This window comes from Hyperoodon ampullatus (genome assembly GCF_949752795.1).
Source record: "Hyperoodon ampullatus genome assembly, chromosome: 16".
Taxonomy (NCBI): Eukaryota; Metazoa; Chordata; class Mammalia; order Artiodactyla; family Ziphiidae; genus Hyperoodon; species Hyperoodon ampullatus.
Window position 1 is genome coordinate 52,156,356 of NC_136929.1, and position 72,089 is coordinate 52,228,444.

At 42.2% G+C, this 72,089-nt stretch overlaps 1 protein-coding gene across 1 annotated transcript; it reads right to left on the reverse strand.

Annotated features, from left to right (window-relative positions):
* Positions 1 to 4,208: 4,208 nt before the first annotated feature.
* Positions 4,209 to 22,162, reverse strand: OLFM4 (olfactomedin 4; the record flags this gene model as incomplete). Its single annotated transcript, XM_079721619.1, has 6 exons — positions 4,209 to 5,008; positions 11,487 to 11,646; positions 13,473 to 13,685; positions 19,678 to 19,830; positions 21,189 to 21,224; positions 22,064 to 22,162. 6 exons carry the CDS (start codon positions 22,160 to 22,162, stop codon positions 4,209 to 4,211), a joined length of 1,461 nt encoding a protein of 486 aa, XP_079577745.1.
* Between the last annotated feature and the right edge of the window lie 49,927 nt (positions 22,163 to 72,089).

The window sequence follows — 72,089 nt, forward strand, 5'->3', positions numbered from 1 at the left end:
GCTGGGAGCATGCCTCAGAAACGTGCCTGCCTTTCATTTTCTGATGTGTCACAATTTACATTTTTGTTGTTCTGGAACATTCTGGAGCACAGGAGGCTAATCATCCTTCATGGTGAGACATCTGCTGGAGGTGGCTGACAGCTTAAGCCCAGTACCTCCCAAACATCATCCCGAAGGTGGCCACAGAGTCACCCTCAGTCCGTTCATTGCCATTGCCCTTTCACTGGTTCATGAATCAAGAAGAGAGGAAAACACACACTTGAGTCTGGCAATGACCACAAATCCCCAAAAGATAAATGTATTTTATTAAGAGTGAAGCACAAAATAAATACCCATGCATGTTCTGAGAGGACGGATGTGCTTGTCGACTCCAGCAAAACCAGTAGGAGAACATGTACATCTATTTTGGTCCCATCCAGGGCTTGATGAAAGCCAGCCTTCATTTAGGTTTTCAGTGGCTCAAAAGCAAAGGGAAGAGCCTCAGTTTCTGTTGCTCATGTCAGTGTGTCTCTTGGAGTCAAAAGATAGAAAACATCAACTCTGAGGATCAATCTTGGCGCTGAGGACAAAGAGAGGATGTCCCAATGGATGGAACCCTTCTAAGCCAAAATGGCACCTACTTAAAGAGTTACTACTTGCCACAAGTCTGATAGGGGAGAGGATATAAATTCTGATCCCAATAAGCTTTATATCTTGTCAACTCATTGACCACTTTGAACCTAAAATTCAATATGAGAAACAGGGATAATAACTCTTTTTTGAGGGCAGAGCATGAGCCAAACACTGAACTGCGTACTTCATATACTTGGTATCATTTAATTCACCCAAGAGGACTCTGAGGTAGGTGGTTTTATCCCATTATACAGAAAAAGACATTGAGTGTCAGAAAAATTAAGGAACTTGCCCAAAGCCATACCACTAGTGAGCACCAGAACCAAGAGTCAAATCCAGTTTTACTTGACTCCACATCCTGTCCTCTTACCCACTATGCATCGTTCTTCTGTTTCAGGACCCACCTGGGTCGAGATGCTTATGACATAGGGGTCGAGATTAGAGAACAAACATTGAATAAAGCTGGTAGCAAGGGAACTTCCCAGTTTGGGGAGTGATGCCAGATGGGCTTGACTGACCACTCCCCATGGCAATTTCAGCTCACTAGGGAACACTTGTAAAAGCAGGAGCTCACCATAGCTCTCCACAATCCCCTATCTAACCTCCCCCCAAATAATAAAATGTAGGGAACCCTGAGAGCCACTGATAATGTCCAGTTACCCTCTGTGGTAATTTAAGCCCACTAGTTCTCTTTTTCAAGAGGAAACCAGAAGAAACCAAACTAAAAAATCTTCCTGTGGTGTGATTCCACAGAGATAGCAAACAGATCAGTGGTTGCCAAGGGCTAGGAGCTGAGGGGAGGAGTGGACCACAAAAGGCACAAGAGAAATTTGGGGGGATGATGGAAATGTTTTATATGGTAATCATCCTAGCTGTTACACAACTGTATACATTTGTCAAAATCCATTTAATCATACACTTAACATTGGTAGATTTTACTGCATGTAAATTACATCTCAATAAAGCTGATTTAAATATATATACACATTTTTTTTTCCCAAAAGGGTGCTAGCTGATGAACCTTGAGCTAAAATTTCCATTGTGTAGCTACATTGCAGTAAACCCTTTTTCCCAAAAGGGTGCTAGCTGATGAATCTTGAGCTAAAATTTCCATTGTGTAGCTACATTGCAGTAAACCCTCAGACCAGAATCCCTTGGTTGTTCAACCTTTGCAGCGGGGAGATTTCCTACAGGCAGCCACTGCAGGCTGATACACCAGGTCCAGTGGCAAGAAGGTTTTGAGGGGAATTTCCACGCAAACGCTTCTGTAGAAGTTTAAATAAGGAGCTGATTGCTAGAGTTATCTTGGCTTCCTGTCTCCTTTCCTGAATCTTCAGAGGTCATACTATGTACTTGGTAGAAACATTCATCTGGAAAATTGCCTAGAGCCAGATTAAATATAACATCACTGTTTATAACTTCTATCTCACATGATATACCTGTCTTTATCTTCATATCTTGTTGCATTTTGAAGGCCATACCTGTCTCTATGCTCAGCCCTGAAAGGTAGAAAAAAATTGTGCTAAAAATACTCAAAAAGCTTGGTATGGATTAAAAATAAGCCTTTCACTAAAACTCACTCCACTATCTTACCTCTCCTTTCAGCTCTAGGTCACTTGTGCCCCGACACGTTCTTTTTGGGGAAAGGTATTCTTTCCCCAGTGTGGCCAGTTAGTCTCTTTGCTTTCTATCCAAGACCTCCTGTTTGGGGAAGATCTGGAAGCTTCAGACCCATGTTGATAGCTCAGTTGGAAAAGGAACATAAGGCACACAAACATAGTCTAACATTGGAAATAATCAGATCAGTCATGCAAATTAATAAGTACATAAGATCACATCCCAAAAGAAAAGAGTGCAGGCTCATACAACAAAAGCTGCCAGAGAGAATGGATTTTAAAGGGAAATGAAAACTAAAGAGCCAGCCCTGACTTTGGAGTCTTAAAAGGTATTGATGTTCTTCTCTGCTCTTAGGTGTCCTGGCGTTTGGGAGGTAGCCATTCTCTGAACCTCACAGCAAAGTGTGGACTGGTAAGAGGGTTTTTTTATAGTAAAATAAAAGAGTGAAAAAACACAAGAGACAACACTTTTTCAAACCACATTTTAATCATTTATTAAAAGGGGAAGAATACAGCATTTAAGGAGCCAGTCCTATCAACGAAGACTTCTGAACATCAAACGAAAATAGACCAAGACCGGATGATAAAGCCATTCAAAAGCACAGAAGCACACACACCTGCAAGGTTTTCAAATTGCACTGATTTACTACATACTTTCAATTTTTTTCACATTTCTTCCTCGAAAAAAATTAAAATTTTATTTTCTTACAAGTTTCAGGCTTAAAGGCAAAAATTGCATGAAGCCATTGATATGACTTAATACAAGTCTAACGTATGCTCTAAGGGCTTTATTATAGAACCAGATAGGCTATCATTTTATCATGGCCGTTTGCTTTTCTTATGGTCTTAGAGTCATGAAAGTAAAAGTTCATGATGAAACAAAAGAAAATTAGTTTTGTTTATCTTATATCTGTTCCATTAAAAACTGGTTAATTTTTTTTTTTTAAGTAGGAGTCTGGGGGAGGTGTGAGAGGAATTGAATGGTAAGTCTGCTTCTAATCTTCTGAGCTGCCTTTGGATGAAGTTATGAGGTAAGAGTCTTCTACTGACTCTTATGAAGGTCAAAAGAGAAAAGAAAAACCCAAGTGCCTCCTCTGCAGATCCACCTGGGACTGATTAGATAATTTAATGCCTAAAAGGACTTTTCTCCAGAAAACTCAGAGCATTCCACAGATAGAATACAAGCACACTGAATTTACTTATCTGATACATACAAAACATCGTTCCACATGCCAGTAAGAAAAACAAAGTTGGAGATTTGGACCCTCAAGGAGCTTCAGATATTAATCTGCCTAATTAAGCCCCAGATTTCTTTCAGGTGTGGAAGAATTAACCAAGCTATATGGAGGGGAACTGGTCCTTGAGCCCTCTCTTTTGTACCAAGAATCCCCAAAGCCATACAGAGTTCTCTTTAAGTTCCTTAATTTCCAGATGTCACCTCACCAAAGGCTTCCTTGGAACCATGATGCCCCGAGACCTCTGACAACCCACCTACCCTGAAATGACCTTATTTCAGTTGAGAAATGCATCCCAGGAAGCAGGTGGCTTCCAAGAAAACTCATCCAATCAGGGCAATGTCCTAAGTCTCTAGTGTGGTAGAACTCTGCTCCCAAACATTACAACTAAGCAGATACACTTTTTTTTTTTTTTTTCCGGTATGTGGGCCTCTCACTGTTGTGGCCTCTCCCGTTGCGGAGCACAGGCTCCGGACATGCAGGCTCAGTGGCCATGGCTCACAGGCCCAGCTGTTCCGCGGCATGTGGGATCTTCCCGGACTGGGACACGAACCCGTGTCCCCTGCATCAGCAGGTGGACTCTCAACCACTGCGCCACCAGGGAAGCCCCAGATACACTTTTGAATCCTGAGCCCCGCCCTGCCGCCTTATCCCTCACTCTCCCACGGATACCTAAATAAATGGAGAAGACCATTTTTTGTCAACAAAAATTTTATTTCTCTCCACCCTAACACATAAAAGTTTACTAGGGTATTTGTTGGAAGACAAGATCATAATTCAGAAGGTAACCATCATTATAGACAAAAAGTTTCTGCTCAGAAGGATGATAGTTAATACTCTGCAGGTTTTCCTTTATCTTCTGCATTACAATGTTAAGTTTACCCTCTTTCCCTGTGTTTGTGTCATAGTAGTAGAAAATCTCTTCTGTTCTGGTGTTCAGAGTACGGGTGGCATACAGAACCCCACACACCATGAATGTGTTAGTAACAGATGGTTTATACTGCTTGGTATGCCAAGTGTTTAGCACCTCAAGTGTGGTGTCGTTGAGTTTGCTAATCACCATGTTACCAGCGCTGGCTTCAGTTGCATAAGTCACCCACAATCCATTCTCATCCACAGCCAAGTCGATATCTTGCCAACCAACACTAGCATAAGAAAAGCGGTTATTATAGGCAGCATCAGGGAGAGTTCGAGTCAAAGCAACTGTGGTGGTGATCAGGTTAACTTTGGCAATGTTCCGGGTGTTGTACCAGTTGACATACATGTTATTCTTATAAACCACTGCACCACCACCTTGGCCATAGTCTATCCTGTTCTCTCGGATATTTGTGTACAACAGCAGATCATCCAGTGTATTGTAGAGTCTGTAATACTGCAAAATTCTCCCATCAGTATTCAAAGGTGCCACCCAGTACAGCCCTTTGCCTGGATGCTGAGGAGAGTAATCCAGACCCCAGGCGCCGTACTTATAGCCAGACCCTCTCCAGTTGAGCTGAACTACAAACGGCCTGCTGATGTTCACCACACCGCCATGAGCACAGGTCCCTAGAGGAACAAGCAAATAAAAGGGCATTCTTAGAGAAAAGGAATGACAAGATACAAACAGTTTAATATCCTAAGAACCAAAGGAATCCATAAACATTTTTCTTGTCAGCGTTCAATGACAACCGTGGTCCTGATGGAGAAGAGTCAAAACCTACTCTTGGTTTCTGTCTCAATGCAAACCTGTTGTCAGTTCTAGAGAGCACTACCTTCTATTTACATGAATGAGCTTTCAATCTGGAAAATGGGGATAATGAAACTCCCAAGAGCCATATTAAAAAGCGTTGAGGGCCCAGAAAGTTGAAAGGAGGACTTGGTGAATTTAATATATTTTCTTCTATGAGAAAGCGTTTTGCCAATATTATTTTATTTCCTTTTTCTTATAGAGAAATCAAGAAAGTAAGATCACATGGGAATGTTACCCTATTTTCATAAAGCCAGAAGTTGCTATTCACCAGGGTCAGGGAGAATTGGGATGAAGGAGAAGTCTGTCCTATGCAAGTCTTTCTTCCCTTCACCCTTTGCCCTCCCCTGGGACCCCAAGGGCATATCCACACCAGGTACCAATGATGCCCCAAGCTACTCTCAAAAGAGGAAGTTTGTACTATGGCATTTTAAAAGATATGGAAAGATGGTCCCCTAATGGACCTCTAAGAGGTCCTCTAATGGTCCTCTAATGCTGGGATTTCAGCCTTGAGAAGCCATGGAAGTTATTATAGGGCAACATTGCCTGCTCTGTGCCCAAAGCATAGCCGATCACATAGATCACTTGGTGACCCATCTCACTGCACAGTTACAAGGTGGGCCTTGCTGTTCATAAGCCATAGTCTACTGTGCCACAGAATGACAGGCAAGCGCTTCGTCGTTCCCATTCTGTTGCTGTCATTGTCACAATGTGGACAATCAAGTGGGACCAGACTCACCGGTCCTTGAATCTACATTCCCTGTAATACTTGGGTGCATAACTCAGTCTGGGCAATTTGGCCCTTTGCAGAGCCCTCCCTCTGAAATGCCTGCCAACCCAGACCGTTTATGAGCTATAAAAAATAAAAGAAAATTCCTCCAGTATTTTTACAATAGCCATCTAAAGATTTAAACACACATTTTCTGGAATCTGAACAAATACCCTTAAAAAACTGGTCATACATTTTATTGGAATTACAGAGAAAAGTCAACTTCAGATACATTTGAGATCATTTTCCCTCATCCTTTAAATGCTTGGAGGGAATCAGGGAGCCATGGAGAGTGTGTGAGGTGGGCTTGGGCCAGAAGCAGAGCTCCAAAGAATTGCCCAAGATTAACATTGTGGGGAAGCAAGGCGTGCAAAGCATTTGCCTCTGAGTCCCTGCCTCTGACACATATGGAAAGACCCATTCCTTTCCTTGCTAAATGCCTCCCCTTTCTCCCCTCCTCATTCAAGGACTGTTCAGAGATGAAACCATTACTAGAAACCCTGCTTTTATTTTTCCAATCTGTTGGGGCTTTTTGGTCCTGGAATTAAATATGTGCTCCTTAAATGCTCTCATAAATCCGCAGTTGGTGGGACAAGCCAGCCAGCCATATAACAGGTAGAGAAATGAAACCACTCTCTACCCAACCTCAAATAATTTTGCATATCGTTAAGCAGAACACAGTCAAGGGTTTATTGTAATAATGCATGCGCCATTTCATAAATAAAAAAGCAACGTGTGTTCAGCCAAGAGACTGCTCTCCACTAAAGAAAGAATAAATAAGATTATAAATTATTATTTCCTCTTCTAAAAGGGATCTCTCAGATGAATGTTTGTTTGCTTTTGTTTATGAAACAATGCATGAATTATTAAAATAAAGTTAGCGGTGTGTTCAGCTTAATGATAACAAAAACTGTTTGAGTTTCCATATGTTACAAACTGGATTTTCTAGTTAAAATACCTTCCCGAGAACTTATTTATTCAACTACATTTCACTCTGAGGAAATAAAAGAAAGTCACTTTTTCCTTGCAGGTTAGAAGACTTAGGCATTATTTGCTTAATTGAATCTTGCCCTCCTTGAAAGGAAAGATTCCAAACCAACAGCAACAAATTATTTAAGGAAAACTTACGATGCCTATAACACATTTCAAGCATTTTATCATGGGATTAAAGAAAATAAACTATTCTGTCCTAGATGTGGAAATCCTTAGATATGAAGGAACCAAAATAAACTTCTCTTAAAAATCACTACTACTACTACTACTACTAATGTCTCATCATTTCACAAGTTGACCAGGTGATTAAAATTGTACCTGGTATAAATATTAAAACTGTATGTCATTTAAATCTCTTTTCCTCACCCCACAACAACTCTAAACACCTCCTGTCCTTTTTGTTATCCTCTCTTTATCCTCTGTCTCCTTGAGACCATTTTTAGAGCCCTGGCTCTCATCAAAGGAAGTGGAAATAGGAAGAAAACTAAGTATTCTTGTCCATGCTACAGATGTGGCTACAGCAGTGACAAGCTGCTGATAAGGCTATGGCGGGTTTCCTCGACTCCTGGCGACAAACCGTCTTAGAAATATGAGTGAAACTGACAACCAGCCCAGTGCCCACTGCTCATCTAGACCAAGCAGAGACCCCATCCGCCCACCCCTTTTACACCGAGCTTCTCCCCGCCCTTTCTAATCTGTACCCCTTCCCAGCCTGCATTTCAAGGTCTTAGAGATACTCCATGCCTTTCTTTCTCTATGCCAACTTTATCCTATCACTGGAACAACAACCCACTGCTCAACCCTGACCTGAGAATTATGAAAAACCAACGAATCCTTTTGCATTTCCTGATGGAAGAGAACACACCATAGAAATGAGAATGAAGGTACCCTTTCAGCTACTCCACAAGCAAAAAAGCCAAGCTAATTTGGTGTTAATCAGGTTGGTGAATTATTGCAACTTTCTTGTCACTCTAGGAATCACAGGTGCACCTCTCTCTCCATTAGAGAATCTGTGGAGGGCATGCTGGTACAGTGAAAACATTGCCAGATTCCAATTCAAATCCTGACTCCAGCACTTATGAGCTGCATATCCTTGAGCAAGTTACCTAACCTTCTGAGCCTCAGTTTCCTACGTTAAAGGGAAAATAATAATACCTACTCTGCAGAATTGTGAGGAAGAGTAGACAGAAGACATATACATTTGACTCAATAAATGATAACAGTCAGCATTACAATCACATCCATGTTACAACTGAAGGTTTACACGACTGTTTCCCCTCCAAGACAGTGGTTTCTGGAGGTTTCTGTACCTACCCTGATAACCTGAGTGACCAGAACAGGACCAGCCACCCAGTGACACCAAATTATGTTTGTGGAAATAAAAACTGATTAAATCCCCCAAACTCACCTTACCCTTATTTATAAAACACTAACTCTTTACCCTGGTACATAACTGAAAGTTTCCAAGAGCCTGGTATTCACTCCACTGAACATAACGCAGGAAACACTCTACACCCGATAGCCTTGGTTGGCAATCTCTTCTTTGTCATGCAATTTATTAGATATTGCCATGGTATTCTGAAAATATCCTGGGAGGCCACATGGTGAGATTTTAAAATACTCTAACTTGGCTTTTTTAAAGTCTCATGGCTAGTAGCACTTTTTTTTTTTAAGCTAAAGATTATATACCAGCAGCGGAAACTTAATCTTGGATTCATCAATGCCCTCTCTCACCTGGACAAGTGAACTTTGTCTGAGCAAAGACGATAATACAATTAAAATGGTTATAATCATAAAATGATTAAGATGAAATTGACAAAATGGATATATGTTACCTAACACTCTGCTCCTCTCTAGGCATGGAATTTTGGCCGGTCACCCTACATCTTTCGTGGACCATTTACTGTGCACCTATTATGTGCCAGCACAGATCCTTGCATCTGTGAGCACAACAGTGATGACCCCTGGACATTCACATCCCATTTTTCCTATCTGCAGTCCTTTAGATTCAGGGGGAGAACAGAGAGAAACTGAAGTCAGTTGTTTTCAGGAAAAACAGTTAATGAGCACAAGGCCAGTTATTTTAGATTAGAAAGTTCTATGAAATGAAGCAGAAAAGGATGCCATTTGCAGCATAAGCCATCTATAAAGCACGTTTTATCGAACCCTAATGCTATGTACTGGCTCTCAGATCAAGCTGACCGCTGGGGTAGTGAACTGCAGCTGCCCAGAGGGCCCAAGAGAGCACAGAATTACTTTATAGCTGAAACTTGCATAGAGTGTTTTTTGTTCCACGCAACTCTGCAGTGAAAAAAAGCAGACAGGCCAGATTTTAAAGTCCCATAATAGTGAGTAACTTTAATTAAAGTCTCCACAGGCTCACAACTTTGTGGTGCCTGGGGATTTTCCAATTCTGCATTATCAACCAATCCAAACAGAAAGAGAGCAAGTGAAAGAAATTGATTCCAAAACATGACAAAAAGTCAGTTTAATATAAACATCATAAATATAATAGGAACAGAGCTGGAGGAGGACCAAGTGGCTTGGCAGGGATCCAGCTACAGCCAAGGTTGTGGGAAAGTGAGAGGAAATCTGCGTCCAATTTGTTTAAACAACACAGCTGGGCTGGGCTGGCTCACAAAAGTCTAAGTGTGAGGACCTGGGGGAAAGTTCTAGAAAAAAAAAAGCTAACAAAAATAAGAAAACAGACTCACTGTTTCCTTCCTTAGATACTAAGCCGTGTACTTTCTCCCCCACCACCGGCCTTGAGTTACTGACGTCTAACCCTCGAGGTCCTGAGATGACAGGAAGCAAGGGGCCTTGCACTTCGGCCTCAGCCCTGTCACCAGCTGCCTGTGTGGCCTCAGGAAAAGCAGCATCCTCACCACTAAGTCCCCTCCTCTGAGACATGACAGCCCTGAATGTTCTTTCCTGCTCTAAAATGTCCTCATTCCAAGGGACGCATAGAAAACTGTGGCAGAAAAAGCTATTTCATGAGGACAATTTGCTGAGGCTTCAAAAGAGAGAGAAAGAAAAAAGGACGGGAGGGATAGAGGAAGGAAAGAAAGACTTGCTCAGGTAGTATCAGGAGTGGTTGCTGCTTGACTCCTGTCCTCAGGGAGCCCTCCATGGCCCCGCAGAATGAGGTCTCATTTCCAATGACAACATTGACACCTTTGATCCCAGACCACATTTAGCCAGGTTTGTTACAGAAGACAGAGCATGGCCTTTGTCCCAAACCTCCTCTGCATGTCATACTGTGACAGATTCCCAACTGCAGAAGGAGGGAAGGTAGGGCTCTGAACAACACCAAGAGTCTTATAACTGTGGCAATATTTAATTAAAGCCTTAAAGAAACCAGCGACACTGACAAGGATCCAGAAACACACGGCCCAAAAGGAAGCAGGTTGTGACAATAGGAATGAATGAAAATAACAAGAGCTGTATGATTTGATAAACAGATACTGTCCCCATTCAGGCTGAGATGCTCAGGATGTGCAAAGACAGCTTCCCTATGACCCTGTCTCCAGGGCTGGACCCTGCGGCTTTAGTTCTCCTGGAGGGATGTGCCGGAACGCACACGGATCTAGCACTGCTTTTGTCTGCAGCCAGGTGTTCACTTCAATTCACCTCATTAACAACAAATACAATCGCCAGTGTATAAATGCCGATCACAGAGCTCTGAGTTTCCCAAGACTTGTTTTATGAATCCTCACAGCAACGCTGCAAGGTAGGTATTACTGTTCTCCCGTTTTACCAAGGAGGAGATTAAGAACCTTTCTGCTGTGGCTACATAGTTGGAAAGTTCAGGCCTTTGGGGTCACAATGCCATGCCCATGACCCCTACACTCCACCGGCCCATTCAAGGAGGTATTTATGGGCACCCACCTCTATGCTACACTTAACCCCCTCCAAGGATGATTCCTTAGAGAGAGACACGCCACCTTTGCCCTGCAAGAACTCACAGTCCAGGAGGGACGGCAGGACACACCCTCACGTACTGGACATGTGGAGCCATCCGTTAAATCCTCACGGAATCCTGGGATGCACTCCACAGCATGTGCATTTAAGGAAAGCAGGAAGGAGAAATAAAGAGGTGGACGGAAGGAGGGAAGGAAGGAAAGAGAGATGGAGGATTCAAGGCGTAACCCAGCTCGTCACATAAATGAGCCAATCAGCCCTTACAATCCACAGGACAGCCCGGAGGGGAAGCCACACAGATTGCAGAGGCTTTCACCCCACCCCTGATAACCAGACAATCACTGTAGAGACATTTCTTCTGTTAGTAAATGCAAAGAGGTTATGCGTAACTTGTTTAATTTTGTTTTAAATCAACTCACGTCTGTGCTTTTCCTCTGTGCGCCCCAGGACATGACAGTATGTAGAGCTCTGGTAGGTGAGATTTAAAAGCAGGGAAGAGCCGCAAACTCAGAGCCGCAAAAGTCCCATCCTTCCTTCACCTCCACAATCCCAGAGCCCTTCCCCACCCAACCCTTAGCTCCTAACGGGGCCTGGTAAACATGGGACCCCCTTACCTGGTGCAGGGAGAGGGGGTAGGGGAGGAAGTTTTTCGACTTTAGAGTCCTCACATTCCTTGAGTTTTTCCTTCAGAGCCTGGATTTGTCGGCGAATGGCAAGGACATTGTTTTTGTCTAGCGTCTCAAGCTTCTCCACCAAGAGAGTCATATTCCTTATCTAAGGAAATCAAAATTCAGAGTGACTTTATATTATTGCGCAGTTTCCTTCATAAACATTCCAGGGCTGAATATGTCACTTAGGGAAATATTGCCAGAGAATACACCTGAGATTCTTCTGACTGGTTTCATTTGGAAGAATACATTTCATGGTTTAGCGTGAATGCCTGTCAGATTGCAGGCCGATGTGTGTGACAAGAAGAAAATGGCAAAGATTTTAATAGCTTTAATAACAGAGAACAGGCTCCGTCTAAGTATCCACAAGTGTCCATTAAAGTTCATCTCTAATAACCTTCCCTTATAAACTCGTGTTTATTCATGTCGTACTATAATTAAGTTTCTAATGAATGGCGAGGGCCAGAGAAAACCTAAATTCTAAAATACAGAACTGGAATTCTCAATGATTGCCCATGTCATGACTGCGCCAGTAAATTCTCGTTGATATAAATTACCCAAGCAAAAAATCTACAAACAATAAATGCTGGAGAGGGTGTGGAGAAAAGGGAACCCTCTTGCACTGTTGGTGGGAATGTAAATGGATACAGCCACTATGGAGAACAGTATGGAGGTTCCTTAAAAACTAAAAATAGAACTACCGTACAACCCAGCAATCCCACTACTGGGGATATACCCTGAGAAAACAATAACTCAAAAAAGAGTCATGTACCACAATGTTCATTGCAGCTCTATTTACAACAGCCAGGACATGGAAGCTACCTAATGTCCATTGACAGATGAATGGTTAAAGAAGATGTGGCACATATATACAATGGAATATTACTCAGCCATAAAAAGAAATGAAATTGAGTTACTTGTAGTGAGGTGGATGGACCTAGAGTCTGTCATACAGAGTGAAGTAAGTCAGAAAGAGAAAAACAAATACTGTATGCTAACACATATATATGGAATCTTAAAAAAAAAAAAAAAAAGTTCTTAAGAACCTAGGGGCCGGACAGGAATAAAGACACAGCCATAGAGAATGGACTTGAGGACACGGGGAGGGAGAAGGGTAAGCTGGGATGAAGTGAGAGAGTGGCATGGACATATATACACTACCAAATGTAATTTAGATAGTTAGTGGGAAGCAGCCGCATAGCACAGGGAGATCGGCTCGGTGCTTTGTGACCACCTAGAGGGGTGGGATAAGGAGGGTGGGAGGGAGACACAAGAGGGAGGAGATATGGGGATATATGTACATGTATAGCTGATTCACTTTGTTATAAGGCAGAAAGTAACACACCATTGTAAAGGAATTACACTCCAATAAAGATGTTAAAAAAAATAAAAAATAAATTACCCAAGCATAACATCAATGGGATAGTCTTTATCCACAGAGCTTAAAAGGCTTCACAAAAACATCCTCACAAGAAACTCCTTTAAAAAGGCTTGCGGAGTATGTGGAGAAGCATTCCAAGAGGGATCAGGACTGTGTGATCATTCAAAAGGAGAAACAGACCTAGCAAATCCAAAACTGTGGTCTTCTAGTCCCATGAGGATAAATCCAGAACAGAGAAGACCCCTTGATCTAGCTTGGCCATGGAGTTGTTCACACTTATGTCATCTCCTTTCTAGAGACACTGAAAGGCCATTTGGTTCTGAGGCAGGACTCTGACCATTAGACAACACCTACTTCTCAATCAGCATGTTTCCAATGTGTGTAATTTACTGTTCAAAGCCAGGCGGCCATCCAAAACAGAACACGGGCCTTGCCAGGCGGTCATGAGAGAGTACAGCATTAGACGTCAGAAGAGGGACTCCGATCCTCTTCCTGGCACTTGCTCAGTGAAGAGACATTATTAATGCGCAAGAAGTGATTTCATTCCTTACCTCCACTTCCAGCTGGTCAAGAATCACTGAGCTTCCAACAAAACCGACCTTCAGCTCTTTGATCAGTTTCTCCATCTCCTTCACTTCTAACTTGACCAGCTCAAAGTCCAGTTCATTGTAAGGAAAGGTATCTTTTTCCATGATCTCTATTCGGATGGTTAGGTTTGAGAGTTTCTTTTCATACACGTTGATTAATTGCTCATACTCCTTCACCTAGAAGGGAATCAAACAGCTCAAGTCAGTTTTCAGAGTGATGTCATACAGCTTTCCTCCACTAACCAAGTCCTCGGGGACTATTTGATTGCCTTCAATCTTTTTTAAGTAAAAAAATGGATCAAAAATATATTTACCTAAATATTTTTAAAAATCTATCCAAATACAAAGAATTTATTATTACAGTGGGGGAGAGGGTGGATTTTGCACTTGCCTAGACTAAAAATAATTGTGCTTCAGAGTCATCATTCGCAAGTACATTTTAATCTCCATTTTAATGTTTGAAGATACTAGCACCCCAAACTAAACTCGTTTGAATCAGTCTTTTGCCCGCCCTCCTCTGCTTAGTACACATGCTCTAAATCAGGGTTTCCCAACCTCAGCACTATTAACATTTGGGAATAGATTGTTCTTTCTTGTGGGGGGCTTTTTTGTGTATTATAGGATGTTTAGCAGCATCCCTGGCCTCTAGATGCCAATAGCACCTACCCACCCCCCAGCTGTGACAACCAAGAATGCCCCAGACATTGCTAAATATCCCCCAGGGGCAAAATCACCACCACCACCCTCTTCCCTCCATTTAGAAACAACGCGCTAAATCTAAGTATTTTCTAGAAGAGGGAGAAATGCTCTGAGAAGAATTCCTTCATTGATCACCAAATGCAATGAGTTTTGAGCCCCTCTGCCTTCTACAGAGTGACATAAAGACTCAACTTACAAATTATGGTTTTCTCCAGATATATGCCCAGGTGTGGGATTGCTGGATCATATGGTAGCTTTATTTTTAGTTTTTAAAGAAACCTACATACTGTTCTCCATAGTGTCTGTACCAATTTACATTCCCACCAACAGTGCAAGAGGGTTCCCTTTTCTACACACTCTCTCCAGCATTTAGTATTTGTAGACTTTTTAATGATGGTCATTCTGACCGGTGTGAGGTATTGTAGCTTTGATTTGCATTTCACTAATCATTAGCAATGTTGAGCAACTTTCCATGTGCTTTTTGGCCATCTGATGTCTTCTCTGGTGAAATGTCTATTTAGTAACTAACAAGAACATACTGTATAGCACAGGGAACTATACTCAGTATTTTGAAATAACCTATAAGGGAAAAGAATCTTAAAAAAATACATATATATATATGTGTATAACTGAATCACTTTGCTGTACACCTGAAACTAACACAACATTGTAAATCAACTATACTTCAATTAAAATAAAAGATCCAACTTACTCCACAATATGTGAGGGTATGTGCAACTGTAAAGTGCACATTTCATTAAGTGCACGCACATATTTATTCCAAGTTTATTCCAAGAACTGATTATTGCAATCAGACCTTTAAATTACACATTTGTGGCATATTTTTGAATGTCTGATCATTAAGTTAAAATACTTCCAAAAATTCCCATGGTGGTTAATGTATAATTGGAATCTCCAAATGGATATTTCAATAAACACAGTTGGTTGTTCTTTCTGTATCTGATCTTTAAAAGAAATGCCATGGCTTTTTTAAGGACCTGCTCATTAAAAGTTGCCGGTTTTATATTCTTTTTAAAAATTTGAAGAGAAGTAATACTTTTCCCCCAAACTTCACTAATGTCAAGAAGCTGATCTACAGGGCCTGGATGAATTCAGAGCCAGATGTCAGCCTCTAATCTTTCTAATACCAAAAGCAGCCCTAACTTCTGTCCTTTTAGTCCTTCCACTTAACCCCACTGTGCAAATTAGACACATAGGCCACGAATTTAAAGGGCTAGGGTTTCAGGCAAAGAGGATTTTAATGAAAGTTGAAAACGCAGCCCTTGGCACTGCTCGTGTATCTCCTTCGGCAACTGATTCTCATTGTCATCAGATGAGGCTTATAAGGCTGGTGACATTTTGGTGGATAAGGAGGTTAAAAAAAAAATATATATATATATATATATTTTTTTTTTTATATATATATACCTAGCAAGTCCCACTCAAAAGTACAAACATATATATAAGGTAGCCAGGTTTCAATTTCTCCAAAAATCAGGCATAAAACATTGGCTGTGAGAAAAATAATAATAATAATGAAGTGCCAACCCATGGCAGAAATGGAAGTTTGCGAAATGAATATTCTTGGCATTTGGCCTTGCCAGTTCTTGGAACAAATGAAACACCCTCAGCTTTCCTGGAACATTTTGGTGGCATATCACAGCTGTTGTTCTATAAAAAATGAGTGGTTCGACTGTCATTTCTGCCAAATAAAATGTGGCTCTCCCAGATTCTCACTGCAAACCTCAGAGAATGTATGGTGAGCCTCCTGTGGTTCTGCCCCAAAGTAAAGGGTCTCTACAGATCTGTTTGGGGAAAATCTTGAGGTTCCTTCAAGAACTGGACTTGACTGGAATGTCAAGAATAGCTCTGGGATGTTCAGGAAAATTGGAATCGTCCATGGAGTTACAGAAGGCAGAAGAGAATTTGAGAATGGGCCAGAAAGACGTCGTGGTGTGAATGTTACTAATTTAAATAGATTGTGAGTCTAAATTCTTCACGTGTATGGATCTCTAGTATTGAGATGGAATGGACAATTCTGGAAACATCCCAACTCTCCCTGGGAGGTGCAGCCTCAGCAGAGGCGCCCAGTTTACCTGGGGATGTGTAGCAAGAATATGCATCCAGCCCTACAGGGACACTTCCCTGTGTCAACATTTTTAATGTAAAGCCCCCCATCACTACAAGTTTGAGCTTTAGACAACTCATCTACACTTGTCCTCAAACCCTCAGCCCTTCATTCAGAGCTCCCATTCTTCTGTTTGTTATGCATGTATCATGTCATTGATGGGTTCTAAGCATCAAAGTCTCTTTGGGGGGTTGTTGCTGTATACAGTCAATGTGGTCTTGTAATAGTTGAGGATGCAGCCCAGCTGGCTATTAAGCTAAAGAATTAGTTGGCTTGTGTTTCTGCCAGTTCCTCAAAACCTGTGATCGTCACCATAGCTAGATTAATTGAAATAAATAAAGGTACTTTGCCACATACTCTCATTTTAATATATTTTTTAACAAGATTAATTGAGCTTGAATTGGCCATCAAGACATATGAAGCACTTTGCAGCTAGATCCACCTAAGCTCAAATCTGGCTTCAGTACTTCGTGGACAAATCACTTAATTTCTCTAAGCCTTCATTTCCTCCTATAAACTGGGGGTAATGGTATCAAGCTCACAAGATGATTGTAAACTCTAGAGATAATGTATATTAAGTGCCTGGTGTAATGGATGCCCTATAAATTACAGCAATTATTAGACAGTGTTTCAGCTTTTTTTCAATCTGACCCTTTAATTTATTATATTTCACTGCACAAAAAGTAGCTCAATAGGTGTTGTTTGTTTATGGGTTGCCTAAATGTCTCCCAGGCTGCCTCAACCCTCTCACGCATGAGGAACTATTAGCAAACGTGTCATACTAAATAACTTGCCCCAAAGACCATAACCCTCTAGAGAAAAAAAAATTCTGAGCCGCCTTCTGTGTTGTCTCCTTTCTAAGTACAGTCACACAGGGACATCTCATAACAACAGAAAAGTATAAAATGTTTTCAGCATCTTATGCAGAGGCTGTCCCTGTCTTCTCTGTGTCCTGACACATAATGAATCAATGTAAGACAGTCCAAATCCTTTTCTACTGGCCTGCCCAAACAGGCGTTCCCCCAGGCCTCCAGATAAACGGTGATTCCAAGGCAACCTAGGGACAGCTATAATAATTCACCTGGAAACTCAAAAGCCCTCAGCTGAAGAGATAATTTTGGATGGAAGGCATTACTGACCTGGTGCATCTCTTCTTAGAGGATGATAACCGCATGGCAGAGAGGAAAGATAATGATTGAAAGATTGAAAGAGAATGATTCTGAAGACCCAGATTCCTGACCTGGCTTAACCAGTCAAAAGACCTTTACATTTATGTCTCTTTACCCTTATGAAGCTCAGTTTTTCCATCCCTACAATGGGGAAAAGAACACTGGTTTATGTGCCTTAAAGGGTTGCTTGAGAGTAGAACCGGAAGCGCGTTTAGAAAAGCACAAAGGTCACCGCCTGGAGGGGTGGGATGGGGAGGGTGGGAGGGAGGGAGATGCATGAGGGAAGGGATGTGGGAACAGATGTATATGTATGACTGATTCACTTTGTTATAAAGCAGAAACTAATAAAAAATTTAAAAAAATAAAAAGAAAAAAAAAAAAGAAAAACACAAAGGGAAGCTATTACTGTTATTGTTGTTACCCTCACCTGTCACACCCCGAATCCATTATGCAAATCTCAGTGGGCAGGTCAATTCCTTTCTTAGGCCTCAATCATGAATTATTTTTAGAACCAACTACTGACACTTTCAGAACTGAAAGTTTTTCCACCTACTCCATACTTCTTCCCTGACAATTATTAGCAAGGCAGATACCACCTGCCCCTCTTACAGGATTGGAATTAAATGTCCCAGACTCACAAACCTCTCCCTGGAGCAGCCTGGGGTTTCAAACTGCCTTTCACATCCCTGCCAGACAAGAAGACATGCAAATCAGTAGCTTCCACTATTTCAAAGCAAATGACTCTAACTGAAAAGATCTTTACGTAGGATTTTCCTCCACTTGTTATGTTTTTATGCATAACTTCTTATCTGTACTTGATTACACTGGAATAAGACTATGAATATTAATGACTGGAATTTATAATTTAGTTCTGTGCCTTTTCTGCTGATTAATTCAAGGACATTTTATTTCTTAAGAAGCTAGGTTCCTGGAGTCGTCAAACACATTTTCCTGGACACTCATTTAAACTTAGAATATTTATCTACCAATTCAGGTTGAAAGCAGGGGTTTAGCCTCATCAGAACTTTTGTCTTAAAAGAGAGCTAGGCTCGATGTTGAGGTAGCTGAGCTGAAATTTCTTGGGAAAACTTATTTTGAATCTTGCAGGGAAGCCAGAGCTCCTTGTAAATTAATGGAATGGTATTAAATAATGCATAATGTGATGATAGCCTAGCTTGGACTTCACCTGTACAGAAGATGGAAGCTCTTTTGGTTGATTTTTAACTTGGCTAAAAAGGTTAAAGGGGTCAAAACTGGAATGCCAAGTTCATTGCTCCAGCCAGCTCAGAGAAGGGCTAACCCCGTGAGATGACTTCCTCTGGCTGGAGAAAGCAGTAATCAGGGGGTCAAATGGAGGTTTTTATCAAGGCTGAGCCACCTACTAGTCTCACTTCAAATTCCCAGGGAAGCCTTCAGTTTGGGGCTAATGCTGGATGCATCTGATGTAATGTCCCTGCTGAGACAATAGAGGCTAACCCCAAGAAAGAGAGAGAGGGAGAGAAGAAAGAGAGTGAATTGAGAAGAGAGAATAGGAGGAAGAGAGAGGAAAAGAGGCAGTAAGGAAGGAAGATGAGAGGGAGATTTGTGGGAGGGGAGGAGGAGAAGGAAGGGGAAAGATCAAAGGCAAGAGAAGACCAAAAAAAGTAAAAAACAAAAACAAAATAAGAAGGAAAAGGGAAAGAAAGGACTGAGGCAAGAGGAGAAATAGAAATGAAGGAAAGGAGGAATGGAATAGAATAGGCTGAAAAAAATGCAAGGGCAGGAAGATAGAACATAAAGAGGACAGAGGAGAGGAAAGAAAAGAAGGCAAAGCTGGAGGAATGACCAAGAAGAAGACCAAAAGGAAGAAACCACAAAACCAAATACAGATTTCAGAGTTGAAATTTACAGGGAGAGCTCAGGCTTCTTTCCAGCTGCACACACACCATGATATTGAAGCGAGTTTATCCTGTGGCGTGATTCATCTCCATCCCATCTTCTTCCTGTGTTCTCACTCTTCCTGCTATAAAGAACTCCATAGGTTACTGTGAAATAAATGCTAAAGCTTCCATTAGATGCAAATGTGCTCTTTGATACAGTGAAGAAAGGCTGCTTATAAAGTCCTGAATAAAAAGTACTTTGTTTGTTCTTAACAAGATATTGTTGGAAGAGGAAAAAAGAATAAAATACTTACTTTAGAAAGCTCTTTCTCGAACTTCTCAGTAATAGTTTGAGCTATGATTTCCAAGCGTTCTACTCTCTCCACAGGAAAGGTGGTGTCTGGAAGGATAACAGAGCACTGGCAGGTCCCATGGTCATCCTTGGAGCCGGTGAAATTGGAAAATGACTGTAAATAAAAATAAGTTCAACATCAGTAATAAGCCAGAAAATGAGCCTTTGGCAAGGGGAGTGACAGAAACTGGCTTGTCAGAAGAGTGCTCAGAGGCAAGCGAGTGGAGTTCAATACATAAATGAATAGAATCATAGAAACACCCCAAAGCTGTTGCCATGTCTCCCAAGTGTAGCTCAGTGTTCAGTCACCTCTCCACCTGTTAAGCAAACCATATCATTCTCCTTTCTGGAAGAGTCTTTAAGGAAACTACTACTGTCCCCATGTAAGGAAAAAGAAATAAAGAAGTGATGAGAGGACTTCCCTGGTGGTGCAGTGGTTAAGAATCTGCGTGCCAATGCAGGGGACAAGGGTTCGAGCCCTGGTCCAGGAAGATCCCACATGCCGCAGAGCAAATAAGCCCGTGTGCCACAACTGCTAAACCTGTGCTCTGGAGCCTGCGATCCACACTACTAAGCCCACACGCCACAACTACTGAAGCCCACATGCCTAGAGCCCGTGCTCCGCAACAAGAGAAGCCACCGCAATGAGAAGCCCACGCACCGCCACGAAGAGTAGTCCCCGCTCGCCACAACTAGAGAAAGCCTGCGCGCAGCAACGAAGACCCAACAGAGCCCAAAAATATAAATAAATAAATAAATAAATTTATTAAAAAAAAAAAAAGAAGACGTAATGAGAGTCCTAAGTTGGCAATTCTACCACTTACTGGACCTGAATTCTCTTTAAGTCTCTGTTTCCTGTCAAATAGAGATAACCTGCTTCACAGGGTTGTTCCCAAGAGGAACAAAGTAATGTAAACCAAGCCCCTGGCACATGGTAAGTGATCAGTAAATGTCACTCTTCTTTTCCTTCTATGCCCTCATTTACTTTTCCACACTTCTACCCCAGCTCCAACCCAATGCCTTTCAGGAAAGTGAGGAAAACATCAAGGATGTGGATTACAATGAAGCTATGCAATGCAAATTCAAATCCTCTCTTCACCTGGGAAAGTGTATAATTAACGTCCTTCAAAATGGCAACAAACCAGCCATTTGTTAAAAACTGAGCAATGTATGAGTATGAAGATTTTGTGCAAATTCTTTTTAAGTTTTCCAGCTTATCACTGGCAGAAAAGTCATTTTAAAATATTTGATGTTTCTTTAATATATTCAGGCTCACACTTTGGTGCCACTGCATATTTTAAAATGACAGGTTTGAAAGATCCTGTTTTTCTTTTGTCCCCTTTGAACTTCCCCAAGGGGATCCTGGCACAATTAACATTTTTTTATTACTACAATTGCCTTACAGAGTAACTCTTGGCAGCCGACTGACTGTGCCTTTCAATGATCTTCTCTGACGGCCAGCCCAAAACTCACCTGTGGAACATCAGCCCGAAGGGTCTCTTTCTGAAACTACCAAGGGGAGAGCGATGGTTTTCAGAGTTTGAAGAAATGCAGGCTACACTTCTCAATATTTCAGAGGTCGGCTGGCTGTAGCTGAGGTTGTGTGCTCTGTGATTTAATGTCTACCACCTTCCCTGATTCCTGAACGAGCTGGACATGGATGCTTCTATAATCAAGATCTAATCCATCAGTGACCTCTGAACCAATTAATTCAGGCTTTTGCAGCCAAATTGCTTGTTATTTTAATCTAATCTTCTATAAGATGAACAAATACACACACACACACACACATATATATATATTTGTACCCAAAACTCTCCATGCCACGTTAATTCTTGACATTGGCCTCAACTTTCTTTGCCAATCACACCCCACACCTGCAAAACTGGGGAGTAAGGGGGAGCGACAAGCAGGTTTATGCTGAACACTGTGGGTGGGAGGAGGGTAAGGGAAGGGTCTTTGCCAGGGACAAATAAAGACTAGACAAGCCACACCAGGAGCCTGTCAGAGAGCAGCTTCCCTGGGAACCAGCTTTATCACTCCCACGGAAGGTAGAAAGACTCTAGCTCAAGTGTGCCAAGGCTTTTGCAGGAGGACCTGTCCATGCCATCATGGACTTTTGAAGAAATAGCTTATTATAATAACTGTCTACCAAAAAAAAAAAAAAAAACGGTCTTGCATCGCATTTTGACAAGGGGAGGTCAATTAGCTGCACAAGACAGGGTTGGACCATTCTGAGAGTTCTTAAAAAAGCTCTGTCAACTCCGTAAACAGTAGAGATCATCAAGCAGTCTCTAGACAATCAACTAGAAACTACTAGCTCGCAACTTTTTCATCCTGAAGTTCACCTGAAAGGCAGGCAAATAATTATGAGACCTGCTGATAGCCATTCCACTGTCTTGTATTGCACACCTCTGTCCTAGCACAGTGGACTTCCCACCTTCCATGCTGCTTATCATCAGTCCAGCGTGCTCAACTGACGTCAAAATGGTCCATAAGTTTGATCAGTGTTTCCCATTAGAGATATTTCTGTTCCTCGCACTCCAAGACCATGACACTAATGGTGATAGGTCTCTTTCTGTGGCAAATGCTTAATCTCTATGTGAGTGTAACATGGGAGATGGGAGACCAAAAGAAACACTTGTCCCCTTGGCCTTTGGAAGGGTATGTGATCCCCCTGTGGACCCCACAGACACCTTACACTGATCAGTTCTCACTCGGCCTGTGTTCAATTCACATTTACTGGTGTCTACATCTTGCCAGGCTCTGGTCTGGAGCCGGCCAAATAAGAGACAAATAAGACCCACTTCTGGCCCAGTGAATCAGGCCCCTTTTCATTATGAAAGCCTTAGTGTCTTTTTCCTCAACAAGCCCTTTAGCCTGATGACAAAAGCATGTGGCTCGAGGTTCTGACTCTGCCAGTTGCTGGGTGAGGTGAAGCACTGAGCCTTTTCTTGCCTGTGAGTTGAGGACCGTGATAGCAGCTCCCCTCTTTGGAGGGCGACACCTGAGGCTGGCGGAGTGCTCTGAGCACTCCAGCGAAGGTGAGACTCACATTTGTGATCTCAGGTTGCAATTGGTTCTAATTAGCAGCCAAGCCGAAGTGCCTGTAAAGATTCAAGGCATAAAATAATGGCACTCAACATTTTCAAAGTACAGAAAACGATATGTTTGGAACTTGCTCAATGACAGTTATAAAGGGGTTTTCCACCACTTTCCAAAGAGCTCATCAAGCAGCCCTAGAAAACTGGGTTTATAGTGGAAGTGACACCTAGCCTGCTATAAAAAGAAGTTGGAGTCGTGATACTAACTCACCAGAGGGAGATAAGTAAACCAGGAAGGAAATTAAAAACTCTAAGTATAATTTAACTACCATTCCTTATCTACTTTTAAATATTTATCTTCTTACCAAACAACAGACACTTTGGGTTTCTCTGTTTCTTGACCTATATTTTCTTTTCTATTATTTTAGTTGATCACCTTACCTAAAAGCTGGTTTCTGATTGGTGATAAAACCTCAAAATATACTATTAATTTTCATTTTAATTTTTTTTTAAAAATGCTAACAAGTTCTCATTGTCCCCAGAGTCATTTAGTGTCATGGAATAAAATGATATGTCTGATTTCTGGCTACAAAGAATCTTGGTGCATGTTCATGATTCCCAAACCATTCTCTTCTTCAAAATAAGCACTTTAAATCTATACTCCCTGAAAATATAGAAGGCTGCATGGAGAGAGATGGTGAAAAGCATGAACAACAAAGTTTGAGCTGTATCACTGGCTAGTTTATTGACTTTAAGCCAATGACTTCATCTCACTAAGCCTCAGTTTTCACATCTCTAAAATGGGACAATTAATTGTACTTACCTCTGAGGTTAAATAAGATAATATATATTATGCACTTAACATAGTCCTGACATTTATTAGGCACTCAGTAAACATTGTTACTGCCATTTCTGAGCCCTATCCAAACCATTTCATTTCATAATTGACAAATTTTCATTGCCTTTGAGGTTCTGATGGTGAAATGAAAACAAAAGTCTTTTCCTCCTCTTTTCCTGTCGGCCCTCCCATTCAGAGGATCCTATAAACAGAGACCTGACCTGTGAGTAAAGATCACAGACGTGAAGAGGACAGCCTCGGGGGGAGTTAAGACTCCCCCACCCCAAATCACACCTTAGCAAGGAAAGCCTAGGTTTTGCAGAGCAGAACTCCTACAGAGAAGCCTGGAGCTGATGGAGGGAGGAACTGCTTCCTGTGCCCTAACTTCTCACCCCTCTGTGCCTCTTTTCCTTTCTTCAAAGGAGATCCAAAGAGGGCTCATCCCCTAAAGAACGAGGCTCACTGCACGTTCTAGAGATGTGGGCTAGCTGGACCAGTCCCTTTCTAGTGCATGCTTTGTTTTTCATTCGTTTGTTTGTTTGTCTTGTTTGTTGCTACTGCTATTGTCATTTTGAGCTGGAAATGGCTCTTAAGATTCCTTATAAGAAGGACTGAAAAGAGCTAACACTCCTCCAGGGAACTATGCATGTGTAACAGCACTTTCCCAAAGACCAGGGATTCCTCCTCTTCTTTCTGTCACCCACCTCCCTTACAAACAGGCTCAGAGAAACTGTCAGGTCTCCAACCAAAGCACTGTGGGTCCCTGATAGCCGCAAATCAATTAGACACATTTTTCTGGAGCTTCTAGTGGCAGGGCTCATCCCCTAACAGCTGGTATCTGGGAGAGAACCCAGGCATCTTCATTTTTTTTAGTCCCCTCCACCCCGCCCCGATTCTAAAGTGCAGCCAGGTTTGAGAACCTCTTGAAAGCTCAGATTCTTTCCCTAAAGCCCCCAGCCGGAGAACCAAAAGGCTGTCTCTCCTGCTAACAATTTAATTATTTTACCCAGGTTTTAATTCATTTTCAGGGCACCTACGATTAACAAAGGGAGTTGTAACTCTGCTCAAGTGTTCAGGCCTAGCCATTCGTGAAATTATATTCAGTTCCCCCAAAAAGCCAGAGGAAGGGAAGGAACGCAGCTATCAGACTCTGGGGCATCCTCACCTGGGACTGGGAGCCAGAGCTGGACCAGCCAGAGCCAGAGGTGGAGGTGGAGCGGAAGTCAGTGGTGAGGAAGGAGGTGGAGGCGGTGGTGGTGAAGGGGGTGGAGGTGGTGGGGACCCCCCAGACTTTCGCAGCATCTAAGTGGAGGAGGCACAGAAGGGCCAGCAGGCAGGGGAGGCCCGGCTTCATCTTGTGCTCTAGGCTGGAGCCACTAGCTGCTGCAGGAGCTCCAGGGCTTCTTATAGTGCCCAGTGGGGATTTCCCCCCGGGCCAGTGTGCAGGGAAAGAGGAAGCTGCCAGAGAGCACATGACCACCCAGGAAGGTGAGGACAGCCGGGAACTTGCGTCACCGGCACATCGGGTCCTGAGCCCCACTCTGCCAGCTGCCCTTGAATCTGGGTATCTCCTACCAAATCTTATCTCAAATGCACTTTTGCAAGCCCGATATCTGGTTTCCGACTTGATGCTTCCTTGAAACAGATGGGATGAAAGTAGTCTTTGTGGATGAAAAGAGCTTGGGGACCCCAGGAAGGAAAAGTAAACCTCAATCTTTTGCCCAGAAGCCATCTCTGTTTGTCCCTTGCCCCGCCACCCCCCCCGTTGTCCTGAATGCTGCTTCCCAGGGAAAGCTAGGGAACTCCATCTAGAGACTGTGACTCTCCCCAGGGGATTCCCTCTTCACTGGCTACTGCCCAGGCTGTCTCTGACCGCTCCCTTGCAGTGTCTGCTTCCACACAGAGTTCTCTCAACAGCCCCCCTCAGAAGGAGACACCAGCCATGTGTCTGCCCTGGGACGTCAGTCAGGGCTCTGTGCTATCAATCACTCGGCCCTGTGAGCTTGACAGAGGAGAAAGAACCCAAGCAGGAGGCTGCCCCAGACCCAGTTCAGGAGGCCCATGGTTGAACAGTTTCTTTCTCCAGAAGGTTCTCTCTTGACCTCCTTATCCCAGACCCTGTTGTGAGCTGGTAGGCATTCAAGAGCTCAAGGTGTATTCCTGAAACTGAGAAATAGGGGTGGTCTTCAGGCCCATTTACACCCCTCCACCATTTCACACACCTCTGTGACCTCTACCTTCCGCCTTGCAGGGGAAAAAGGGTGCTGGCCTGAATATTCAGAACCAGCGCTCTCATTTAGTGAGTGGCTTTAGGCAAATCACTGAGCCCCCTAGTGTTATAACAATTCCTAAATCATTAGAATTAAATGAAATATGGTATAAGAAGTTGCTTACAAGCTTTGAAGTGCTATACCAATGTCAGATTTTTTGTGTGTGCTTCTTTGGTTTTCTTTTTAATTTCCTAAAGCCCAGCTCAATATGGAAGGTGTTTGGGTTTGAAACAGGGAAAGAAGGTCCCAGCCCCTCACTATCCCCACCCCCAGGCCAGGAGCAGTTCGGAAGACCTGGTCTGAAGGGTTCTTGCACCTCACGGGCTGCACAAACTCTCAGAACCAACACTGTACTCATGTGAGAAGCAGGGTCTTAAACCCTTAGTACATTATTCAGATACAGGGTGGGGGGGCAGGAAAAATACGAATGAATGAATAGAGAGTGAGGGAAGAAAAAGAGACAGAGAGGGAAAGGGAGAAAGGACAAGTCTCTCTTTGCCTGGTGTACCCAAGGTGCCCTGGGGTACACCCTGGTCCAGCGCCCCACGCAGCCCCCAGACCCCAAGCGCTGAGTTGGACACCTCACCTACACCGGTCCCCCCAACTTTGGGTCCACACCACCCCCGCCATCCAGTCTGTCATTGTTGCCTCCTCCTCATTGAAACACACCTGACCAGCCACACAGGGTGCCTTCTCAGGCCAACTTTATACCCACATTCACGTGGACGTGGTGAGAGGCAGTTAGAGCAGACCCAGGAAGGTCAGGAGCATTTTCCCAGAAGCTTTCTGGAAGCAACGGGGTCTCCTTACCTTATCTGCTCTAAGGCAATGTGCAGTGAAGACTGAGGTCAGGGACAGGGGATCCATGGCCATCGGTTAGGGAAGAGGAAGATAATTTTTTTTCTTTTTTCTTTTTTTCTTGAAGTATAGTTGATACAATGCTGTGTTAGTTTCAGCTGTACAGCAGAGTGGTTCAAATTTTTATATATGTGTATACATATACGTGTGTGTATATATGTATATTCTTTTCCATTATAGATTATTACAAGATATTGAATATAGCTCCCTACTGCTGTACAGTAGGTCCTTGTTCTTTATCTGTTTTATATATAGTAGTATATGTATGTTAGTCCAAAATTCCTAATTTATAAAATTAGGAGGAGTATTTCGAAACCCCTACCTCTCATATTCTGCTCTATAGTGGGTTGTCAGATTTAGCAAACAAAAATACAGGACATCCAGTCCAACTGAATTTCTAAAAAGTAACGAATCATTTTTTAGTATAGGGAAGCCCCATACAATATATGTGGGACATCCCTATACTAAAATAATTATAGGCTGTTTACTTAACAGTTGAATTGAACCAGATATCTTGTGCTTTGTTTGGGAACCTAACCGCCGAAGGCTGCTTGCTCCACCTGGGCAGGACCTCCTGGGAAAGGATGTGAGCTGTGAAGCTCACTGTTCTCTACCGAAGCAATTCAGCTTCGGCCTCTTTGGCAGAATGGTCTAGCCACTGAGACGTCTGGCCCAAGACAGGAAAAGCGGATGGCATGTGTGAGAGTGGAAATTGGTGAACTGAACCCATTATCCTGAGATTGAACACTATGACTATGAATAGAGGGAGGAAGGTTTCCTCTACTGCCCATCGTGGTTTCCCTCTTCCTCCTGCTTCCCACCAAAGCAAAGGGCAAAATCTCTTCTCATTTGCTTGTACCTCTGTCTGTGAGTATAATGAGCTTTCCTTGCTCCTTTTTTCAAGGAACATGTCAGTGCCCTTGTCAAAAAAATAAAAAATCTCATTAACAATGGCAGCCCGTAGTCATGACTACCTTTAGAGCCCTCTATGACCAATCCTTTAGGAGACCCCTTTCCAGAGGGGCTGCAGTCCTGCAGTAATGAGGCAGCAATTCTCTCAAACACAAGTGTGCCCTAGGCAGAAAGATACTCTCCCCTCCCCCTCCCCCCTCCTCCCCCACCCCGCCTCCCCACCACTGCGCTCACAAGCTGCTTTGTTCCTGTGTGCCTCCATAGTTTTCAGATTCTGTACTATTTGGTAGCAGGAAATGCACAAAAGCATTGATGATGACTCAATAATGAGATTATTAATAATAAGAGTTTGATCTGCTCCTCTGCAAATACCTTTGTCCAAAGAAACAACAAGCTTCCTGGTTATTTGACAGACTGAAAGACAGGAAGAAATGATCAGCACTGCAAAGCAAACAGTGTATTATTTATAAAAATTTGTTCCAACAATGGGCTCCTTCTAAAGGAAGAGGTCACTGAAATTCACTTGAGTAACACTGTATTCTTCACTGACAGCTTGAAGGAAAGTTACTGTGTGTGCATTTCATTAGGGGAATTCCTTAATGCTGTACTTTTTGACCAGTTGCAACACACAGGAAAAAATAATCATATAGATAAAGCCTTAATTTAATCCCCCTGTCATTAAAAAGCAATGCCAAACATACCATGATACTTTCAGAAGACAGTGTCTTTAGGGTAGCTGGTCTATAAAAAGACAATAGAGGCCAGTTTAGCCAACAGACTGACTACAGAGGTTGTGCTGGGGTGACCCTTTCCATGTCTGTTGACCTCCAGACAAGGAGGTCTGGAGGTTGGAGGTGGAGGTGTTCCCCACATCCAACAACCCTCAAATCGCTATTAATGATACTAGAAATGATGTGTAAAAATAATAATCAACTGACATCATTCATGTACTCTGGAAAGAAGGTTAATGATGTGTATGAGGCCTTCATTAACAATGTGTATCAGGCCCCACTCTGTACAAAGTATCAGGCCCTATGAAGACTTAAAAAGAAGGAAGAAAGCATAATTATTGCTAATAAAAATGTCTGGTCACTCAGGGGAGGCAGGCCACTTCAGAGAATATCCTAGGAATGAAAACAACAAATTGGACTCAAAGTCAATGACATGAATACTGAGAAATGACTGGATGGATGATGGGCACCAGTCTGAGTAAGCTTATGTGGGAAGAATTCATCAGGTGTTGAGCTTTTTAAGGATGTAGACAAGGCCCTGTTAGTTTTGAATCGCAGCACCTGGCCCAGTGCTTGGTACTTGGTGCCCAATAGACATTTGTACACTGAAGGGACATATTTAATAAATATATGAGTGAATGAATGAATGAGTTGATTCAAGAAGAATTGTGGAAAATTGTGATTTTTTTAAATTATTGGAGAAAAGGGAGTGAGTTCCCAGCAAGAGAAATTACATGAGTACAAGAACTCAGGCAACCTGAATTCTCTCCAAGGTCATGATGCTGGCCACGCCCCTGTAATTTCACATGGCCACCCTAGCAACTCATCCTCAGATCAGAATTCCTAAGGTTGTTTCTCGGCCTGACCCAAACCCTGAAACACTCTAATTCCCTAAGTATATCCTGTATCAGGAACTACACAGACTTAGCCATCCAGTCATGGTTCAGAGAATTCCAACTCCAAAATACAGAATTTTCAACCAAATACTTATGTTTTTAATCTGCAGCAAAATCATCAACGTTGACTGAATGCAGAACCAAGCATGGACACAAAGCATGGACTAATGAGCCACAAGTGTGCTCAAAACTATTTCCCTTAGGATTGTCGGTGTACAGTCAGGAAACACCTGCCATCGTAAGGGGCCAATGGACTCAGGAAGCACCAGACCCCAGGTTTATCTCTGGACCCCTCCAGAGAGACTCTGCCCAGAGACTTGGGACTAAGGATAGCCACATAAATTCCTCTTGCTGTTTCCTGACCACTGCCTTCACTTCATCCCAACAGCAGCACCTGAGTTTCCCACACCAGTTGGATATTGTAAATCACCCAGTCATCCTCACATGGCCAGATGAGTTGGTTTCCCTGACCAGAGGTGAAGGTTCATCCTCCTCTTGCTTACCTGCCCCACTGCAGAAGCTCTGCTTGCCTCACATCCAAACCACCTGAGTTAATGATACCAGCTGTCTCAGCAAGGCCTGTTTTCCCCAGTGTTACTTGCACATGTTCAGCCTCATGCACCTCTCATGGTGAGAAAGAAGCACACTTTCTGCACCTAAGAGGAGTTGTCACCTTGAAATTCTAAGTGTGACCCCTGCTACTCCTGTAGCATTTTCAGATTTAGTCTCGTCTTTTATTTTTCTGTTTCCATTACTTCCCTGCCTGAATCTTCTCAAACCCTACAAATGCCAAGCCCAAGCTAGGTGTCAGGATTCTGCAGTTAGATACAGGTCCATGTAGTGAAAAAGGCATAGGGTCTAAAATACTGAGCAAAACTATTGGATCTACCAACTTCCTAACTGAGTGACTTTGGACATGTAAGCACAGCAGGACATAGCAAACCTGAGCTTTCCAATAAAGTAGCCACTAGACACGTGTGTCTATTGAGCAGTTGAAATGTGGCTGATCCAGACGTAAGTGTGTTATAACTATAAAATACATACTGGATTTCAAAGACTTAGTATAAAAGAAAAGAATGTAAAATACCTCATTCGTAATTTTTATATTGATCACCTGTTGTAATGGTAATATTTTAGATTTATTGAATTTAATAAAATATTCTAATTAATTTTACCTGTCTCTTTTTTATTTTTTTAATGTAGCTCCTAGAAAAAATTTGATGACTTGTGGGGCTTACATTAAATTTCTATTGCTATGATGGAAGCTTCTAAAGGCCACAGAAATGTAGGAAGTTGTACCATTTGGCCCTTCCCACTGATAGGAGGTTAGCTAAGCAGGTGGGTTGCTGTCATTAGATTTCAAATTTAACATTTCTTCATAAATGTTAAATGTTACAGACATTCTCTCTAAAGAGCCTCAAAATGAAATTATAGATTTTTTCTTTATCTTAAAATGCTTATCATGTAAGAGAAAGGAAATATGTTGGAGAGCTATTTGGGACAAAGTGAGGGAATCATGTTAAGAATTACCTCTACAAGAATGGTCACATGGGGGCTTCCCTGGTTGTAAAGTGGTTAAGAATCCGCCTGCCAATGCAGGGGACACGGGTTCAAGCCCTGGTCCGGGAAGATCCCACATGCCTCAGAGCAACTAAGCCCATGCGCCACAACTACTGAGCCCATGTGCCACAACTACTGAAGCCCACGTGCCCAGAGCCTCTGCTCCACAACAAGAGAAACCACTGCAATGAGAAGCCCGCACACTGCAACGAAGACCCAACGCAGCCAAAAACTAATTAATTAATTAATTAAGAATGGTCACATGGCATTTTATTTGAGCCCACATTTTTAAAAACCAAGAAATTTCACATAAATTCCTATGTTTGGAGTTCCTTTGAGGGCAAAAGAAAGTTCTGGTGGCAGCAGACTTACACTCCCTGTATCAGTGAGCTGCAGCTGGAAAGCAGCTGCCCCTTTAAACCACATGCCTATTCCCCATTTGGCCACATTCCTATCATTCACATCCGGTCTATTTCCTTTGTGTGCATGACCTATCTAGCCTTTATAGGACTTTTGGATATGGAATTATTGTTCTAATGATTTCAGATTTGAAAAACCAGCTTTTCAGAGGCAAAGAACATTTCCTCAAAAAAAAAAAAGAAAAAGAATGTGGCAATTTAGATATTGCATTTCCCCTATTTCATCAGAAGAACAGCATCATGTTAGAATGTATTACCAAGGATTACATGCCATATCACTAAACTTAGATTTATGAGTTTTGGAAAACTATCAGAACACAGTGAAACAAATTTTGAAACTGCAATTTAAATAGAACTAAATTTAATGAATCATAAAATGAAGCCATAGCCAAACATGTGCAGGAAATTCATGCAAATATGATCACAAAACTATCAAATAACCCAACGTCATGTATGATCAGTTAAACATAATTGAAGTTGGCTCTTGCCTTGTCCATCTAGAGCCTCACTTAACACTCCCTACCTAGCTCAGCTATGACTTATCCATGAGGCTTGGCCCACGTGTGGCCCAGTACAAAATGAAAATGTGGGGCCCTTGTTCAAAAATGTTTAGGAATTTTAAGGCAGTGATAGCAAAGCATAAAACCAAGTGCAAAACCTTTCTAAGTAGGGGGCCTTGTGGGACTGCACAGGTGGCGTGCCCATGAAGCCAGCCCTGACTACAGCAAGGGACATCTAACCAATTCTGGAGGGTTAAGAAAGTTTTCCTATGGGAGGTAAAATCCCAAAATGATACTTGAAACCTTGTCTTCTAATCTGTACCATCTAAAAATGGACTTTGCAGCATCCGGATGGAAGAAGTACTCTTTGAACTCCCCCCGTTCCTATCAAGCGGCCTTTGGCAACCAGCAACTAGAAATTGAAGGCACCAGCAATACTGTGATGAGAGGAGCTGAGCCTTCTCTAATTTAATCTCACTTTTAAGAATTTCCCACTCTGGTTGCTATATAATGACACTTTACAGTTTCAACTTTTCTTATAGGATGTAAAGCTTAGAGTTAGAATGATGGTGACTTTGATGTCTTCATGAAAATTAATATTTAATGAAAAGCTTCCAAGATTATTTGAAAAATAAGTAACATGTATAAAACATTAAGCTGAATTCTTTTCCAGTTTATTGCTTAGTTACAACACTCCAGTGACCAGACCAACCATTACCAAATATAAGTAGTCTCTACATAATCTTGACCCTGCACTGCACCTCACCCACTTCTTTGGGTCAAACACATTGGTTACGCCATACCTGTGTTTACTTAAGTTTTGTTTTGTGTGTATAGGTATCTATAGGTGTGCATGTATGTTTGATGTCACTTTGGGTCCTTACTGAGTTCCCAATTCTTTCATTCATAGAAGGGAGGAAAGAATAATAATTCTTCTTAGTTAATAAAACTATTCATTCGTTTATTTACTAATCTTTAATGAGTGTGTCCTATGTGTCAAGCACTGCTCTAGTTGCCAGGTGATATAGTAATTAAAATTAAAATGTCTACCCTCATGGATCAACAGTTTAATACAAGACAGGCAATAAAAAATATAAATAAGTAAAATATGTAGTGTGTTAGATGGTGTTAAGTGCCATGGAGAAAAAATACAGAAGGAAAAGGAAATAGGGAGATCAGGGGTTGCATGTAGGAAGGAGATATTTGAGTAAAAGTGCAAATGAGGTAGAAGAGGAAGACACAAGGCTGTCTGAGGGGAGAGCATTCCAGGGAAAAGCAAATGCAAAATCACAGGGCAGGCATGTCACCTGGAATTGAATGACGCATCCTGAAGGCCAGGCTGGCTGGCAAGGAATGAGGTGGAAGGGACTTGTCAGTGGTGTCAGAGGGAGTACCATGTTGTGCTGGGCTTTTAAGACCATTACAAAGATGTTGGCTTTGTCTCGGGTAAGTGGCAGCCATTTGAGGAGAGGAATGACATGTTCTGATTTCTCTTTTAGTAGAATCACTCTGACTACTTGGTTGAGATCAGACTGTCCTGAGCTGACTGTGAGACTTCTGAGATAATCCAGGCAGGAGATGATGTTGTACAGACCAGATTGACAGCAGTGGAGATGGTGAGCTGTGGTCATGTTCTGGATGAAACTTGATGTTAGAGATGAAAATATCTGCTGTGGGCTGTAAAAGAAAGAGAGGAGACTGACCCTGCAGCCTCTGGTCTTAGCAAATGGAAGAATGACGTTGGCATTAACTGGAATGGAGAAGACCACAGAAGGAGCATGTCTAGAGGGGAAGTTCAGAGACTCACTTTGAGATTGTAAAGTTGGAGGTGTTTTTTAGACATGCGTGTTGCAATGTTGTGTAGGCAGTTGGATATAGAAGTCTGAAATTAAGAGCAGAGGTCCAGGCTTATAGAATTGTTGGCATATCAATAATATTTAAAACCATGGGACTTGGTGAAAACACCAACGAAGTGTTTATAGATTTCTTTTTTTTTTTTTAATGTCTGAGATCTAAGATCTAGAAGGCTCTGAGGTTAAAAGTCAGGGAGTTGTGGAGGTAACAGCCAAAGAGATGGAGAAAAAGCTGCCTGTGAGGTCAGAAGCAAGCCGGGCAAGTGTGACTTTGCTGAAGCCAAATGAAGAAAGAATTTCAAGAGGGAAAGAGCAACCAACTGTGTCAAATGACTCAAATGGGTCAAGCAAAATGAGAAGACTGAGAATTGATGATTGGACCTAGCAATGTGTGGGTCAGGGTGACCCTTGACAGAGCAGTTTTAACAGAGTGGTGGGCCTTGAAAGCATGATTGAGGACATTTAACAGACAGAGAAGAAAGAAACTGAAGTCACAAAGTACAGACAATTCAATCAAAGAGATTTGTTTAAAAGGGCACCAATAAAATATAAGGACCAAGTGAGATACCGTGTGTGAAAGTGCTTTGGAATTATAAACGCACTATGTAAATGCTGGCTATGATTGTAAGAACCTGAACCTTCTGTGTTCTAAGAATATGGCTTTCAAAATGTCAGCCAGACAGAAGCATTTCTGTGCCCAGTTAGAGCTTTAGCACCTCAGAACATTGTGTTCTCACTACACCCATGGCTGTTCCAAGCAATCACTAAATCCTCAAAAAAAATCAAAGTTCAAAGACAGTGATAAGCATGGTCTATTCAACTCCCCTTCGCAATCTGGTTTTACAATCAGCCCACAAAGTACAGGATGAGGAAAAAGTCAAAGTTCTATACACAAAAGAAAGCTACAGATGGTCTTTAAGAAAAGAGGTCTTTGTTCTTCAGGGGTACAGAGCCTTGGGAAATTCCCAAATCAATCAACTCCTCTTGATTATGGCATCAAGATATTATAAAATGAGAAGTTTCCGGTAAGAGAAGTGACCTCACCCACTGCTAATGAGAGACATGGCCCAGATGGTTATTGAAGGGCGTTGCGACTGTTCAAAATGAGCATCTACCCTGTTCCCAATTCAGGATATCAAGTTAATACTTTATTCCTGAGGATATGGGCAAGGTGCACCATATGCCTGCAGGACTGAACCCATAGACTCCAGGCAGCATGTTTCACCTCAATTTTCTCCATCCCTTGGGGACCCAGGCCAGCTGCAAGACTGCCCAGCTCAGAGCATTCAGCATGAGAGGACCATGGGGTCACACCTGAAACAGTCAGATCTTAAAGCAACATGAGCTGAGGCTGAGGCGAAAAGATGGTCACCTACCCTTTCCCTTTCCTATGCATTCATCCACCAAATCATTCAGTCAACAGATGTGCCAGGCTATACACTCTAGGCCAGTAGAGTTCAATAGAGATGCGGTTCGAGCCACAAATGCAAAGCCTCATATGTGGTTTTAAATTTTCTAGTAGCTGCAGGAGTGAAAAAATACAAGTGAAATTAATATTAGTAATATATTTTATTTAATGCAGTATATCCTAGGTCTTATCATTCCAACATTTAAAAAATTATGAACAAGAGTGTAAAATTATTTTGCATTTTTTGTACTAAATTTTTGAGATTCCCGTGTCCATTTTATAGTTCCAGCACATCTCAACTCAGAGTAGCCACATTTCAAGCATCCAGTAGCCACAAGTGGCCAGTGCTTACCATATTGGCCAGTAGAGATCTAGTTACAGGGGATTCCACAGGGAAAAAATCACAGATCTTGCCTTGGAGAAGCCTGCAGACTAGTAGGAGTGGACTCACACAAGTAAGCAGGCTATTAGAATTGTGCCAAAATAAAGGCCACATGTTAGTGGGCTGCAGGAAAATAGCTCCTAATAGTGGCGGGGTCAGAAAGACTACCCCAGGAAGTGAAGTCTTAGCTGAGCCCCCCGAAGTATGTAAGAATCGAAGAGAGAGAGAGGCAGGAAAGGGCACAGGAAATGCACTGAAGACAGAGGAGCATCATTTGCAAAGTTCTGGGAATAAGAGAGAACATGGGATATTCTGGAAACTGGAAGGCATTCATTACTGCCAGAAGTTGGAATCTGAGAAAAAGAACAAGAAAAGGCCCTCAAGGTAAGGAGGGACCAGACCACAAAAGGCTTTGTGAGCCATAGTGAGAAAGTTGGGCTTCCTCCTGATGGGGATGGCTGTCCTTAAAGAATTCTGAGTAGGGGTTCTTGGTTGCCCCATTTTCCAAGTCCATCTACTCCAAGCCCATCTTTTTAATTGAGGAACGGTTAGCCCATAGAGGTGAGGTGAGCTGCTTAGAGTTCCCAGCTGGCTGATGGCAGAACTGAGACCAGAACCCCGACTGTGACTTCAATCCCACAAGGTCCTTCCACTGCCCCACCCGCAGGACACAGGTGTGTCTGAGCAGAAATGAAAGTGCCATTGCTCCACACAGCACATAAGGTAACAGAGCCCATCACACCAGACAGTGAGGCAAGAGGGTCAGGAACTAACCCCGAGGGGAAGAAGAGGGGAAAATGTGATTGCCTAGGAGGGGCACTATCTTACCTGCTAAATTTCTGGGTGGCCAACTCTGGGTCCTGTTCACCTAGCTGAGCCCAGGCTTGGGGTAAAAGGAAAGTGTAAATGAGATCAGGGCCAGTAGCCAGGGCCTCTGCTGGCTGTACCTCCAGGCCACCTTGGGAAATGGCGTGAGTGAGGGCTGGCCCTGCTCAGAAATTCAGCAGGTGAGACAGTGGGTCTGGAATGTGCCCATGTTTGTTTTAATATAAAAACAGCATTTAAAATGGACACAAGGTAGCCAAACTAAGCACCTAGACTGCGGTATTTTACCCTCAATGTGCCAAGAGTGTAGAAAGCCACAGGATAAATGTGCATCTTCCAGTTGTGTCCATTTTAAATGTTATTTTTACATTAAAACAAACAAGGGTACATTCTCGACTCACTATCTCACTTGCTGAATTTCTGGGCAGGGTCAGCCCTCACCCCATTTCTTGAGGTGGCCTGGAGTTACAGCCTGTGAGGTGGAGAAAGCTTATAAACCTGTTCTCAGGGTCAGAAATGTTAAGTGATTCCTCTAAAGACAGCCAGGAAGTTGGTGAAGAAGCCAAGTTTAGGACCCATGTCTTCTGGTTCCTTGTCCATTGGAGTAGAAATGGACAAGGAGAACTCACAAACCCATGGGAAGCTGATTCAAGGTCACAAACATCACCTCATAGCCTACTTGTTCCACCATTATGGCTTAACGCCTTTGGGTGTGGGTGTGTTTATAGCTCTAGGGCTACCCTTTTCAGTGCAAATATTCCCAGGACGGGTCTAATCTTAAAATATTATCCATTAACAGAAATTGCATAAGATCAGGAATGGGACACAGAAAAGTTTGATGATGAAGGGCCAGGATGAGAGCCCAGGAGGGCATAACAGATTCTGAGGCGGTGATGGGAAGGCACAAAGGCTGGCTTTGCCATCTTCAGTTTCCTGGAACCAGTCTGCATCCATAGAGCAAACATTTACTGAGTACCTAATATATACAAGGCACTATGCTACACTCTGTGAGAAACCCAAAGAAGTATAAGGAATGTCTTCTGCTCACCCTGTCCTCAAAATTTAGTGTATTAATTCTCTATTGTTGCTATTAAAAATTCCCACAAAATTGGTTTAAAACAACACAGATTTATTGTCTTATAATTCTAGGTCAGATCTCACTGTGCTAAAATCAAAGATGTTATCAGGGCTGAGTTCCCTTCTGTAGTATCCGTGTCCTTACCTTTTCCAGCTTCTAGAGGCTGCCTACATTCCTTGGCTCATAGCCACCTCCTCTGTCTTTGGCCAGGAGTGTCTTGCCCACTTCACATCACTCTGACACTGACTCTTTTCTTTGCCCCCCTCCTCTACTTTTAAGGACAGTTGTGATTACATTGGGCTCACATGGATAACCCAAGATCACCTCCTCATCTCAAGGTCAGCTGATTAGGAACCTTAATTCCATCCTCAACCCTAATTCCCCTTTGCCTTGTAACATAACAGTCAGTGTCCAGGGATTAGGACATGGACATTTTTGGTGGGTGAGGAGCATTACTCTGTCAACCACAGGGAGGTTAAACACTCAGATATAAAATTAATTCTAAAGAAGGTAAGAACCACACAGATCATAGATGCCACAGGGTTCAAGAAGGGAAAGATCTCTTCCTGCTGGGATCATAAGGAAAGGCTTCCCAAGCCAAGAGGCTGTGTGATATGCAGGAGGTACCAGGATACTCCATGAGATGAAGGGCTTGATATCTGTGATCCCACTCATCTGTCCAGTACTAAAGCATTTTGTCCCACAGAAGCAACAGCAGCAAAAGCAGCAGGTGGGAGAAATGCTGAGCTGTGGCTGCCGGTGCCTGGGGAAATCACAGGATCTCCACTGAGATGAGTTTTCAGGGACAGGTCATGGAGGGCTTGGATGCCCCGCCAACAAGTGAAGCTTTATCCCATAGGCTTTGGGCAGCAATTTAAGGCTGACTAAATAATGCATCCAGTGATGATGCAAGGAATATGGGGATACAGAGTGATGAGGCCATAAGGGTAGCATTTTCATCAATCCAGACAGAGGTAAAAAGGGAGAGGATGAGGGTGATGGCGGCGGGGCGGGGGGATGGAAAAAAGGCACAGACACATGGGCATCTCGCAGGCAGAATGAAGAGATGGGTGGGTTGTGGAGAGGTGGGCAAGGAGAGCAGCACGGTGGTGACGGGGGAGGACATTTCAGGAGCAAGAGTCTAAGGCGTGGGCAAGATCCCAGGAGGAAATCGTCCTCTGGCCATAGAAAATCAGGATTCAGGAGTACTTGGAGGTATGGAAGGAATTAATATCTATGATCAAGAGCAATGTAATAAAGAGAGGGGCACGAGGATTTAACCCTGGGTAATATCCCATTTAGGGGTCTGGAGGAGGAAAGAAGCCACTGAAGGAGAAACAGCCCACGGGTCTCACACACTCTCTCTCTCTCTCTCTCTCTCACACACACACACACACCACCCCGGGAGCAAGGCTGCCCTGTGGTTTACAATGTTATTAAGATACAAGCACCTTATCAGAAGGGTGGTGCAGTCAACCGCAGTGCTTATCAGCAAGCAGCCTATCAAGAAATAGACCGCCAGGAGGGCCCTGAGAGGTGAGAACAGTGGGTCAGTGACAGAAGCTCCCAGCCTGGGGCTCTGCCCGGGAAAAGAAAGTTCGAGGGAGCATTTCCAGCTCCCTTTCTCCACCGGGCAAATCGGGAGTGCTGCCCTCACTTGGAGGGGGTTTCTGAGAGGACACACTAGGGGCTGAAGCCAGTTCTGAGAGTGCGGAGGCAGGGCCCCTTTCCAATGTCCCCACCAGGTGCTGTTTGTAACATCCTTTAGGCAACCGTGTGTGTCCACAGTCTCTGGCACAATGTCCCGTGTGTAACAGACCTGCCGAGTTTGTTGTTTGCAAGCAGAGATGAAAGACCAGGATAGGGGCACTCAGGATTTCCCATCATGGTATTTCTCCACACAAAACCAGGCTATGGTGCAATCAGGCTTACCATGTTGTCCCCTTATATGGAACTCAAAATAAAGGTAAAATTAATGTGTTTTGCTACAGGTCAACATAGAAGTCACCCTTAAGGGTCAGGAGTAGTGACTGGGGTTGCACACAAGGGGGGCTTCTGAGGAGTGAGAATGCTCTGTTTCTTGGTCTGGGGCTGGGTACACAAGGAGGCTCTCTTGGTGAAAATTCATCAAACTGTGCTCTTATGGTTTGTGCATTTTTCTGGATGTATATTACACATAGATGAAAGAGTTTGCTTTTCAACAATGCTATTGTGGAAATGCCCTGTGCCCTTGAGTGGGAGGTCAGGAATGCTGTGCTAGGAAGAGGGGAAGTGATGCCAAAGAGAGGAAGAGATGCCCAGAAAGAAACCTTGGCCATTCTACAAGGGCCACACTGAGCTTTTCTCCAAAGAAGGGAATCTGGTTGATGGAGGAAACTGCCAACTGGGCAAGCTCACCAGTCATGGTCAAGGGAACAGGCAGCTTTGGAGTTCCCTGCTTGTCATGTGAAGAAGGCACTACAGGCTCCACAGTCAGCAAGATGCTTGATCTCAGCGCTGGTCAATTTTACGTGCCAACCTGGCTATGTTATGATGCTTAGTTTTTTGGTCAAATGCTCATCTAGGTGTTACTGGAAAGATTTTTTTTTTAGATGTGATTAACATTTACAATCAGTTGACTTTTATCACCTCTCAGCTTTTTGGCCAAGATCATTTGTAGCAATTAGATGACATTAGGTAAAGCAGATTATCCTCCATAATGTGGGTGGGCCGTATTCAATCAGCTAAAGGGCTTAAGAGCAAAGACTTGAGGTTTCCCTCAAAAGAAGAAATTCTGCCTCTAGACTGAAACATAGAAATTCTGCCTTGGGTTGACAAACTTCAGACTCAAGACTGCAACATCAATTCTTACTTGAAAGTCCAGACTGCCCTACAGATTTTGTACTTGACAGCTTCCACAGTGTTGTGAGCCAATTTATATAAATACTGGTTTATATAGTTCCTATTTATATTGGTTCACCCTATTGGTTCTATTTCTCTGGAGGTCCCTGACTAAGACAATTTCCAATAGGCTGTTCTCAGGGGTCTCAAAGCATCTTTCTCAGGCCTCCTCTGAGGGCAGAAAAGGTGGCAGTAGCATTTCCATTTGGGGGGCTGCAGCCTAAAGTGAGGGTCTTTTTTCTAAGGAAAAAGAAATCCACAGCCAGTCCAAGGATCTAAATGCCGGCTTTGCCCTCTTTACTCTTAATTCAGCAAATGTCAGAGGCATGCTCTGTTAGCACTGAAAAAAGGAAGTTCTGGGAGAAGAAAATATTGAGAGAAACCTACATGTTTCCAGTTTTTCCCGCTGGGGTTACTTATGTGACTTTTTCAGAGGGTCCCCAGAAACCCCAAATAAACAACCACATTCCTGCAAGTATATCCAAACCCATGTAAACTCTGACCCAGTTAGATACAGCAGAGGAACTGGGTGAAACAAACACAATGTTTGTAGGGCTTTAATCTTCTCCAAACCCTGAAATATTGTTGAGATGTTTTATCTTCCATTGCACATGTAGAAGATTAAAAAGCCATGATAAATGGTGTGCTCTCCAGGAGGGAATGTCATATATAAGGCAATACATAATTTCCTGCTTCTGGTACCGTTCAGGATAATCGTCGTGGTAACGTGAAAACAGGAGGGATATTAATTTAAGATTAAAGCACAATTATAAGCCCTGTCATACTGTTAATTTCTTTTAAATGTTCCTCTGAATAATTCCACCTTTGAGAGATGGAATAAGCACACAATTAAAAACTGCATTAAATAAATGAATAACTGGGCTTCCCTGGTGGCACAGTGGTTAAGAATCCACCTGCCAATGCAGGGGACACGGGTTCAAGCCCTGGTCTGGGAAGATCCCACATGCCATGGAGCAACTAAGCCTGTGCTCCACACTACTGAGCCTGCACTCTAGAGCCCACGAGTCACAACTACTGAGCCCACGTGCTACAACTACTGAAGCCTGCGTGCCTAGAGTCGGTGCTTCACAACAAGAGAAGCCCCCACAATGAGAAGTGTGCACACCGCAACCAAGAGTAGCCCCCGATTGCCACAATTAGAGAAAGCCTGTACGTAGCAACGAAGACCCAATGCAGCCAAAAATAAATTAATTAAATAAATAAATTTAAAAAACCAAAAATGAATAACTAATTAATGAATAAAAGAGCTCTGAAAATAAAATGGGCCATGCAAATTCTAAAAAATAATTTTAAGAGGCCAGATCTTAATCCTTCAGGTCTTTGAAGGAATTGCACTTGGATGCAGATAGATAACATCTCCCTCTAGATTTAGCTCTCAAAGAGCTATGTTCTTTGTTCACACACTGCCCAGGGACAGATTTAGGTGCAGACACTGCAGGCGACTGGGCTGCATAATTGACCAACCTCAACACCTTCCCAATCTTAACACCATTGCCTCCTCCATAATGCCTGAAATTCTACACTTTCCTTTGTCCTCCAGCCAGAAATTCTACCAAGATGATTCTACCATTGATTATGAATGCGTTAGAAAATGTAAATACTCCTATAAAGCTGACAGGTGGATCATTCCTTAGCACATTGATATGAATCAGTTTAATCAGATTGCTTTCCTCCCAACACCTAATGGAGGCCAACTTCTTGGAAGAGTGGGATGAGGGAGAAAGGAGTGGTCATTTCACAAGAAAGGGAAATAGTAGGTTGAGAAAGGGAGAAACACCCAGTTCAGGAGTGTTCTGAGAGCTCAGGGAAGGTGAGAAATAAGACGCCATGATGAGCCTCCATTACGTGTCTGCAAGGAGTTAAGACTTGGATGAGCCTTATGGATGAGGAAGAAAGGGAGGGTGCTATCACCCAAGCTTGCCTTCTATGTTCCAAATGAAGGTCATCATGATTAGATGCATTTTACCAGTTGAGGAAACTGAGACTCTTGTTAATAACACAAGACCACACAGTAATGTGGTAAATGGGAGAGAAGAAGTTACAGCCTTTTTCCATCTGACTCCAAAATCTATGCTCTTTCAACCACACCACACTTCCTCACAGCAACTTAACAGTTAGATGTGATTATTCCCATTTTTTAAATGAGCAAATCAAGGCTTTTAGAGACTAAAGAGGCAGAATCATTCAGTGTCTCCAGATATGAAAACATCAGCTTGTGCAGTAACTGCAAATACTTTGGTTCCTCGTCCTGAGGGTTGGAATGGCAGGAGAGGAGGCTGAAATGTTGTCGGTGAGATTGCAGGATCCAGGGAAAACCGCCAGTGCTGCCCACAGATATGAGTCAAGCTCAGATCCTCACTTCCAGTATCTAACAGGATGTCCTGACCTTAAACTAAGTCAAGGTGCCAAACCCGGGAGAGAGTGCAAGTCACACCTGAAAACATTATTTTCACTTCACACCATTCTGCTCTAATGGTCATTGATAAGGCTGCAATTAACAGCTCTGTTACCAGGGGAGAATAACCAACATAAAACCCTGCAGTTATTAAAATTATCACTTAAGTCTGGAAGAGGACTGGGAGATAAGACTGGGAGATAACCGTTTTCTCCAGGTACCAGGAAGCATTAAAACACTGGGCTTGGGAAAGGTCTCTAACTCCTACCCAAGGAGAGTTCTCATGAGACCAACGGTAGACATCACAGAGGCCAGGGCCACCGGGGACCCTGGGACTCTGTGGCTCTCCACTCGCCTAGTAGGACCTCATGGGAAGCCCTCACAGGCTAGGAGCCTGCTAACAGCCTGGCCTGAATGCCCACCTAGCAGAGCCTTCTCAGCTGGTCACCACCAGCCCCACATGGTCCCCAGAGCCATCCTACAACCAGCTCTGCCCCAGCTGGACCCCCAATTCCAGCTCTTCCCCAGCTCCCCCTGTTCACTGACGTCCTCCTCTTCTGGGGTCTCCACCACCCAAGCATCCCAGACCTGCTGGGGAAAAGGAGCTCCCAGCAGGATCACCTCCTTCTTCAACAGTCCCTGACCCCTCGCTCTCCCCCTACCTGTATCCATCTCCTCAGTCTCCTCTCCCTCCTAAAGCTTTTCTGAAAAACTCACTCACAGTGCCCACTACACCTCACAACTGGCATTTGTCATGCATGTCGCAAGACTGGGGCGGTGCCTAGCTCCCACCCATTTCTCAAGTTCCCACTATGTTCCAGGCATTGTGGGGTGCCAGGTATCCAGTAATGAACAAAAAAGCACCACCTTGGCCCTTGCAGTCAAAAGCCTTTGAAGGCAGGGCCAAGCTGTATTCATGTACGTAATCCCAGCGCCTAGTAGGGTACCTCATACACAATAGCTAATCAAACATCAATATTAAAGCTAAAGGGTATAATTACAGTTTACAGAGGTTTTTGATTACTGTCTTAAAATGCTTGAGTGTTAACAGCCAAAAGAGAATCAATAGGTTTTCCATTATAGATAACATATTTACATGTTAATGAGAACCATTAATCCCTTAATCATCACTATTCTCCCTCCCTCCAAGTCCCCACACCCTAATGGTTAGGATTTCAGTTCCTGGAAGAGGGAGATATTTGAAGGAGAAGCTCCTCCAAACCACACTAATTATCAGTCTTCTATGCTAGGCACATAAAAACAAAAAAAATAGGCCTTGGTTGTCCCATCTGGGCCTGCCACTCCCCCCACACACACATCAGTTAACAGAGTGCCCTACTTTACGTTTTTTGGAATTCTGAAACGTGTAGCCCAAAGCCAAATTCAGCCCACAGATTTTTTATGAGGCTCCACATTATTTCATAAAATTTGAATTTCACACAATGCCCATCTCAGTGTGCCACAGACCTCACCATTCTCTTTTATTTACATCTGGCCCTAATCAACAGATTTACTTTACTTGCCTGGCCCTCAACCCCACCCCAGAGGCATTTGGATTTTTCATTCTTGATTAATATGTAACTGTTTAAAAATAATTTGATGACCACAATAACCCCTTGAGCTAAGTAGGGGGTATTATTATTTTCCCCATTTTGTGGTTGAGGAACCTGAAGGTCAGGGAAGAAGTGAATGACTTTCCCATTTTCAATCACTGTTTTTTGTGGTCTATGTTAGTCTGGTTTGTGGGGTTTTGATAGGTCAGTAGCAATCACCAGTGACTGCCTCCAAGGCTGTGATGGCCTATATGGTCCAGGGTCCTTCAGGGGTTCTTGACGTGGCTTCTGTGTACCCAGAGACATTCTAGAGATGGGATTTCAAGGGTTCCATTGGTCTCTTAAAACAGGACACAATTTTTGTGGGCATACATACACTGGGGAAAGTGCCTATAACTTTCATCAGCTCTCACAGAATATGTTAACAGCAGGGCGAGGTGACCACCTGATTGGCCATGTTTTCCTGGAGAAGATTTCTCTCCAACCCACAATGTGCAAAGCTACCTGGCAAGGCTAAGGGGGTCACTGGTGGTTTATAGTTAACCAAGTAAAAGGACCACAATCTGCTCTTGCCAGTAGTCCCTTGGATTATCTCTGAACTGGAGTAAGAGGGTAGCAGGGTGGAAAGATCTAGCCAACCTTTATAAATGTCTCACCTGGAAGGAGACTCAGGCTTTTCTGAATGATCTGCCACTAACAGAAACATGAAATATTCCCCAGGTAGGTGGATATAGTGTCTTAGCAAAATTGATCAAAACCAACAGGAAGTTAAGGCACTGAAAATTTCCTAAACATAGTGTGAGGGGGGCAAATCTAGAAGGCAAAAGTGACTACACGATACAAATTCGATAAGCCTCACTGAAACTACCATACAAGGCCCTCTCCTCTTGCTGGAGGGTCTCCCTAGACATTGCCCCATTTTTTATGCATGTAATCTTCATGATCCAGCTCCCTCTCCTCTACCCATCAAAACTGACTCCAAAGAAAAAATGTAAACTTGGCTCCACTAAAGTCTTAAGAACTAGTGGGGCTTAATAATGTCTTACTGTGTTTTTCCCCCACAGGCTTTGTTTTTTATGGATAATGAAATATTAAGTGAAAGGAATAAACCTCTACCTGAGCAATTTCTGATATCAATCCACCAGTGAGACATATTTGTTCCCTTTGTAAGCATATCTGGACAGACATGAAAAAGTGCAGCCAAATATAGAAGATCTGGACTTGGAGTCAGGAGGACAATTACCTTATATGTCAGGTTTTAATAAGTTTACACTTAAAGAAAAGATGCCTTGTCTTTTAAAAGCAGAGAGAAGGAGAGATTCAAGATGGTCGAGGAGTAGCCGGACGTGGAGGTCATCTCTCTCCACAGATGCATCAGGAATACATCTATAGATGCAACAATTTTCACAGAACACCAGCTGAAAATTAGCAGAAGACCTTGGACACCAGAAAGGACTATAAAGATCCCTGCATAACTGGGTAGGACGGAAAAAAAGAAGGGAGAAGGAGGAGGAGAGGAAGTGGGATGGGACCTGGCCCCCGGGGTGGGGGAGCTGAAGCAGAGGAGGGATTCCTGAATTCAGGGAAACCCTCTCTCCGATGGGGAAACCCCCTCTCCATTGGGGAAATCGACTGGGACAGAAGGGAAGCATTTGAGGCTGTTGGAAGAGGATGAAGCAACCGATCTGTGGCAGATGAGACGGAGCGAGAAATACACAGATGGTCCGAACCACGGCCATACATGGCCCAGACTGAGACGTGTGTTCACAGGTGTGCAAGGGGGCTGGGAGCTGGTGCGTGGCAATTGGAGAACAGGCCCAGAAAGCGAACTGCAGTTGGCTGTGGGGAGACGGACTGGGGGATGGGAGGGAGGAAATCTGCAGCAGGGAATGCCTACGGAGGAAGACTGGACTGCCATGAAAGCAGGAGCTACTGCTGAGTCACACACAGCAGGAGGAGCCACTACTGTAGCCTCTCTCTCCCCACACGCTGGTGCCTGCCAACAACAATAAAAGAAGTCCGCTCAAGGCGGGCTCTTGCGTGCCGGCTGCTGAACAATAAAAAAAGAAAACCCTCAGAGCTGGCTATCAGGTGCCTTACGCCAGGCACCAGAAAAGGCCCTCACTAGGGCCGTATCTCCTCTGCCCTTGGCCACCGGCTTCCCTATGTGTTGGCACCGCCAGGGCTCCCGCAATCCAGTCAGTCATACCACCTCTGTGCCTGGTCCTCACAGGGGCAGACCCAAGAGCTCCAAGGCAGCCTCAGGACCAGACTCCTGTGGGCAGACCACATGCAGAGGTGGGGATAAAACCAAAGCTGAACCCCAGGGATGGGGTGACTAAGGAAGAAGATCGAAAATCTTTCCATCAGCTGTACAAGCTGCAGAAAAATCCCATCTATGGAATATCTGAGTAGACAATGAGTGTTCCCACAACTGAAAGTGGTCTAGCTCTGGCAGCTGTGGACTTTGGGGGGCAGCACATGCAGGAACTGGGGCAGATCAGAGTCTGAGGGGTCCCCACAGGGCGAACAGCAGGTCCAGAGACCAACCCAGAGACAGAGGAGAGCCTCTTGGGGAGGCAGAGGTGGGTTGTGGCTCACAGCATGTGCAAGGACACTTACAGCAGAGACCCCAGGGAAACAAAATTATTACTACTAATTTTATTATGTTTTGACTCATTCTGTTGCTGGTTCTGGCTTTTTTTCTTTTTTTTTTTCTTTTTGATTTCTTTTTCTTTATTTTTTGTTTGTTGCTGTTTTAATTTTTTTTTTATTTAGTCTTTGGGGTCTCTATGTTTTATAACATATATTTTATTTTTATTTTTTTATATATTTCTATTTTTACTTTGTTTTTCTGTTGTTCTGTGTTCGTTTCCCTTATTTTTTCTTTTCCTTTAATATATTTTCCTTTTCTATATATATTTTCATTTCTACTTTGCTTTTCTGTTGTCCTGTATTTTTTCACTTTTTATTTTATTTTATTTTATACTATTTTATTTTATTTTACTTTATTATTTTTTAATCATTTTTATCTATTTGTTCTGTTTCCTTGCTTTATTCTTCAGTTGGCACACTGCTTCAGTTTTGTTTTTAGGTTATGTGTTTTTGTTAGTTTTAATCCTAATTGTTTGATTTTGTTTTTGAGTCCTTCTATTTGTCGGGTTGTCCTCTTGCTTTCTCTTTTATTTGGCTCTGTTTTTGTTTCTTTTACATGTGTGTTTCCTCGTTTCTGTTTTTATTTGTTTGATTTTGATTTTACCATTTCTCTGGAGTTTTGTCTTTTTTTTCCTTAATATATTTTCTATTTTCTTTTATATTCCTATTTCTGCATTGCTTTTCTGTTATTCTATCTTCTTTCCCCTTTCTCTTTTTCTTTTCTTCCTTAATATTTTTTTTCCTTAATATATTTTCTATTTTCTTTTATATTCCTATTTCTCATTGTTTTTCTGATATTCTATCTTCTTTCCCCTTTCTTTTTCTTTTCTTCTTTTTTTTATCATTTTTATCAGTTTGTTTTGTTTCTTTTATTCATTCTTTAGTTGGCACTCTGCTTTGGTTTTGGTTTTTGGTTTTGTGTTTTTGTCAGCTTTCTTTTTAATTGTTTGATTTTGTTCCTGGGTTCTTCTGTTCTTCTGGTTGTTCTCTTGCTTTTTGGTTTATTTGGGTCTGTTTTTGTTTCTTTTGTGTCTGTGTCTTTCCTTGTTTCCATTTCTGTTGGTTTGTTTTTAGTTTTTACCATTTATCTGGGGTTTTGTTAGTCTTTTTTTTTTTAATCCCCTTTATTGCTGGGACAAGCAACTTGTGGGGTCTTGGTACCTCAACCAGAAGTCGGACCTGAGGCTCTGGGGTGGGAACACCGAGTCCAGGATGCTGTAGCACTAGAGAATTCCCAACCACAGGAATATTAATTGCTGAGAGCTCTCACGGAGGCCACTATCTTAATCCAAGACCGCGCTCCACCCAACTACCAGCAGCTCCCAGTGCTGGATGTCTCAGACCAAACAAAAAACAAGACAGGAACACAAACCCACCCATCAGCACACAGACTACCTAAAGTCATAGTAAGCTCACAGACACAACAAAACAAACCACCTGACGTGGCCATGCTCATCAGAGGGAAAAGACTCAGCTCCACCACCAGAATGCAGGCACCAGTCCCTCCCATCAGGAAGCCTACACAAGCCACTGGACCAACCTCACCACTGGGGGCAGAGAACAGAAGCAAGAGGAACTATGACACTACAGCCTGGAGAAAAGAGATCTCAAATACTGTAAATTAGACAAAATGAGAAGATGGAGAAATAACTTACAAGCAAAGGAGCAAGATAAAAACCCACAAGACAAAATAAGTGAAGAGGAAATAAGCAAACTACCTGAAAAAGAATTCAGCGTAAGGATAATAAAGATCATCCAAAATCTTGGAAATAGAATAGAGAAAACAGAAGAAACATTTAACAAAGACCTAGAAGAACTAAAGAGCAAACCAACTGTAATGAACAACACAATAATTGAAAATAAAAATACTCTAGAAGGAATCAATAGCAGAATAACTGAGGCAGAAGAACAGATAAGTGAGCTGGAAGGCAGAATGATGGAAATAACTGCCACAGAGCAGAATTAAAAAAAAAGAATGAAAAGAATGGAGGACAGTCTCAGAGACCTCTGCAACACCATTAAGTGCACCAACATTTGAATTATAGGCATCCCAGAAGAAGAAGAAAAAAAGAAAGTGTCTGAGAAAATATTTGAAGAGATTATAGTTGAAAACTTCCCCAACATGGGAAAGGAAAGAGTCAATCATGTCCAGGAAGTGCAGAGAGTCCCATAGAGGATAAACCCAAGGAGAAACATGCTGAGACACATACTAATCAAACAAACAAAAATTAAACACAAAGAAAAAATATTAAAAGGCAGCAAGGGAAAAGCAACAAATAACACACAAGGGAATCCCCATAAGGTTAACAGCTGATCTTTCAGCAGAAACTCTACAGGCCAAAAGGGAGTGGCAAGATATATTTAAAGTGATGAAAGGGAATAACCTGCAACCAAGATTACTCTACCCAGCAAGGATCTCATTCAGATTTGACAGAGAAATCAAAAGTTTTATAGACAAGCAAAAGTTAAGAGAATTCAGCACCACTAAACCAGCTTTACAACAAATGCTAAAGGAACTTCTCTAGGTGGGAAACACAAGATACGAAAAAGACCCACAAAAAAACCTCTAAAACAATTAAGAAAATTGTAATAGGAACATAAATATCAATAATTGCCTTAAATGTAAATGGATTAAATGCCCCAACCAAAAGACACAGACTGGCTGGATGGATTAAAAAAAGACCCGTATATATGCTGTCAAAAAGAGACACACTTCACACCCAGTGACACATACAGACTGAAAGGGAGGGGATGGAAGAAGATATTCCATGCAAATGGAAATCACAAGAAAGCTGGAGTAGCAATACTCATATCAGACAAAATAGACCTTAAAATAAAGACTATTAAGCGAGAAAAGGAAGCACACTATATAATGACCAAGGGATCAATCCAAGAATATATAACAATTGTAAGAATCTATGCACTCAACATAGGAGCACTTCAATACATAAGGCAAATGCTAACAGCCATAAAAGGGGAAATCGACAGTAACCCAATCATAGCAGGGGACTTTAACACCCAGCTTACACCAATGAACACATCATCCAAACAGAAAATAAATAATGAAACACAAACTTTAAATGACACATTAGACCAGATGGACTTAATTAGGTCACAAATCAAGCCTCAGTAAATTTAAGAAAATTGCAATCATATTAAGTATCTTTTCCAAAAACATTGTGAGACTAGATATCAATTACAGGAGAAAAAACTGTAAAAAATACAAACACATGAAGCTAAACAATACGCTACTAAACAACCAAGAGATCACTGAAGAAATCAAGGAGGAAGTCAAAAAATACCTAGAAACAAATGACAATGAAAACGCAAGGACCCAAAATCTATGGATGCAGCAAAAGCAGTTCTAAGAGGGAAGTTCCTAGCAATACAATCCTACCTCAAGAAAGAAGACAAATCTCAAATAAAAAAACCTAAACTTACACCTAAAGCAATTAGGGAAAGAAGAACAAAGAAAAACCCAAAGTTAGCAGAAGGAAAGAAATCATAAAGATCAGATGAGAAATAAATGAAAATGAAATGAATGAAACAATAGCAAAGACCAATAAAACTAAAAAGCTTGTTCTTTGAGAAGATAAACAAAACTGATAAACCATCAGCAGGAAAAAGGGAGAAGACTCAAATCAACAGAATTAGAAATGAAAAAGGAGAAGTAACAACTGACACTGCAGAAATACGAAAGATCATGAAAAACTACTACACGCAACACTATACCAATAAAATGGACAACCTGGAAGAAATGGACAAATTCTTGGAAAAGTACAACCTTCCAAGACTGAACCAGGAAGAAATAGAAAACATGAACAGACCATCACAAGCACTGAAATTGAAACTGTGATTAAAAATCTTCTAACAAACAAAAGCCCAGGACCAGATGGCTTCACAGGTGAATTATATCAAACATTTAGAGAAGAGCTAACACCTGTCCTTCTCAAACTCTTCCAAAATATTGCAGAGGGAGGAACACTCCCATACTCATTCTACAAAGCCACCATCACCCTGATACCAAAACCAGACAAAGATACTACAAAAAAAAAAGAAAATTACAGGCCAATATCACTGATGAATATAGATGCAAAAATCCTCAACAAAATACTAGCAAACAGAATCCAACAGAACATTAAAAGGATCATACACCATGATCAAGTGGGGTTTATCCCAGTAATGCAAGGATTCTTCAATATATGCAAATCAATCACTGTGATACACCATATTAACAAATTATTGGATTAAAAATCATATGATAATCTCAGTAGATGCAGAAAAAGCTTTTGACAAAATTCAACACCATTATTTTTATAATAAAAACTCTCCAGAAAGTGGACATAGAGGGAACATACTTCAACATAATAAAAGCCATATGTGACAAACCCACAGCCAATATCATTCTCAATGGTGAAAAACTGAAAGCATTTCCTCTAAGATTAGGAACAAGACAAGGGTGCCCACTCTCACCACTATTAATCAACATAGTTTTGGAAGTTTTAGCCATGGCAATCAGAGAAGAAAAAGAAATTAAAGGAACCCAGACAGGAAAAGAAGAAGTAAAACTGTTACTGTTTGCAGATGACATGATACTATACATAGAAAATCCTAAAGATGCCACCAGAAAACTACTAGAGCTAATCAATGAATTTAGTAAAGTAGAAGGATACAAAATTAATGAACAGAAATCTTGTGCATACCTAGACACTAACAATGAAAAATCAGAAAGAGATATTAAGGAAACACTCCCATTTACCATTGCAATGAAAAGAATAAAATACCTAGGAATAAACCTACCTAAGGAGGCAAAGGACCTGTAAGCAGAAAACTCTAAGACAATGATGAAAGAAATCAAAGACAATACAAACAGATGGAAATATATACCATGTTCTTGGATTGGAAGAATCAACATTGTGAAAATGTCTATACTATCCAAAGCAATCTACAGATTCAATGCAATCTCTATCAATTTACCAATGGTATTTTTCACAGAACTAGAAGATAAAATTTTGCAATTTGTTTGGAAATGCAAAAGACCCCGAATAACCAATGCAATCCTGAGAAAGAAAAACAGAGCTGGAGGAATCAGGCTCTCTGACTTCAGACTATACTACAAAGCTACAGTAATCAAGACAGTATGGTACTGGCACAAAAACAGAAATATAGATCAATGGAACAGGATAGAAAGCCCAAAGATAAACCCACACACATATAGTTACCTTATCTTTGATAAAGGAGGCAAGGATATACAATGCAGAAAAGAAAGCCTCTTCAATAAGTGGTGCTAAGAAAACTGGACAGCAACATGTAAAAGAATGAAATTAGAATACTTCCTAATACCATACACAAAAATTAGCTCAAAATGGATTAAAGACCTAAATGTAAGGTCAGACACTATGAAACTCTTAGAGAAAAACATAGGCAGAACATTCTATGACATAAAGCACAGCAAGTTTTTTTTTTTTGACGCACCTCCAAGGGTAATGGAAATAAAATAAAAAATAAACAAATGGGACCTAATGAAACTTAAAAGCTTTTGCACAGCAAAGGAAACAATAAACAAGATGAAAAGAGAACCCTCAGAATGGGAGAAAATATTTGCAAATGAAGCAAATGACAAAGCAGCTCATGCAGCTCAATATCAAAGAAACAAGTAACCCAATCCAAAAATGGGCAGAAGACCTAAATAGACATTTCCCCAAAGTAGACATACAGATTGCCAACAAACACATGAAAGGATGCTCAACATCACTAATCCTTAGAGAAATGCAAATCAAAACTACAGTGAGGTATCACCTCACACCAGTCAGAATGGCCAACTTCAAATAATCTGCAAACAATAAATGCTGGAGAGGGCGTGGAGAAAAGGGAACCCTCTTTCACTGTTGGTGGGAATGTAAATTGATAGAGCCACTATGGAGAACATTGTGGAGGTTCCTTAAAAACTAAAAATAGAACTACCATGTGACCCAGGAATCCCACTACTGGGCATATACCCTGAAAAAAACATTATTCAAAAAGATACATGTACCACAATATTTATTGCCGCACTTTTACAAAAGCCAGGACATGGAAGCAACCTAAATGTCCATCAACAGATGAATGGATAAAGAATATGTGGCACATATATACAATGGAATATTACTCAGCCATAGAAAGGAACAAAACAGTTGTTTGTAGTGAGGTGGATGCACCTAGAGTCTGTCATACAGAGTGAAGTAAGTCAGAAAGAGGAAAAAGAAATACTGTATGCTAATGCACATATATGGAATCTAAAAAAAAAAAAAACGGTACTGATGAACCTAGTGGTAGGGCAGGAATAAAGAACAGACATAGAGAATGGACTTGAGGAGGCAAGGGGGAAAGGGTAAGCTGGGACAAAGTGAGAGAGTAGCACTGACATCTATACACTACCAAATGTAAAATGGATGGCTAGTGGGAAGCTGCTGCATAGCACAGGGAGATCAGCTCAATGCTTTGTGATGACCTACAGGGGTGGGAGGGAGGTTCAAGAGGGAGTGGATATGGGGATATATGTATACATATAGCTGATTCACTTTGTTGTACAGCAGAAAGTAACACATTGTAAAGCAATTATACTCCAATAGAGATATTAAATTAAAAATAAAATAAAAGCAGAGAGAGGAAGTTAAGCCTTTTGGTTTAAAAATCCCTAAAGAATATCTAAGATCCTTTAGGGTCTAAATATAAAAAAATTCTAAGAAAAGATCAATGAAACTAAAAGCTTTAAAAAAAATACCAAAAAATAGAAACTTTTAGCTAAACCTGCCAAGAATAAAAGAGAAAGGATTCAAATGAATAAAATTATAAATGAAAGAGGAGACATCACAACTGATACTACACAGAAACAAAGAATCATAAGAGACTACTATGAACAAGTATACTCCCCAAATTTGACAACCTAGAAGAAATGGATAAATTCCTAGAGACATACAACCTAACAAGACCAAGTCATGAAGAAATAGAAAACTATACAGATCAATTACTCATAAGGAGATGAATCGTTAACCAAAAGCCTCCCAACAAAGAAAAGTCCAGGACGAGATGGACTACCAAATATTTAAAGAAGAATTAATACAAATACTTCCCACACTCCTTCAAAAATAGAAGAGGAGGGAATATTTCCAAACTCATTTTATGAGACCAGCATTACCCTAATGACAAACCGAGACAAGGACTCTATAAGAAAAGAAAGTGACAGACCAATATCCTTGATGAATATAGATGCCAAAAGTTCTCAAAAAAATATTAGCAAGATGAATTCAACAGTACATTAAGATAATCATATACAATGACCAAGTGGGATTTATTCTAGAGATGCAAGAATGGTTCAATATCTGCAAATCAATAATGTGATAAACCACATTAAAAAAATCAAGGATAAAAATTATGTGAGCATCTCTACAGATGTAGAAAGAGCATCTAACAAAATTCAAAATTCAATAATAAAAGCTCTAAACAAAGTGGGTATAGAGGGAATGTACCTCGGCATAATAAAGGCCATATATAATCTTTATATAAAGTATATACATAAACCCACAGCTAACATCACACTCAATGGTAAAAAGATGAAAACTTTTCTTCTAAGATCAGGAACAAGATGAGGATGCCCACTCTCACAACTCTTGTTCAACATAGTAATGGAAGATCTAGCCAGAGCAATTAAGTAAGAAGAACAAATAAAAATTATACAAATTGGAAAGGAAGAAGTAAAATTATCTCTATTTTCCGATGGCCTGGTATTATACATATAAAGACATCACAAAAAAACTGTTAGAACTAGTAAATGAATTCAGTGAAGTTGCATGATACAAAATTAATTTTCAAAAATCAGTAACATTTCTATATGGTAATAATTAACTAACAGAAAGTGAAATTTAGGACACAATCCCACTTACAGTTGCATTAAAAAGAATAAAATACTTAGGAAAAACTTAAACCAAGGAAGTGAAAGATCTGAATAATGTAAATTATAAGACATTGATGAAAGAAATTGAAGACACAAATAAATGGAAAAATATTTTATGCTCATGGATTGGAGTCATATATCATATGGAATCAAATATCATGGATTTGCTCATGGATCATTAAAATATCCATAATACCCAAAGCAATCTACAAATTCAAGGCAATCACTATCAAAATTTTAATGGCATTTTTCACATAAATAGAAAAAACAATCTTAAAATGTGTATGGAACCACGAAAAACCCTAAAGCAATTTTTAGAAGGAAGAACAAAGCTGGAAGCCTCTCACTTTTTAATTTCAAACTATGTTACAAAGTTATAGTAAAAAAAAAAGTGTGATATTGGCATAATAACAGACATATATACCAATGGAACAGATAGAGAGCCCAGAAATACACTCATACATTTATGGTGAATTAATTTATGACAAAGGAGCCAAGGATATACAATGGGGGAAGGAAAGTCTCTTCAATAAATGATTTTGGGAAAATTAGACGGCCACATGCAGAAGAAAGAAACTGGACCCCTACCATACCCAAAAATCAACTCAAAATGTATTAAGGACTTGAATGTAAGACCTGAAACCAGAAAACTCCTAGATGAAAACATGGGGAGTAAGTTCCTTGACATTGATCTTGGCAGTGATTTTTTGGGGGGGGGGGATTTGACATCAAAAGTAAAGACAACTTAAGCAAAAATCAGCAAGTGTGGGACTATGTCAAACTAAAAAGTTTCTGGACAGCAAAGGAAACTATCAACAAACGAAAAGGCAGTGTATAGAATGTGAAAAATATTTGCAAATCATATATCTGATAAGGAGTTAATATCCAAAATATATAAAGAACTCATACAACTCAATAGCAAAAAAAAAAAAAAAAACACCCAAGCAATCCAATTAAAAACTGAGCAGAAGAACTGAATAGACATTTTTTCCCAAGAAGATATTCAAATGGTCGATAGGTAATGAAAAGTTGCCCAATATCGCTAACCATCAGGGAAATGCAAGTCAAAACCACAGTGAGATATCACCTCACACCTGTTAGAATGACGGTCAGTAAAAAGACAAGAAATAACAAATGCTGGCAAGAATGTGAAGAAAGGGAACCCTTGTGCATTGTTGATGGGAATGTAAATTGGTGCGGACACTATGGAAAACTGTATGAAGGTTCCTCAAAAAATAAAAATTGAATGACATATTATCCAGAAATCCCACTTGTGGACATATATCCAAAGGAAATGAAAACAGAATCTCAAAGAGATATCTGCACTCCCATGTTCATTGCAGCATTATTCGATACAGCCAAGATATGGAAATAACCTGAGATCTGGGGTGTGTGTGTGTGTGTGTATACATTTGTATACAATGGAATATAATTCAACCATGAGAAAGAAGGAAATTCTGCTATTTGTAACAACATGGAATGAACTTGAGGACATTATGCTAAGTGAAATAAGCCAAAGACAAATACTGCATGGTAGCACATACATGTGGAATTTAAATTAAGAAGTCAAACTATGGAAACAGAGAATAGAAAAGTGGCTGCCAGGGTTCAGGGGCTGGGGAAAATAGGGACAAGTCAGTAAAAGGGTACAAATTTTCAGCTGTAAGATGAATAAAGTCTAAGGATCTAATGTAAAACATGGTGACCATGATCGGTAACACTGTATTGTATAATTGAAATCTGCTAACAGAGTAGAACTTAACTGTTCTCACAAAAATAAAAAAGTGAAGAGATAAATAAGGTGACAAATGTGTCAAGTAATACATGAGAGAAATCCCTTCACAATGTATACAGATATTAAATCATCAAAGTGTACACTTTAAATATCTTGCAATTTTGTCAGTTATACCTCAATAAAGCTGAAAAAAATTATATGATTCCAAAGTTTAGATCTTACTCAGCCCTGTGAAGTGCACACCCAACCCTTCTCCTGCTGCTCTTCTGCAAGTCTGGCCAAAATGCCTCAGGTGCTCAATACACATCCCAGAAGAACTAACTTTAGGGGTTTCTCACCCCCACCCTGCCTAATCTCATCCACCTCTGGGGCCAGCATTCCAGAAGGCTCAATAGTCACCCCTTAGTTAATGGCACCATCGTCTATTTACTCACAGAGGTAAACCTCCCAGAGTCATCTTTGACTCTCCCCTTTGCCAAGTCCCCGCACTCATTCCATCAACAAATCCCACTGGTTCCACCTCCAAGACACATCTGGACCCTGACCGCTTCTCACCACATCCCCAGCTATCTGCCTAGGGCAAGCCATCACCAGCTCTGGTCTATACCAGCAAAACAGCTTTCTAACTGGTTTCCCTGCTCTACTCTCTCCACTTCCTGTCCATTCTCCACCAGCACTCAGAAGGTCTCTTTAAAATGTAAACTAAATTGCATATTTCCTGTGCTTAAAACCCACTGCTCTTACCCAAACTCTTACCAAAGCCTGCAAGACCTTACATCTTCCACCTCTTGCTTGCCCCGTCTTCATCTCCCACCTACACTTTGACAATACATTTCCTTCACTGTACTTACCAGTGTCTGAAATTATCTTTTTCATTCTTTTATTTAGCAAATACTTGAGCATCTAAAATCTATATCAGGCCCTATTCTAGGTGCTGAGAATACAGCAATGAACAAAAGAGATTTTTTAAAAATTTGAAAACCCTGTCCTTGTAGAGCTTACATTCTGGTGTAGGCAAATAGGGGAATTTGTTTAACTTGTGTATGGGCTATCTCTCCTGCCAGAATGTAAGTTCCTTGGAAACAGGGACCTTGATTTTCTTGATCACAGCTGTATCCCCAGTACTTAAAACTATGACTAATTGTAGATGCCCAGTAAATATTTATTAAATGAATACATGAAAATTTTCTTGATTGAAGACCTTATCCTCTGTTTAGAACAGATATCTGATTATGCTTCACTCTGGAAGTGTAGAAGACCATCCAAGAAGACACTCATGAGACGACCCTTCTCACACAGGGCCTCACTGCACCCTGGGATAACTTGGGGTACAATTGCTCCACCCACAGGCTTCCTTCTGGACTTAGACAATTGGTCTGGCCAAGAAAGAGAGTTGACTTTTCTGAGCTAAGGTGTTTCTGTCTGTCCCTCTGCCTTGCAGGACCCAGGCAGAAACTCCCATCTTGGGGTATCTGGCAGGCCCCGTCTCAATCATCATGCCCCTTCTCTTCCTCACCAACCCCTAAGACAAGACATCTCAGCCAGGGCCCTGCCTACTCTGGCCCAAGGCCAAATCTGTTTCTCTCCCGCAGGTATGTTCCACCAGCACCCACAGTTCATAAAAAGGTTTTCCATTTAAAGTGAATGGATTAAATTGATCACTATCATCGAAGCCCCATGACCACCACCAGCACTCAGCTGCCCTTTTACTTTGGAGAATGGATGGTATCTACCCAGACTCCAATTCAGGAGTGGAGATCCCTATTTCATGGAATGGGTTAAAGAAGTTAACTTGAGAAATAATGCTTAGTACCTTCTCCTGCCAGAGCTTAAAACATCTCCTAGGCAACATTTAATTAATCTTCACCAAGTCCCCAAGAAGCGGGGGTGGGGGGGAGCTTTTATTATCCTCTTTTAGCAGCCAAGAAAATATGGAGAATCAGCATTTTCCTCCACAGAGAGGATCTGGGCTCAAACTATGGGCCGTTACCTCCGCAAGCCAAACACTGCCCATCACACCACCCCTCCCCACCCTCAGAAGCTGCAGAAGAGGAAAGGCCACAAAGGAGAAGTCTCAAGACCCCTCCAGCTGTGATGGGAAAAGGTGTCAAAGACATCCCATACTGAGTTTGGGATTGACAGGTACACAGTGCTATACTTAAAATAGATAACCAACAAGGACCTACTGTATAGCACAGGGAACTCTGTTCAATATTCTGTAATAACCTAAATGGGAAAAGAATTTGAAAAAGAATAGATACATATATATGTATAACTGAATCACTTCGCTGTGCACCTGAAACAAACACAACATTGTTAATCAACTATACTCCAATATAAAACAAAAAGTTAAAAAAAAATAAAAGACATCCCATATTGTGCAGCTCTATGACTCCACACTCCTGCTCTGTCCTTGGAAGGCACCAGCATGCTTTCTTTGAGATCTAACAAGCTTTCATACTGAATGATTCTTTTTCATGTCTCTGGGAAGTTGGGATAGCTGGAGACTGTGTTTTGAAATACATGTATTGACATCCAATGACACAGCTCTGCTTCTGTGGTATAACTCCGTCAGATCACTCTCCAGTCCATGCTATGATCTGCTCAGGCCTTCTTCATTTTCACTGTGATGTCCCTCTTCCTCTCAGGGCTTCTCAGCAGCTGGCTTCCCCCAGGGAGAAATGACTGCGTGGGAGGACGCAAAGGGGAGGGAGTGTCAGGCTTTCCCTGGCTTCCGAGGAAGAGCAAGGCAGCTGGAAGGTGGTGAGGAGAGTGTACCAGGAGAGTGATTATGCTGGGAAAGCTGGTCTTTGGAGACACCTGTTCCATTGTCTCTGTCTCCTCTATCTACTCCAAGCTGTTCCTGCCTATCCCTGGGGAGATACACCAGAAGCCCTTATAGATATGACAGGTCAAATAACTCATACCAGCGTGGGTCCAGGCATCAGTGGCTTAATGGGATGGTTCAACCAGGACAACTTAATCTAGAAACAGAATACCCTAACCTGGAGATTCTTGACCTGGACCTCAGGAATTTATAAACCCCCTAAAATTATAGGCAAAATTGTATATACTTGTGAATATATCTGTTGTCCACACTTTTTATCTGATTCTCATAGGTTCTATTCCTCAACAAAGTTAAAATTATATATCCAAAGAAAGGACTCCAAGGAGAAATTTTCCAACACTCTAACTGAAAAATTGAGGAAGAGATGAGGAACAGGCAGGTGCTGTTACTGTCCCGTGATACTAACAGCTGACATGCATGGGAAGCATCCCAGAGGTGCCAGGAATTGCTCTTAGCACTCTGCATTTATAAACTCATTTAATTCTTATAGGAGCCCTGTAAGGTGCTACTTTTACTAACCCCATTTTACAGGTGGTGAAACTGAGGCATCAAGAATCACAGCAAGAATAAGGCAAGCCCAGATTTGAAACCAGGCAGTGTGGCGATGGAGTCTGTGTTCTCAGTACAACACCATGCATCTGGCTGCCTGGCTGCTGGCCGCACAGCTGTGGGCTCCCCTTGGGGGCTTCTCATCACCCTCTCAACATTGAACCATTCACCCCTGGGACTGCAAGACCGAACACTACAGGCTGACTGCACTGGGAGAGACAATGATTTTGGCAAACCTTTCCCCAGAGACTATATACTTGAGATGATCCAGTTTAAGCAAGTGCTTTGTAAGTTGCACAGTGCTATACAAATGTGAATTAGGATGACAACTATGATCTACGTTTTGTCTGATAAAGTATAATAAAAAAATAATTATGCCGAGTGCTGCAGGATATTTCTGCTTCAACCAATCTGCTCTCTGCTTTCTTTGCTCTTGACCACTTTCTGCACTACTCCTCACAAAGTTAATTTAAATGCACAAAATCTCACATCCCTGTTTAGAAGTACCAGAAACACGAAACTCCCACAACTAGAACATCTGGCCTCACAGCAGCCCAGATGTGTGTGCCACACATTTAATGTGTGTTTTTTTTCCACAGTGCCCTACACCCAGTGGGCGCTCAAATATTTTGTCAGTGTCAATGGTGACATTATAAGAGGGTGCATTTTTCCTAATGCTATTCCACTTAGTTTCAGATTTCAAAATTTCTCATATGACCCACTAAGATAGGATTTAACAACAATTACTCAATTAAAAATCTTCTTCATATAATTTTAATTCTTTTGCACATGATCGCAAAACTTCATAGAAAATAGCTTCCATCCAATTCAATATATCTTATTTTTCAGAGTGAAAAGCAAAACATATAACAAAAATCAAGCTGAAAAAATGTCAGACTGTGAGAACAAGTTGAATTAGTCCTGCTTCTCACAACAGTATTAAATTTATTTTAGGATGCCTTTCAGCAGATTTCTCCTTCATTCAACAAACATTTACTGTGCCAGGCACTGTCCTAAACAAAACAGACAGATTCCAGCCCTTGTAGAGCTTACATTCAAATGGGGAGTCAGAAAATAAACAACATATAATAAATAAGAGAACTGGATAGCATATCAAAAAGTAATGTGTTCTAGAAAAAAAACAGAGTTGGTCCTGGAGGATCGGGAGTCCTTGAGGGGCTTGGAGGGGTTATGGTGTGAAAAAGGTAGCCACAGTAGGCGTCAGTTGATAAGGTGAGAGTGAGCAAAAACGTGAAGTCAATAAGGGAACGAGCCACGTGGATATTTGGGAGAAGCGTGATTCAAGCAGAAGTGCTAAGGCAGGAGAACACCTGCTGCCTTCAAGAAACAGCAAGGAGGCTGGTGAGACTGTAGCAGAAGAGCCAGGGACATGGTGGATGAAGATGAGGTCAGAGGGTGTGGGTGGGTGGGAGAAGACCTGGTTGTGTAGGACTTTGTAGGTCGTTATAATGGCTTTTGCTTTACTCTGGGTGCTATGGAAAGTCACCGGCAGATTGGAACAGAGAGGAGGCAGGATCCGACTTTACTTCTGAAAGCATCCCCCTCCCACTGCTGTGTTAAGACCAGATTGTAAATGTATGTGTGGGTGTTGGGAGGGAGAATCAGGAATAGGGGCAGGAAGACCAACTAGGATGCCGTTAAAGTGACCCCGGCAGAGAGAGGGTAACGGCCGAACAAGCGAGGTAGCACTGGGGATGGTAAGAACGGCTGAACAAGCGAGGTAGCACTGGGGATGGTAAGAAGTGCCTAGATTCTGTTTTGGAAGGAGAGCCTATGGGATTTCCTGATGGATTCAATATGGGATACAAAAGAAAGAGTCAAGAGGACTCTGAGGTTTCTGCCCTGAGAATTTCATCATTAAAAAAAAAAACCAAGTCCTCAGTTCTGTTGACAAAGAAGCAAAGAGGTCAGTGCATTCAGGGATCAGCTTGCACATACACTCTGTCCAATGGCCCAGGCACAGTAGCCCAGGATGTCCTTCTCTGCTTGCAGCTCCACCCCCAGGGAAGGCACAGTGGATCTTCATTCCCTCTGCTCATCCTCCTCCTCTTCACCCAGCAGACCCAGAGCAAGAACCCCCTGGACTCAAAGGGTATCACGCATCTCTAGATTCAGTATTTCTTTTCTTTTATGGTGACATTTGTCCTCGTTTTCATTCTTCAAGCTTCCAAAAGCGTTCACACTCCTGATCATGAACAAATGTACCATTCATGCTTTTAGAGAGGCTGATTCAATTTCCCTCCAGCTTTCAACTCTATGGACAGAATGGGTTAAACACAAATTTCCTGGATTAAGGAAGCCAAATACATTTTCTGAAGATTTCTGAAAAACTGGTTTCGTAGGTGGCATATCGGTTACAATCCAACCCAGGCCCAGAAATTCATATTTGCTCTCTTTACAGAAGGCACCTCATTAAATCACTGTCTAGTCCATAACTGGCTTTATTGGGACATAAATTCATTTCACTAAACCAATAAATGTTAATTCTTCACCCTGGAGATTCCAGTCAGTCTGGTTTTATCCTGCTCAACCTCCTGAGACTGCCATCAATTACTCATGTTTGGGTTTATATGTCATTATGGAATCACTTTAGCTAGAACTAACGGGAAGTGAAAGGACAATAAAGTGAAGCTTTGTTCCAAAGAGAATCTACAGAAGAGGGCGTTCGTTCACCTGAACCCCATTATTCTTTTCTATGAAATCAAATATCCTGGCATTCTGCAGCAGCAATCCATTAGATTTAGATTCTCTGCGAAAGCCAGGGCAGGCGAGTGGTGACTACTGATGAAAGCAGCTGGAGGGTGGAAGGTTTAGGCTTGAGACTTGCTTTGCAATAATGATGTGTGCGACTTTCAGCCAATCGCTAATGTCACGGAAACGCAGTCTCCTCATCTGCAGGCCGAGAACAGTATTAAGTCTCACGAACTGGGGGAGAAGTTCCTGAGATGAGTGAGGGTTTGGGGGGTGCAAGAGGGGAAACATCTGCTTCAGATGTGCTCCCTCTCTGTTTCTCTGTGATGAACCCCCATTTGCCCTAGCAGACTTCCCTTGTGGTCTTAAGTGATTTCACCTCTTTTTGAACTTCCATTTTCCCATTTGAAAAATGGACCTGATCACATCTCTCCTCCTTTTCCCCCTCCCCAGGTACACTGATACAGATCATCTCTGTAAGGTTCTCAGCATCTGACCAGAAATGGGGTCAATTTGAGAAGAATGGAATATCCCTTGAAGCAGGATTCCATTTTGAAAAACAAAGACATTATCTCTCCAACCAAATGTTCTTTCCTATGATGGAAGGTTTCTCTTTAAGGCTGTCAGCTCTTTTTTTTCCCCCCTCAGAGAGAAAATGGTTTCCTCTCTCAGAACCATATATAACTTCAGAAGCAAGATGGGGAAAGAGCAGAGTTGGCAAAAAGTAGAGGTGAATTGAATGCCTGTACATCCCATTCAGGATAAACTGCCCTTGGTGTAAAACAGTCAGTAACATTTTACAAGGAAAAAGTGCAGATAAATGGCTTCAGTCCCAGGACGGTGCTCCTGATGGCTTTTTATAAACCATGCACACAGCCTGGACGCCTCTGTGCCTGCTCCCCCCACTCTGGAGAGAGTTCGTGAGCAGGGCTCCAAGCCAGCCAGGCCAACAGCGCCAGCCAGCTCCGGCCAGACCTTGCTCCATCTGTAGGCCAGAGAGCCTCCTGTTAGCTCCAGCTCCTTCCTGGGGCTGGAGCAGGTTCTCCAACCAGACTTAGACCTGGAAAGGTGGAGAGAGACCTCGTGCCAGGCCCCGTGCTGAGCTCTGAACAAAGGAGGAGCTGCAGAGTGAAATGGGACAGGCGTGGGCTTTGCAGTCACATTGGGAAGCCGGTCCTGCCATTTACAAACAGCATGACCTTGAACTATTTCTCCCTTCTATAAAATGGAGATTTATAAAACCTACCGTGTAGGTTGTTGCGAGGATAAAATGCTATGACGTTATGAATGCACTTAACACATAGTTGGTTTTCAGTGTATTTTTACTCTCTCCCCCCATTACTAAGGTTAACTCACTTAGTCCTCACCAGGATGCTGCCATGTAAGGAGGAATTTGTAAATAAGGAAACTGAGGCATGAAGTGACTTCCTTGACAGCACCTGTCTGTCTCTGACTCCATGCTCTTCCACTGAGTAGAGTTCAGCCTCTTTATCTAACAAAAAAACTGAGATTCAGAGAATGAATGGGTTAAATGCCTTTCCAAGTCTCTCAGCAGATCCAGGTCAGAGCTCCTTGTTTGCAGTCAAACGCTCTTTTTGTCAGCTTAGAGCCTTACACATCACCTTCATTTCACAGACAAAGAACCCGAAGCCCAGGAAAGACAATGACATGCTCAAGGCCAACCTCCAAATACTGGCAAAAGACCTTGGGATCTTTCAGAATACTCTGTGCCTTGATGCCCTAGGAGCTCACAGGCTGGAGTTTTTAATTGATTCCCTGAGAGCCTGCTAGGCACCAGACACAGTCCCTGCTCTCAAGGAGTTAAGGCCGTGTGGGAGAAGTCCACAGGTAAGGTCACCTGAGTGGCAAGTGCTACCACATGGGGAAGCCTGGGATGGGAAGGAGAATGTGGGAGAGACAGCTATTCCAACCTTGGGGGATCGAGACTGGCTTCCTCAAGAAGTTAGATCTAAGCCAAAGGATGAGTAGGGGACAGTCAAACAAAATGAAGGGGGAAGAGTGTCCAGGAAGTGGAGGCAAGGTGTCAACTGCCAGAAGTTTAGAAAGGGTGACCTATTAAGATAATTGGAGCATGAGGGGAAAACACAGAAAGACAAGGCTTGAAAACTAAGCCAGCTAGTTTAGGTCTTGTAAACGGCTTAAAGAGTTTGAACTTGATGCTGTAAAAGGCGGTCGTTGCTTGTTACCAAATGAATTGTCGGGCATACCTGCGACTGAGAGGGAAAGACCTACATCACCCAGAGGCAGCAAGGTCTTTGTCTGGTAGAATATACTTTCAGTTTTCCATCAAGACCAAATTCCCATGCATACCAAAGAGGATGAACAAATTAAACTCTAGCACAATGTATCTTGAATTAAGTAAAACATTTCAATAGTCTTTCTTGATTTCCCTATGAACAAGATGGAGAAATACACACTGGAAAATAGTCCTACTCTGTGAATGTATAGCTGGCTGGACATTTTAATTCAAAGAGTTGATTAAAGGACTGGGGTCTCACTCAAGAGAAGTCTCTAGTAGCATGCCACAAAACTCTCTGATTCCTGTCTGATGGGCATATTCCAAGGCTTTGAGGAAGAAATAGAAAGCTTGTTTATCAAAAGTGAAGATGACTCCAAGAAAAGAGGAAAACCTAGCACTTCAGAAAAAAAACTATCTTAAAAATATCAATAAGGTCATATAAATAATATTAAACATAGATGAGACAAATGTAAAATCCTACATTTAGACTCAAAGAATTTACTGCAATATGAGGAAGAACTTGTTAGTGGTTTGTGTGAAAAAAAGTATTTTTGTCAACTGCCTGACATGACTGCTGAACAAGAAAAACTGACTGACACAATTCTTTATTGGAAGGAGCAAAGAATTGAACAAATAAATAAAGTCTGGCTTGTAGTTCCAGGCTGGTGAGGTCTGGGGGTTGGAAATGGTCCCTGTAAGAGCCATGAACAGTATTTCTTTGAGTCAATGAGTCATCCCTGCCCACCACCACAGGGATGCCTCACATACACTCCCGAATACGGTACCCCTGGAAACCTCCTCCCCTGTTCCCAATCACAGTGGTATAACTGCTGGGAAGACATGATACAGGAGGTTGCTATGACACGTCCTGCATCTTCACATTTTAATATGGTTGACAAAGCAGTTTTGGCTATTGCATCAGTGACTTAGAAAAACTATAGATCTAATTCCTTCTAGCTCCTAACGCCCTCCCATGATGCCCTTTCCTAAGAGTCCATTATCCTACCAAACTCATAAAAACTTTTTTCCATTGGGGTGGGTCTCTTTGTATGGCCTCTTGATCCCATGTATCTGCCAGCCCAGAGCTCCAGATGTGCTCGACTGGTCTGAATGTTCCATCTTGCCCTGGGACTTGCTCTGCACACATGGTCTCTCTGCAGGAAGACTCTGCCCAGATACAAAGAGGTCATAACCCAGCTGTAGTTTGTGATGATCAACCCCTATTCTCTGGATAAATGGTGAATATTCTAGAGACTGTTAAGAGAAATGGCTGAAGGACTTGGACTATTTGTCTTAAAGAGGATTAGTACAGATATGATACTTGTCTTTGAACATCTGAATGGTCTTCACATAGGAAAAAATAACAAGCATATCTGTGGAGCTCCAACACCAATAACTAACTTTGAAATGTGTAAGATGCAATGAACCTATTTTGGTTCATGTTAAGGCCAAGCTTCCTCACAATTTAAGCCATCCATAAATGAAATGAGCTGCCTAGAAAAGTAATGATTTCACAGGCACTGGAGTTGTTCCCAACGTATTCCTGAAGGCCATGGGACAGGAGTGTTGCAGAAAATATTCTTGCTTTGGCGGGAAGTTGGACCAGATGTTGGATTCTTCTCAAATATATGGTTCTGTAAGCTGCTAGATATTTGCTTCGATGGCTAGGGTGCTCTGTGGTTCCCATGGAAGTGCAGGGATCCCTGAATATCAAAGGACAGAGAAGAAAATACTGGGGACTTGCATTGTTATTTAGGCTGTCCTCTGATTTTATTGCATGAAATGGATGAGATGCTGTAAATTACATGATTTCCCAAGATAAACTATTCTAGCTTATATCCCTTATCAGAAAGATTTCCCTTGGGCTTCCCTGGTGGCGCAGTGGTTGAGAGTCCCCCTGCCAATGCAGGGGACGCGGGTTCGTGCCCCGGTCTGGGAAGATCCCACATGCCGCGGAGCAGCTGGGCCCGTGAGCCATGGCCGCTGAGCCTGCGCATCCAGAGCCTGTGCTCCGCAACGGGAGAGGCCACAACAGTGAGAGGCCCACGTACCGCAAAAAAAAAAAAAAAAAGAAAAAGAAAGATTTCCCTTTTCTTCCTCCTGAGTCTCTAGGCCTAACTCTTAAGGCCATTCCTCCTGAATTGATTCTCAGCAAATACGAAGAACAATCATGTCCCTCATTATACCAATTCATGTAACTAAAAATGTGTTGCATAAGGCTTCTCTTCTCTAAGCTGAGAAATTCCAGTGCATTTCCTGCTCTTCTGAAGTGTTCTTCCTAATGATCACTTCCCCAGATTCCTCTAAAAGTTCTCTAAAACTGAGTACAAAATTTATAATGACTCCTTGTTTTCTAGAACAGTGTCTCTCCCAATTGTGTCCTATGGAACATTCGTTAATAGGTTGTTTTTGAAGGGCCCTATTATGAAATGAATTTGAAACATGCCAGACTAGGTAAAGTGAATCAGACTCCTCAGAGCTCTCAATGTGCATCGTGAATCTCCTAGACCAGGATATAGAGTGTAGCCTCTCCCGAACATAACACAGAGGTCTCTTTCAGAGCATCTCAAAGGCCTCTTGTTCCATAGAACACAGTTTGGGAAGTGCTCCTCTATAAAATGAGGTCTAAAGCTCATACCTGTTTGGGAACTGTTGACTGAAACTGCCCACCTTGACCAGGCATGATGATAACCGCTTGAAGGAACTCATCAGGAGGTCGCAATGAAGAATGCTGTGCTGCCGAGGAAAACTAACGGAGAATTCAGGAGGGGCCGAAAGGAGGAGGGAGGAGACAACATGCCCTGCCAACCTCCCAGAAACCCTCACGCTGGTTCTGTCTTGGCTGAGAGACGCACGTACCACCGGGAAGGACCCTGAGTCAGACCAGCTACACGCCAAGCAGGATGATTGGCCAGAGACAACCCGGAAACTAACCCCATTACCATGAAACCTGAGGCTGCAAGCCACGTGGAGAGACATTCTCCTGGGCTGCCTTACCCTGCTGCTCTCCACCCGGGTGCCCCTTCCCAGTAAAGTCTTTTGCCTTATCGGTACGTGTGTCTCCTTGGACAATTCATTTCCAAGTGTTTGACAAGAGCCCACTCTCAGGCCCGGGAAGGGGTCGCCCTTCCTGCAACATACCCAGCCCACAGAGCTCTCTGTACTGAGGCCCTCTTCGAGCCACGTGACCAAGCCTCCCTCTCCTGCCCCACAGTAAACCTCTTCCCCAGCCAGGCTCATCTCATGGCCCCACCTTCCCTCTGTACTCCAGTTAACCCTCCCCTCCCCTCCAAGCCAGATCTTAACTATACTTCTGTCTTAGCTTGAACTGAAGTGGTGTCATGGAATGGAATGATTATAAGAGATGACCTGTGTTAAGGTGACCAGTGTTGACTAAAAAAATTCACAACCTAAAAGTTGAGAATTATGTTTTATTTGACAGGACTCAAGCCCGGGAGGCAGCCTTCCAGATAGCTCTGAAAGATTGCTCTCAAGAGGTCAGGGAGGAGCCAGGATATATAGGAGTTTTGCAACAAAGGCCAGCTAGTCGGAACATCAAAAGATTACTGTTGGGCTTCCCTGGTGGTGCAGTGGTTGAGAGTCCGCCTGCCGATGCAGGGGACACGGGTTCGTGCCCCGGTCTGGGAGGATTCCACGTGCCGCGGAGCGGCTGGGCCTGTGAGCCATGGCCGCTGAGCCTGCGCGTCCGGAGCCTGTGCTCCGCAATGGGAGAGGCCACAGCAGTGAGAGGCCCGCGTACCGCAAAAAACAAAAAAAAAAGATTACTGTTAATGAAAGCAAACCAGCTATCTCAAATTAACCGAGTTAGCACTTTTCTATGAATGGGAAGATCAAGAGTCTGGGCTCATTACAATCATTCACTTTGATATGCACCTCAGCTATCTAGGGCCAGTATCCTGTTCTTTCCCATCCTGAGTCCCCTCAGGGAGCCCCAATGGGGGTAGCTGCAGTGGCTGAGGGTTTGATGGCAGACACGCTCTTTGTTTCCATCCCGAGTTCCCTCAGGCTCACTGTCCTAGTGGCTGATGGCTGCAACATCCTTGGTTTATGGCAAGGCAATATTTTTCATTCACACGAAGGCAACCTCATCCAAGGCCTCCCCTTCAAGAGATAAATGAAACAACTAAGAGCCAAAAGGTTAGCCTGCCTGTGTCACACAGCAGGACACTGAGATTAGGACTGAAGTTTTTAGTTAGTTGAGTGTTCCTTATGCTGCACCAATGGGCTGATCTGCAAGCCGGGAACACACTGAGAAAATATATTCCTGGGCCTCACTCCAACCGTCCTGAATCAGACCCCCTTGAAAGCCTATTTTATTCTCTTATTTTAAAAAAAATTTTTTATTGACATATAGTTGATTTACAATGTTGTGTTAATTTCTGCTGCACAGCAAAGTGATTCAGTTGTGTGTATATATATATATATATATATATATATATATATATATATATATATATACATATATACATTCTTTTTTAAATATTCTTTTCCATTATGGTTTATCATAGAATATTGAATATAATTCCCTGTGCTATACAGTGAGACCTTGTTGTGTATCCATCTTATGTATAATAGTTTTCATCTGAAAAGCCTATTTTATTAAAACCTCACACGATATCCTAACACACCACCGGGTTGGGGAAACACCACATCACATAACACTAGCTCCCCAAACAGAGCTCCGTGTATAGTCAGTCTGACCCCTGATCCTGATTTATTGACTAGCTTGAGCAAATCAGTGTCTGAGCCTCTGTTTCTGCCTTGGTAGACTGAGTCAGTTGGACCCATTCATATCTTAAATCCCCTTCTAACAATTTGATTCTGTCAGTTCAAAGTTCTACCTTAGTTTTGTTCAACATTTCCCCATTCTTCTAGCCAGCATTGTTCCCTCCAGTCTCTGAGCATTTGTATAATGTTTATTAAGGGCTAAATTATAATATATATAATATTCCATCTTATAACAATATTTCTGGAGTGTCTCTGCTGGGTCAGGTGCTCTACAAATGTTATTGCTAATGCAACAGTCTTAAAGGTATTAACACTCTGTTTTAATATAGAGAAACTAGGTGTCTACAAGGTGAAATAAAAATTTCAAGGTCATGCCATTTCAAGCTGTGGAACTGGATTTTTAAAGCAGGTCTGCCAGATTCCAGATGCTGTTCGCTGTCCATGGACCACGCGGCTTGTGATATGAGTCATGTTTCCTCATTAAAGATGTAAGCTCTCTCCTCATCAGGCATCCCCTACAGCACCAGCACCTCGCTGAGCATCAAGAAGGCACTCAATAAATATTTGTTGACTTGATTAGTGAATTAACTCTCTCCTTCTACCTGGAGCACAGACCACATCTTTGCCATGTTGTGAAAAAAGTGTTAAACCCAGGGACCATCTGCAAGTTTTCAGTTAGCTCCGAGCGGAAGATTACATCTGTGTAGACTGCACCTGTAGACTAAAGCTTAATTAATAGGCTTATCTTGGACTGAATGAGTTGAAGATACAGTACCTTGTGCAAAAGGCACTGGGAGCATGTTAATTGTGGGGGGAGCATGTTTCATTTCTCTTGTTTTATACTATTAAAACCTTGTTAATGAAAATGTATTAGTAGTCGTAATAATAATAAATATGAAAATCCTCCCTCTCCTGATCCCTTACAAATGTTGATTTTCATTTTGAATCCTCAATCCTCCAGGGAGAAGTGGGAGGGAGTGTCACGAATCCAGATAATGATCTTGGGTATTACACTGTTCATTTGGAGCTCTGGTTTAGTGAAGCTGACAGATGTTGGGAAAAAACATGTCTAGCCTGGAAACTCTCTGGTGGCCACCCAGCTGTGGCTGCAAAGAGGAGTGAGCTTTCTCCAACAGAGCTTCACGTTCATTTAAATTCAGGATTTGATGTGCAGAGTCACCCTGCTCTAAAGGTAAGAGCTGATGCACAGTGATGTTAGGTATTGGCTCCAGCCTGATGCTTTGGGGACCACCTCACCTCTAACCACACAGCTCTCTCAAGGTCCCTGAAATCAGTGTCAATTGTTATGCCCTGCAGTTTTGACAAAACCACCTTGCTTATTACCCAGTTACCATTTACACCAGAAAAAAAAAAAAAGTGCCTTTGTGTTAAGGACCATCATGTGATGCTTCCTTTGTTCTTTCCCCAGAGCAGTTTAGAAGAGGGGCATATTTAGTTCACCTTTAAATGATACCAATTTCCTTAACAACAGTCTGAACTCATGTTTTTTCCCCAAAATAAATAGACAGAGAGGTATCCTGGGGAAAGACCCACTCCAGAGAGACAAAACAACCTGAAGGGTGATCTTTGATGTCCTTGAGCCTTAGTTTTCCCACTTGAAAAAATTTGTAAAAGGCATTTTGATCTCAAAAGAGAAAACCTGTTAACGAAATATAAGACAGAAGGCAATAGTCTTCTCAACAATAGTCAAGGGAGGTCAGAACTCAGCCTCAGCCTCAGCCTCAGGGAGCAGAAATAGAATGAAGACATTACACGAGGCTGGTCTCTCTTGGCTCTAAACCCCACATCAACAAATGAGCCTGATTTCAGAAATGCATAGCACAAAATTTATGGCACCTAAATGGCCCAAATGTTTTCTGAGAAGCAGAGGCCTTCCTGTAATCTAGAATACATGGTTGAGAGCTTTGAGTGCTGATTTTTATCACACTGAAGGTTGCGGGAAGAAAAAAATGAGAGAGGTAATCGTAAATGCAGTTAAACTAATTTTCATAGGAAAGAAAAGACATCAATACATCAATAGCTAATTTGTCACTGTAAAAAAGTTCTAACCACCAGTCTCTCCAAAATACCAGTGTTCAAAACATTCTCTTAGAAATACCACTAGCCTCCTCACACCTGAACCCCCTTTCAAAAGAGATAAATGCATTTGCAAACAAGGTTTGAAAAAAGAATTTTAAAGAAAGAAATGTGACTTACATGTCGACAATGGTAGTGGGGTGGAAGGGCAGTGGGGAGACCCCTGACTCCCAGCCTCCACCCTGGGTCATTACAGAGGTCTTGTGGCTACCCTCTTGGATGCCTATTTCCTTCTCAGACTGTTACCGAACTCAGGTTCGGCTGCTCGTTACTCGAAAGCCAATACTCGAGAGACAAGTGTTGGTTGGAAAGGAAAGGTTGCTTTATTCAGGAGGCTGGCAACTTGGGGAGAAGGCGGACTCATGTCCAAGAACCAACTCTGAAGATTCTGCTGGACCGTGAAAGTTTTTAAA